This window comes from Phyllopteryx taeniolatus, chromosome 14 (genome assembly GCF_024500385.1).
Source record: "Phyllopteryx taeniolatus isolate TA_2022b chromosome 14, UOR_Ptae_1.2, whole genome shotgun sequence".
Lineage (NCBI taxonomy): Eukaryota > Metazoa > Chordata > Actinopteri > Syngnathiformes > Syngnathidae > Phyllopteryx > Phyllopteryx taeniolatus.
Window position 1 is genome coordinate 20,488,936 of NC_084515.1, and position 71,126 is coordinate 20,560,061.

A 71,126-nucleotide genomic window follows, 5' to 3' on the forward strand; every position below is an offset into this window, starting at 1 on the left:
AATTGAGCAGGCAAACCAAATAATGAGCTCCCCATTCAATTATTATCCTCCCTGCTTTCTGTACTTCAAATTTGACAGTTCAGAGCTTATCTATCAAATGTCAACTAATATGATATGCCATATATTCAAGTCTCTTTAGGTCTTAAGTGACTTGAGAATCTTTGTTTAATTACAGAGAAAATAATGCTGAAAGAGTAGCCACTGTGTGTTGACTATATTATGGTTGAAACATTTCCTCTGTAAAAAAAACAAAAACAACAAAATATATATAATTTGACATTATATAACTTTTACATTTGTTTTTGTCAGAGTGCTATAAGGCTTAAAATACAGTTTTACTTCCCTCACGCAATTGCACAAAAAAAAGCAGTTTTTTTTTTCTCTTTTTTTGGTTGTTTTTTTTTCTTTTTTCTTTTTACACAGGGAAAACTTTATTCATTCTAAATTGACATAGCCACTTGGACATATTTCAAGTGTCTGTCAAGCACCCCGGTAAATAACATCTTAAGCCTACGTAAATGACTTGTTGTTCTAATAAAAAAAATAAAAAATAGTTTTGTGTATTTGATCAAAAAGTACAAATGAATTCAACATAAAATGACCAGAATACAGATTTCAATAACCTGTCATTGTTCACTTAAAGACTTAAATCTGATCCTAAATCTGTCATTGTCCAATCCGTTCCGCTTGTTCATACAACGAACGTCCGTCCTTATTCCCGAAAGTGTCACGGTCTGTGTTTTGGTTTGTCTCGTGTGCTCATTTAGTTATTTGTGTCCACCTGTTCTCGTCAACCTGCCTTGTGTCGACCAATCGGCTCTCTCCAGCCACTCGTGCCTTGCCCAGGTGTTCCCCGTTGTCTCGTCAAACTGTTTGTATTTAGTTCCCTGGTTTCTTTCAGTTCTTGTGGGTTCATTGTCGTTGTCAGGTGTCATTGTTCCACGTCTTACTCACCAGTCATAGTTTGTTGAAGTGTTTCTTTGTTACTTTGATTATCTGTTGTTGGACTTTGTTTAGTTTTCTTTATCTGTATTCCTTGTTTGCCTTTTTTTTTTTTTTTGGAAATGGAATATAATTTTTGGAGACTCCTGGATTCCTGCCTTGCACTTGGTTCCTCCACGTTTTTGCCTTGCCTTCCTCGCCTTCGAAAACCCCACGTGACTGAAAGTCCAGTTCCAGTTTTGTCTGCGACCTTGCTTGCACCGGTAAGTGCTGAGTGTACGCTACGTGTGTACCCGAGTAGCACGTAGAGCCGAAGGACGGAAATACGAAAGCGGTTTTGCCGCTAGTAACAATTAGTTAGCGCCGGCTAACTAACGGCACAAAGTCCCATGCTACTTAGTTAGCCGGAAATGCATTGTGAACTTCCTGCTTGTGTACACAATGATGAAGAGGTTTATAGAGTGAACTTTATGCATGAGCTGAGCTCTTTCACATATGATTATCATCAGTCGATAATAATACATTAATAATAATCACTCATCCACTCCTATTTTTAGATGAATTATGAAACATCTGAGTCAATGTGAATCATGTAAGACTTACTTAATAACTTCAGCTTTTGTTGAATCAAGGCACCTACTTTAGATTAGAAAAATCTCACGGTAAACCACCAAGCAAAAGTATAAAAAGTATGAATATTGAAATGATGATGTCGCCACAAATGAAATCCGGACCTGTTCAGTTGAACACAAAGCTGACATATCGGAGGAAGCCGCGAGTTATCGTGTTGTATGAATGATACAATAGGTGGATACACGGGTTCATTGTGCCTTCTGCCATCCGATTGTTCTGCCACTGGCATAGATTTGCCCTTCAGCTTCCCATCCAGATCTCTGCCACTCGCTCAGTCCCAACCCCTGACAGTCCAGTGGCCGCCTCGAGGGCTTGCCCTTGTGTTTGCGCGTGCGTACAAAGTTTCACGCACGCGGGCAAGTCAGGATTTAGCTGAGGAGAACGAGCATCGGCGAGCTGTCGGCAGCTGACGGATGGCTCGGTAGCATGTGTCGATGTGGCAGAAACGGCCGGCCGTTGCTCATGCCGTGTGACCGCTGCATCGGCTTGAAGGAGGTAAGGGTACGAGGACGGAAGGGGAGCAAGGAGGCAAAGAGGAGGTTGTCAAAGAAGGGGAAGGAAGGCAAAGCAATGGTGTCCAATGCAGCTATTTGTCATACTGGGGACAAGACAACGAAGTTGCCATTCGACTGATGCACGAGAGCTGGAAAGCGTAAATTCAACAAAAGGTTTGGTTGCGTCGGTTACACGCCGACGCAAGCGATGCGATCGGCACAGGTCGTGTCGCGGTAAAAGCCCCAGACAACTCGGCTCCTAGGATCGTTGGGGCACACAGACCCCTCCACCACGATAAGGTGACTGCTTCCAGGAGGGAGCTTGCTAACAAACGGGATGCCATCAATAATAAATAATAATAAATGGGATGCCACGTTTGTGCCGCCTCGCCGATGCTTTTGGGGAAGAGCTGGTCATAAGCGTCTCCTCAGTTTTTCCAGCGCGCCACGCTTCTATTTATCCTTTGAACTTCAGTCCGGTCCCTCTTCTCAGGGATGAAAAATGGGAACGGCTGCATCGGCAGCAGAGCAGGCGAAGAGGAGCGGCCTCCCTCAGTCAGTCGCTAATGCTTCATTAGGTACTTGGCGGGGCCATTGGTCGCTGTTATCGCCCGGCCACAACGGGCCGCCTCTGCTGTCGCCGCCTCATCGGACACGTGCGCTCGCATGAACAGTAGTTATCCACATTCGCGCGGCACAATCTGGCACTGTTCAGATGCGCAAAGACACACACGCGCATGCACGTACACACATTTTATTCCATGAATCTATTCCATTACTGGGAGAAAATGTGTAATGAAATTACAGTTGCTTTTGGAAATTTCCATGATTACAATTTGAGTTGCTGTGCTTTTGTTTTTGTTTTGTTCGTATCACTTCCTTCCTCTAATGCCGACTCTTGTGATTGGCTCTCTCTGTCCATGTCTCAAACATGACATTTTTTTCCAAGTATGACCTCAAAATTCCACCATTTGGTGCAATCTATTGGTCTGAGATTTTGAAAAGGTTAAACTTATAGTTGCACTTTTGAACACATAAAACTGACTTTTGAACCGTATCATCTTTGGACTTTTTTTCTGGAACATTCACTTATCTAATTTGTACAGTATATCTCTTCCGCAAGGAGGTAACCAACTACATTTCCAAATGTATCATCCCAACACTGATCTGACATCAGCGGTTCAATACCTGGATTAAATCATTACGCTGATGAGTCAAGAACATTCTAGGTGCGTCCATTTAAAAGCTCTCCAGGTCATCATGGTGTCAAAGTGAGCAGTGCAATTTGAAAAAAAGGCAAAGTTGGTGAGATTAAACGTGCTAGTATCAGATCTTGTTCATGTAACCTAATTCAAATTGGAAATCTGTTTTCTAATTTGTCAAGTATCACGCTGATGATCAATATTACTGTCTTTCGTTAAGTCGGCCCAGTGGCCTGTGTAAGGCAAGATGTTTGTTATGTGGCATAATTTATACTCGGGCGATTCAAAGTGCTTTGGAAAAGCAAAGAAATGCATTAAGTCGAGGGAAAATTATTTGTTCTAAAATATAACTACGATAAAAGAACATTTCTAAGACGAGAGAGTGAAATGAAACGGGAGAGTAAGCTAATGACTTCGTTAGTCAACTAGTGCAGTTTTTCCTCACAAGTAACTATGTAGTTGTCCTACTAGTGTGCCAAAGTTGTCCTCCTACTGTGCAGAACGTTCATACAGCGGTGGAAGGCAATAATGGAGAAAAAAAAAAAAAAGACACGGCTCCATATTATTGCATTGTTTGTCAAACTTGTATATACCACAATGTAAGTTGACAAGATCTTCTGGCCTTTGACCTTTTAAAGACTTACTGTGATTGTTTAGGATTGTGCTTCTGTTTGGCAGCTGTGTTGCATTGCACTGCTTCAAAATTGCTCTGTTACACATCACTACGTTGCACACGTGAACATAATGGAGTGGTCGTTGACCGTATACGCAACGAGGCTAACGTTGCGCACACGCACACACACACACTCCCTGCCTGGGTCACAGTGTCCTTCTCAGCTATGTGCCTCGCAATGACGGCTCCATATTTCAGTGTGACAGGCATGCACGCGCTACTCTGCGGGGTGACGGCGCAAAGGTACGGCATGCGCACAGCTTTTATTGCCCTCCGATTTGGCACAGCATACTGTACATGAATGGCACAAAGCCGGCTGTTCAGGCCCTCCCCGAGGGGAAGAGCGAGCACTCGGCAAAGCTGGATTAGATGGCCAGCGCATTGCAAAGTTAATTAAACCACTTTGTAATACACCCTAGTGCAGTCACGGACAATAACCGCAAGCCTTCAGTGCTTTATTAGACTAAGTTGGCTCGAAAATATAAAGATTGTCTCTCTCTCCAGCACTTTGTGTAAATCTTTAAAACGCGGATAAAGTCGTACAATCCGAATCAAAATCATCTTTATTTGCAAAGTATGTCCAAAAACCACAAGGAATTTATACTTGTATCCTAGCAAAATAATAAAAGTCTTGCGGGTGAGGGGTGGAGAGCGGGCGTCCTCTTTATGGGAGGAGATGTTCTGTACAGGATGGCCGGCGTTTATTGACACGTATTGAACCACCGCGTGCAGATGAATTATTGATCCCTTTGGCAGAGTTTGAGGTCGTTGGAGTTCTACTTTCAACACTTTTTGATGAGCATCAACAAGGCTACTGGGGAGAACACAATCAAATAAATCAACTTCAGTTTATTTTCCCTACTATGGCCTCCAAAATACTGTATAATATGATTTCCTTATGCCCGTATGTGCCGTAATGAATAATTATAACAAAAAAAGATGTTCTATTTTTAACTTCGATAAGGTCACGTCGCAATTTAGTTTATTAACATTTCAGAATAAACATCGAAACAATACAAAATCTTCTGTTTAACATTGTGATGCTGGAAAAAAGCGTACAAATTATGCATTTGAGTTCAGCGTTAATATTTCAAATGATTGCCTCAGAATCAAATCCCGTTCTCGAGTGGAATCCACCACTGGCGTAATTACGCCGCAAATGTCTCTGCCCTATAAACTAACGTATTTTGGTTCAAGAAGTTTTAAAGGAAATGCTGTACGGCGCCGATATTTTATCCATAGAATCATTATCTAATAAAGGCTTAATTGAAAAACGGCAATAGATTTTCTCATTTCAGCAAATTAGACCGAATTTCAAAAAGAATCGAACATGAAGAAGCCATTACGGTAGCAAGATGTTCTTGGAGACGCACTTGAGGTCCATCGCCGCTTCTTCTCCTCCTCTCGCAGCCCTCAGCCTCAGGAGCCCCCGAAATTCATTAAAAGGTCTGCAAATGACAAGCCCTCTTTCTGCCCCTGCCACAGCCACAGCCACCGTTTTGGCTGCACCTCTGGGAGGCGATATTGATTTCATTGTCACACACCATGTCCTTCCCAGGATAGTTTTAAAGCTAAGAGGAGGAGACTTTATTTCGAGAAAAAGAAGACTGAGATTGCCTGTGCACATGCCAAAAGTTGGATGCGGGTACGCATGTCTGAGCTTATCTGTTCTAAATGATTAGGCATACATTTGTTTTAGTTCATTTTTCTAAATGCGCAACACAATTTGTATTGAATACTTATTTTTCTTCACAATCAATGATGTTGGCTTCGCTTATCTGAATTTGGTGAGCAAAACCACCATGATGACATGTCCAGGGAGACGATTTCAAGACCTACACATTCAATGTGGTTATTCTGCTCTTAGTTGAATTACCTTCAAGAGTTGCTGTTTGCAGATATACTGCCGTCCACCCTCGGAGGTATTCATTTCAGAATGCTTCTCAGTAGGGTTGAGGTCAGAGGATGAATGAGGCCACATGAGTTTTTCTCCTGCACATAGCAATTTGTATTTATTTATTTTTTTCTTCAGGAAGGTAACATATATATATATATATTTTTTTTTTACATTTGTCATTTTGACACGTCGGCTGTTGCGTGACACTCGACAACGGCATGCACATTTCATGGGCGCAGCGACAGTATCAATATTGGATGTTGACGTATCGTTACTCAATCATGGGAGACAACCGTGAGATTGCGAAATCGATATCATGTCTCACCTTTAACTGGTGCCCCGCCAATGTCTCACAACTGACGAATGAACTGTAGGTCATCCCAGAAATGTGCAAAGTAATGAGTGTCCTCGAAGAAAGTACGACCAGCAGCGAAGGACGACTTCACAAATGGCTTCAGCGAGGGGAGTCTGGCTGCTTGTCATATGTCAAGAAATCAGTTGTCAGGCATGTTAGGAACAACTTTTCCCCTACTCCACACTCGTAGTGTTTCAAAAACAAATGTACTATTTTTGCACGGGCAGCACAGTGGACTCGTGGTTCACCGTTAGTCTGTCTGCCTGACAATTCTGAGGTTTATGGTTTGAATCTTGGCTTCATTCCTCCCGCGTGAAGTTTGCCTGTTCTCTCCGTGCTTTAGGGGGGTTTGCTGCTGGTACTCGGGCTTCCTCCCACATCCCAAAACTCACCGAAGAGCCCAAAGCTACGTTGCGGAGTTATTTTAGCACGGCAATGGCGCTGCATAAAAACGGCCGCGTACCAGCTGGATTGTAAACGGAGCAGGACTTACCATTAAATAGTTAATCTTCTTTTTTCCCCCTTGATTATTTAGTTTGAAAATACATATTTTGCTGTCTATTTTATTTTGGGCCGTATTTAATAATAAAATGACTTAATTACACGGACTCGTGCTTACCTAACTGATTACCAAGGTCTGTTGTAAATAGGCTGCCATTTTGTCCAAAGCATTTGGCCACATATTGAAAATAAAAAGGTTGTGATGGTTCTACACTGTTTTTGCTGTCAGCGTTAATACAGTAGCTGCATATCAACACAGTAAACATATTTACAAGCGACTCCCAAAATGGGCCTCCAGCGAGGAGTTCATGCTGAGGAGGAACACTCGCAAGCGTCTTTGCATCTGCAAAGTTGCGATCACCACTTTTATATTCCGCGTTATAGCGGGGGAAACGCTATATAATGTATATAATATGGCGGTGGGCGGTAAATTCAACAAAATGTCGTAATGCTTCGTGTACATGTGCCACGCCTCCACTGAGTTACAAGCAAAACAGCTGTGTCGATTTTGTGAAATCCTGCTCAACAACAAATTGCACTCGAAACATTTTCACATTTTTGTCCTCCACTTGACGTCAGCAACAATAAAGAAACCATATTAGACTGATTCACGCAACGGCGCACGCTGATATCACACAAAGGAGGCAAAGCAAAACGCTCTCCAAAAAGGAAGTTTCAATGGGAACGCCCAAATCTGCATCACAAGCAGTCCCTTCAGAAACTTGTCTTTTTTTTTTTTTTTTAAATCCAGTCTTCTTCTTTCCGGTCAGTTTAGCAGCGAAGGTCACGACCTCATTAGCATACCGCCCATGCTGTCTGGGCCGTTTTTTTTTGTCGCCGCTGTCCTTCCCTCAAACGAGAAGTGCATCAAAGTGTAAATGGGACAAAGCGATTTGAATGACATCGTGAGGCGAACATTTTAGAAATGTCTTTCGCGTTATTTGTGTTTTGAAAATGGAGGTAAATGAAGATACTTTTAACATGACAAACACTGATTTATTTTTTGAAAGCATTTGAATCTATTCCAGTGATTCTCAAAGTGTGGTACGTGGACTCCCGCTAGTCGTACCGGAAAGAATCAATGAGTTTGACCGGCGATGTCCAAACTATGGCACGGGGGCCATTTGCGGCATAAAAAGGGAATAAAAAAAGATCACAAATGATGTCCTTCCAGCAACTGCTGCATATTTTTCATTTTTAGTTTTCTTAACTTTAAATTGATCCTCCTGAAAATAATCAACACATTAACAAACCATAATAATTGCAAGAGGAATTTACACATGTAAATTAATGAAAGGAAATGGAAAAATTAATAAACAGATGCGCAGAGGTTTAAAATGACTTCAATCCAATTAAATGTAACGGCACATTCTGTGACACTGTGATCTTTACACAGGGAACTCAAAATGGCATTTTCAGCAACATTTGAAACAACACTTTACTCGTATGCTGATAAACGGAGCATATAATTAACAATTATGATCATAATTAGCTCCCACTGACCCCAAGACGACCTTTTGTGTAATAGCACATTGTGTTTTTCGCCCCTCCATGTCAACATCGAGAGAACATGCCAGCGAGTCACTGATACATTATGCGATCATTTACAAATATGTGACCTTATGTTCTATGCTTTACATTTTCCCGTCATGGCATTTTGAGCCTTTTCATGCACGACATTAATACGTAATATAGCATCAAATGGGAAGTGACAGTGGAAAGGCTGTGAGAATTGGGAAATGAAAATGTCGTACGCTTTCATTATTTTCTGCGGGGGAAGCATTGAAAGCAACTCGACTGTACCGCCGCTAGATAGGATCCAGGAGAGCACGGTTAATCCCAAATATTGGGAATTTGGAGATATGGCCTCGGTATGTTGACAAAAGAGAAAAAAGGATCACCAGATCACATGCAAAACAGTTAGTTTGTGGTGTTATTCAAAATCATCCTAACAAAAATAAACCAATTAATGAATAATGTGAAAACATACTCTCCGTGCTCGGGGGGGGATAATCCATTCATAATCCAATTTTCCATGTTGTGGGAGACATCACATATGACGGAAAAAAAATAAAAAATATTGCAATTGGAACTATTGAACAAGTTTTTAACATTAACAATTGTCGCCCCTGACTGTTGACCTAGGAGATGAGGGGGGGCTCTTAACACAAGATAAATAGTTAGGGTAATCCTTTAGAGATAATATTCTGGTTTCTGCTCACTTTATTTGAAGAGGTGATCAGCCTCGGAATAAATCTCATCATCGTTATTATTATTATTATTATTATTATTGTGTGTGTGGCCGGGTGAAGAAAATGCATCATTTTAACATTTCAAAGCAATTGCATCAGTCCATTTGATAGTTTTGTTTACTTCGTTGTTTGTTTCTCTGGACTGCCCAATGAGTTTCAAATGCCAAAATGGCTCATGAAGGTATCTGTTGAGCAGAAATGTTGCTTTCTCCGCGTCGCTTCCGAATCGTCCTCTCAGTTGCCTGACGATGCTTCGCTCTGCTTGTGTTTGTTCATCTTATGTGCAGTTGTTGGCAACTGAGGGATGGGCATTTTTTTTAAAAATTTGTCACATGTGGATATTCCCAAATTCTCATCAATGCTCCCAAAGCCCAAGTGAACGGAACAGGTCAGTGCGAGGTTGCTCGCGTGAGCAAACATTTCCAGTACTGTACATGGGTGAACGGCAGGTATTTGTTCATGGTTAGTCAAAATGAAATTCAGTATCTCCATGCATTATTTCATGTTACAAATGAATATTTCTCGCAAACGCATCAAAGTACTGTGCATGTTTTATTCACTGCAAACATACCATGTAGATGTAATAGATAACAATTCAGTAATGTAATTACTAAATTACGCAGTGCAGTGGTTCAGGACTTGTTTTGTCTAACCCACCATTAGTCCACATTTAATGGTTCCATTAAAGCATGAAGAAACCCCTTTAGCTGTCATTTAGTTTCTCAAATCACCATAATTATCTTTGACCCAGATAGCTGCAGCCTGAGATGAAAGCAGTATAGTTCAGATAGATGTTTACAAATTCAGAAAGTTCTCTTTTGATAGGTCTTTATTAGTTGAACAAGAGGTCCAATAAGATTAAGGCGCCAAGGAAGTTCCATCCACCCGTGCATTTTCTTCTTGGTAGCAGAAAGCAGTCTAAGCAGGGATGCTGAGTCTTGTTCTTCTTCTTCGCATCCAGCCAATCACCTTCGTCCATCAGGGGGACACAGAGGTTCTTCCCAGCGGTTGACACAAGGCAGTTGGCCAGCTGTGGTGAAGGATGCTTCCTGAAGTCCATGGTCATCTCCGCCGTCTCGAGCGTGTTCAGCTCCAGGTCGTGTCGGCCGCGCCGCAGCTCCAGCCGCTGCGCTTCCTGTCCATACGCAGACTCGTCGCAGTCTTCGATGAGGCCGATGACTGTGGTGTCGTCTGCAAACTTCAGGAGTTTGACAGCCGGGTGCGTTGAGGTGCAGTCGTCCGTGTAGAGAGACGAGAGCAGCGGAGAGAGGACGCGTCCTTGGGGTGCCCCGGTGCTGGTGGTGCGTGTAGATGAGGTGGCGTCCCCCAGCCTCACCTGCTGTGCCCTGCCCGTCAGGAAGCTGTAAATCTGCTGGCGAGACACTGCGCTGGAGAGGAGTTCGGGGATGATGGTGTTGAACGCAGAGCTGCTGTCCACGAACAGGATCCTCGTCCGGGTACCCGCGCTGTCGAGGTGTTCTAGGATGAACTGCAGTCCCATGTTGACTGTATCATCACAGACCTGTTTGCTCGGTAGGCAAACTGCAGGGGGTCCAGCAGGGTTCCTGGGCCCGCCGCTTTGATCTTTTGTTGTTTGAAGATACAGCTCACATCCTGTTCATGGATGGTCAACGCAGGAGGTGGAGTCAGAGTTGGTTAGAGATTGTAGACCACGCTAGACTGACAGAGTCGTTAGCAGTTAACTGGTTTTCCAGCTTTTCTACATACTTTCTGTTGGCAATTTTTTTTCAGAAAAGCTGGAAAACCAGTTTGTGTTCCGTATTTAATGTTCTATGCACTCGTGTGGTTTTGATTTATCACAGGTGTGTCTCAGATTGTGTCCCTCACGGGCAAAATATCTGAAAGAATTCCACGTCACTTGAATGTGCATCAGATGAAGACAGAGGAAGCGGTATGAGAAAAGAAGAAGTCTGCTGCCGGTCCAATTCAGTCCTGGCTGGTGATTAATGAAGTATGGATAGCCTAGTGTTTTCCTTTTGGAATTTCTCCTCTCGACTCAGAAAGTGCCCTTCCTCTCACTCCCACAGCCCCTGCGCTTTTCTCATTTCAACATACCTCACAGACCAGTCATTATTTTGAGATTTAAAGCTGATCCGGGAATGCATTTGCGGCAGCGGGGAAAGGACGGCTTTGGGACCGAGACAATAACACAGATGGAGTACAGGCTCTGAGAACGTAAAAGGCACCGTTGATGAAGCGCTCTGTCACGAAGAGCGAGGACCACGGGCTATGGAGGAGAGCCTTCAAAGATCGCTATGGGCTGTAAACATTCCTGCCATCACCATCACGAGAGACTACTACAACCATGAACTATCATGATCAATGTCGAAACAGTGACTATTGTTCCCTGTAAAGTCAAGTTTCCAAAGTCTAGTAGTAGGAAGATAAAAAAACAAAAAAACTAACAAAAAGCCATTCTTTGATGTTTATTGTGCCCCAAGGGAAGATAACCAAAACATTGTTAATTCAGAATTGTTCTGTAATTTAATGCGAGCAAACACCTTTTCAGTTGATGCATTTAATATTCCCTGTTGAAAATGTTTTTTTTTTTTTTTTTTTTTTTTTTTTCCCAAAGCGACAAATAAATCAAACATGACGGTCAGGCAGAATGCTGTGCAGAAGAGACGTGTATCTCCGTCATGTCGATACAATACCATACACTCCAATTCAGAGAAAATGCCATTTGACAGAATTAGTAGCGTTCGTGCAGTATGAATCGATGCAATGCAAGATTACACACTGTTAGACACTCCTGTAAATTCTACAGTTGTTTACCACACAGCTTCCAGCAAAATACTTGAAAGTGATTTTACAGTCATTAACTAGCGTTTCCACTGCAACGTGGGATTTTGGTTGACGCCACACAGGGAGTTACTGTATGTTGTAGCAGAAGCCACGTGGCTCCCAGCATGCATTGCGCCATAAAATGTTGAACTGTTGCCGTAATAAAGACGTTAATCCTTAATGTTCATAAAGGAGAACGATTAACATAGCATTGATCATGTGTGTTTGTTCATTCATTCATTCATTCATCTTCGTAGCGCTTCTCCTCACGCGGGTCGCGGGCGTGCAGGCGCCTAACCGAGCCGACTCTGGGCGAGAGGCGGGGTACACCCTGTACCGGTCGCCAGCCAATCGCAGGGCACATAGAAAAAAACAACCATTGGCACTCACATTCACACCGACGGGCAATTTAGAGTCTTCAATCAACCTAGCACGCATGTTTTGGGATGTGGGAGGAAAGCGGAGAAAACCCTCGCAGGCACGGGGAGAACATGCACAACTCCACACAGGCGGGGCCGGGATTTGAACCCGCAACCTCAGAACTGTGAACTGCATTAAATACAAACGTGTACTTCCTTGTAATTGTTGAAATTGGCCTACTTCTTCTGCGAGCCACTCATCAGCACCACAATGAATAAAAACATTGATTTGACACCGTTGCCGGTAAATTACTGTAATTCATATTACAGTAATGTACTAGCAACAGTGCTGCCAGTAAATTACTGTAAAAACGCTATGAAATATTTGTAGAACCACTTGTAAAGTACAATTATATGTATAAAATATTTACTATGATGTAGTGCTGCAGTTGTTCTTCCATCCGTTTCTACGGCAATATAACATATTTGCTCTTGCATCAAGTTCATGCACATGGAAGTGAAAAATGTCAGCGAAAATCTTTAGTAGCTACTACATTAAATGCATTCGGGTAGCACAGTAGTCCTCTGTCAGCACGGTGATTGACAGGTGATCAGTTCAAGGTGTACGCCAGGTCTCACCTTAAGTCAGCCGGGATAGGCTCCGGCCACGTCCAGTGGATTGCAGACAAAAGGAAGGAATACATAAGGGAACTGGGGGGAAGAAAAAAAACCAAACTTCAAATTCATCCTTCCTCTGCACATTACTGGAATGGATGCTTTGGCGTATCGTGAGGTTTGCGCGGATGTTTCAGTGCTAGTCCACATAGGGTGTTGCACTACTGTACTGCCTAATGAGACAGAAACCCGGTCCTCAAAGTGACCTTGTGTTTTCGAAGCTATGCAAGCCCAGTGAGGGGCGAAGTGGAATTGTTCTCACTCGCTGATTGGAGATGTGTGAGGCGTTTGGCGTTGGGGGCAGCGACCACCATCTGGTGTGCAGGCTGATTTCTCTGGAGGTGTGGCCGCATCACAGGCTAAGCAATCAAGAAAAGCCAAATGTATTTAGCATATCTTACGCCGCGCAGTTTAGGCTTGCGGGTTCCATTTAACACCATTTATTAAAAATATAATTATAACTTGGACTATGAGCTCCTGCCAAGTCACACAATTATTGGACAAGACCGGGGGTGTCAAACATACGGCCCGCGGGCCAGAACCGGCCCCTCAGGGGGTCCAATCCGGCCCCCGGGGAAGGAGAACACATTCACTGCTATTTTTCAACCATCAATCCATTTTCTTTACCGCTTATCCTCACACGGGTCGCAGGCTGCTGGAGCCTATCCCAACTATTCGGGGTACACCCTGAACCGGTCGCCAGCCAATCGCAGGGCACATAGAAACAAACAACCATTCGCACTCACATTCACAGCTGCCACGCATGTTTTAGGGATGTGGGAGGAAACCGGAGTGCCCGGAGAAAAGCCACCCAGGCAGGGGGGGAACATGCAAACTCCACACAAGCAGGGCTGGGATTTGAACCCCGGTCCCCAGAACTGTGAGGCAGATGTGCTAACCAGTCATCCACCGTGCCGACTGCTATTTTTCAATAAAAGTACATTTTGTTGCTGATTTTGTCCACTGGGAGGTGCACTGACAACACATAAAGGACATTGATGCACTTGTGAAGGCCCACCGATGCCAAGTATCAGGAGCACACTCATCTAAATTGGTGTGCCATGTTCACACTACAATTCTGCGAAAATCAATCCCTCCTGGAGAAATGACATTGAATATTACAAAATTTCAGTCATAAGCTTCACTTCAAAAGAGCTTGGTTTGTTGGAAACGTTTTTTGTTTCCATGCACGGCCACGATTATAATTTTCATGTGTACGTTTACAAAGGCTGCATAACTGAATGGTGCACGCTCACTGATTCATAATACTCTTGAAATAATTTTGGGTTAAAAATTCCAGACTGCTCATATGATTTGCAACAAGATAATCATGAATAAATGTGAATATTTTCCGAAAGTACTTTTAATTTGCACCACAGCAATGGGCAAAATATGGAATATTTGTGATTTATGGATTTTTAAGCCACAAATATTGTGGTCCGGCCACTAAAATGAGTTTGACACCCCTGGCCTAAACTATTTGACAACCTCAGACGCATAAACGTGTAGCATCCGAATCGAACGCCACATTACAGCGCAGCAAAATGCAAACTTAAAAAGATAATGGTCCCCAATTTAGTAGGCCAAAACTGAAATCGACAAAGCTCCAAAGAGGGATTTTTTTTTTTTTTCCAAAATTGTTTTGGTTGACACAGTGAATCAATTTTTATTCTCAAAATATTCCCATCCAAGCAGTTTTACACAATTTGATTTGTGAGGAGACTATGCCTTTTAAGGACCAGCAACAGTGGCACATTTCTGTGGGACAATGACCAAGAACTGAACACAACCAGGGAGTTTAGGAGGAGGGCAAATGACCAAATTGAGACGGTTGGGAAAGACGCAAGGAAAGGGGGCGGAGCTACAGACTGACCTTAACGTTTGAAACTCATAAGTCAACAATTACCACAAGGCAAATAGCAACAGATGTTTGATAACAAGCAAAGCATGAATCCAATCAACGACGCAATTTATTTTGAGGAAAAACAAAACATTTTGACTAAAATATCCTAAATATTATAAATTGTAATTGAAGGGACACCGAATCTCTAAAATTTAAAATCATGTATATAAGAATTGTCAATTATAAATTCAATGTTTTTAACGTAGCATCATTAATCAGACATAAAAATATAACAACACTTTCAATAGTCAAATGTAAAAAAGGGCTAACAACCGAAAATTGCCTCCAGTAGGGCAGCAAATGCAACTGAATGCAAATTTGATTACAAATTCCAACGTAATTCTTCATGTCCTTTCGGCATGTGTATTAAAAAAAAAAAAAAGAGAGAGCGCAAAAAGTTAATCTTTTGATGCGTGCTAAACTGAGGTCACGGGAGATTTGCTAACTCCTCACTCAATTTGTAGTTGCGATGTAAGGCGTACTTTGGAAATATTGGTCAAATTTGACGCTTACCTTGTATTGTGATAATTCAGGACTAATTTCTGAGAGAAAAAGATCTCTTAATGTTCTTCTCTTTAAATGTTTCACTGCAAAATCGAACCCTTTTAATGCTGCAAAATGATCCAGTCAGACCCATGCAAATATTTGGACACTCGTCCGTGCATACCGTATTGAAATCCAAATCCCTCATGCATCAATTAACATTGAGCACGAGTGAAATCATATTTTTGTCATACTATGTGGAGCATCTAAAGCCTTGCATGATATAGTGTATGTCGTGCACCTCGTACTTTGACTTAAAAAAAGTCACATTAGATTGTCGATCGGGGTAGAAGGAAGACATAAGACAAGTCGGAGACTTTCAGGGCTTTGTTTTTCTGCAGGACATTTTGTTCTTTGTGTAGATAACGCGAGTAACACAAATGAAATGATGAACACAAGGTCAATAGATACTGTAGCTCTATTTGCAGAGAGTCCAGCGATTTAAACTTTTTGGACCTGATAGCGTCCACCCGACATTACCCAAAGCAGTCTGGTCAGATTTCTAGCGGGCCACAAGCTTCTGAAACTCGGCCGCAGTGCTCAAATGATAGAAGTCCGTCGCTTTGCAGGTGTGCACCATGGTGTTATTTCAGTTCAGATCTCATGAACGACCTTTTTCTTTAATGTGCTGTCTTGTCCTTAATGGCTTTTTGTCCTGTGGCGTGATTTAGCCATCATTAGATGGGGCAGAGCAACATTCAAACGCAATCAATTATAGCAAATTTTAACAAGGTCATTTTCCACTTTAAAAAGAAGACTGTCATTTCTTGTACCACAACAAATGAAGGGAAGGAGACTTTATTTTTATTAATTTTTGTGTGCGTGTGTGTGCATTTTCATGCTTCGTTGAGCCCAACATGCATGTTTGTACCCAGAGAAAACCCACACAAGAGAAAATGCCAACTCCACACGGGAGGGTCAGAGCCCAGATTCAAACCCCGATCTCAGAACTGCGAGGCAGACGAGCTGCCCAAGTGATCATCTTTTTGTTGAACCATAGATGTATGACTGGCAACAGGTGGCTACACCGCTTCATTGTACGTTTTGCCATCCGATAGAAGAGCATTTTAATGGTTGCGCCTGTCGCTTAATGCCGCTAGCATAGATAGCTGAACCAAAATATATTTCTAATGAATAATAAAATGATTAAATAACAACAATAATAATATGAATACATAATACCCCAGATGTAATTGAATTTCTTCAACAACAATTTGGCTTCAACATGTCCCGAACCGAAAACCGTCACCACAAAGCCCAGATACAAACTGAACCGTGGATTTCGTGAATCGTCCCACCCCTAATATATATATTAAAAAAATAATCAGAATAATGATGATTAAAAAATGTATGTATATATGCGTGTGTGTGTGTGTGTGAGAAAGAGTTTGGACACCCCTGACTTAGAGTTAAGTCATTTGTAATGTATTGCTTAGCATCTCCTTAATTGTTAATATTCCACCTATTTTAAGACAAAACGTATGTTGGCAATAAAAACCTTTTATTAAGACATCAGCTCTTAAAAAATCTTAACATTTCTTTAGCTTTGGTATCAACCTATTTACTATACAACGATATACAGTATACAAGATGTTTATAGCCCATAGAAATAAACAACAACAAATCAAGCAAACAGCAAATCTTCTTTTTTGTTGTTTTTAGTAATGAAATGAGCACAGCACAGAAAGCTTCAACATTCACTGGCCACACAATACTGATGCTCTGCTTTTCAAAACATCACAGTTAGCTTTGTATTGCAAGACAATAAAAAGGTCAAACGAGTTGACCTGGATGCAGACAGGCACGTGACAAACAATATATAGAGACCAAAATCATTCGAGCAACAACAGATTCTAGTGTCGGACGAATGCGTTGCTATGCTCTAGAAAGAAGTATTGATATGATATATGACGTGGTTCTTTTTGTTCCAAAGCATGTTGTAAACATTTTGGGGAGGTAAGTGGAAACCGCCCATTGCTGACCAAGTGCCCTTGAGCAAGACACAGTACTGCCAACACTTTCAGTATATAAAGATGGAACCCTGAGCATCTGGTTTAACTAGAAACACTGGATTTCACATTTGTTTGCATTAACTGTACATACAGAAATATGAAATTACAATCATTAGAAGAAGATCATTCATTTTCATGACTTTTTAGGAGGGCAAGGGTACAAAACCACGGAACATTAGCAAATGTCACTGTCAAGTTAAGTGGGATTAAAGATTGCAATCGCAGCCATCCGAAGAGGGGATGCAAATGTCGAGTGCACATGCGCGATGCAGTAACACTCGAGCGTGCACTTGAAGCTCACTATTGCGCCGAATGTCGCTCGCGGGGCAGCAGTCTTCCATTTGCGATCCCGTTTTATGATGACACGCCAATTTGGGGAACTTTGATGCATTTTGAAGTCACAAATGATCCATTGAAGACCACACTGTCAGAAAGGAGAATGATTTGGAAGTCATTGCTGTTCCATTTCTTACTTTCTATAATCTTAAGAATTGCCTTTTTTCTCTGTTAGATTTATTGTTAGTAAAAACTAGATAGTAGACTTCTTTCTTCCAGTCACTTTGCAATTATTTTAAATATCCTAACATTTGATATTGCACAATGATAATAATCAAGTCCTTTTTTTTTTTTTTTTTTTTTTTTTTTTCTCTTAACATTCTCACATCAAGAGTTGTCCACATTTTGTCTGCAGAAAAACACAGACTACCATTAGAAGTTCTGTACCTGGCAGTTCTGCTCATAATTTCTAGCAGCAAGTCCAATGAAGGGTTCCCTACAGAACCGCTCTGTGCCACCACGGCAGAGTTGATGCAACATCTGCATTCTCTGGGTCCGAACCGGCAGATTGCTCCTCTGCAGTTTGCGGCGAACGCGGCAACGGCACCATTGGTGATGAACGCCTTCTGGGCTGGAGACATCCCGGTTCCGCGGTCAGAGCCAGCATTCACCCGTCGAAGTGGGCCACGAGCGAGACTACGACAGGTTGGTTGATGTCTGAAGAAGGGGCTTTGGTGACATCAAGAGTGGGTTCGAGGCTCGGGCTCAGCCGGGGCACGCCGGCCGCTGGCTGACCCAGGGAGGCCACCATGAACAAGAAGTCGTCGGTACGGCGAGGCCCGGTCAACGCGCCGGCCCTCGCCGGCTTGGTGGCGACCTTGGACGAGCTCTTCACGCTGGAACCTCGTCGAGGAGGCTCGCAATGGAGCAATGCTTGGAAGCATCTGTAAAACTAAGGCATACGGGACAATGATTGGACAAAATTGGGTTTTGGGATAAGGTTTCTTCCTGCAGCCAATTGAAAGTGTGCCGTGTCATTTCTCGCATTGCTCTATAGTGAGCTTTTAAGATAATTGCATATAATTATGACTGATTAAACTCTCTCTGTCTCCCTCCTTCCTGCTTCTCACGACATGATTCTGTCATTAGTTATTGCGGCAGCACTTTTACATGTAAAATAGGTCCAGCGACATAATTTATTGGGAAAGTTTCTTAATGAAACATTCTGCTAATTCTCATTCAGCATTATTGTATTCTCAATGATTCATTTGTTCAGTTGCTGTATTGAGTTGCGGGTGAGAGAGCACAGAGAACAGGCGACGACAATTCCATTTATCTTCCCGTCTGAAAATAACCGTTGCACATTTATGTTCTGTTGTCAATCATTTCCATAGTGACCGTTACCTTCTTTCTGAGTCTGCTGCACAATTCGGCTGTTTGGTTTTGTTGACCGCATCTTACGTAAATTTAACACTGATAGATTTGAATCCAGCCATTGAGATCATAAGAAATGTGGAACAAATACTTCAGAAAAAATATTTGGCTACAAAGACTAACGACGCAGTGCGGCAAACTTAAAGCCATGTCGTTCGTTCGCCATCAAATCCTTGCGCTTTGTTTTGGCGAGCCAATAAAGAAAAAATAAACAGAAGAGGACTACTTGGCTTTAAAGTGATTCTTTTGAAACAAACAAAGGCCAGTGATATGACGGATGTAGTTACTTGTATCCTGTGTTTCGATAAGCATTCATTAACATTAAATCCAACATGTTCAATTCTGTCCTTTAAAGGACTTTAAATCAAGTTGCTATTGATAGTTGAAGTGCAGGTTAGCTCTGTGTGAATTTGGTTTTCCTTGCCATGAAGGATGGTGCCACGCTTAATGAGAGAGCGCCGCTCACAACAAAAGTGGTGCTTTACACACTGTAAACTTGGATTTTTTTGTATTTTTTATTTTTTAATGACCTTTTTTAGGAATCGAGACTGGCCGAGGCACGCCAGTCATAATCGGTAAAGTCTATTCGACGTCCGCCGTCATCTCCTGACTGACAAAATTCTTTTTCACGTTTCTATCCGCAGTCTACTGAGTGACATTCTATTTACATTCGATACCAAGACTTTTGCACAGCGGTGTATGAGGCTAACGCTAACGTCATTATTCAAAGTGAGGTTGGCATAGTCCACACTGAACATTTGCACTCCATAAAATCAGGGCTTGCAGGTGACACAAATGAAACCACTGTGGAAAGCAAGGACCAGATTTGCAGTCTCTTGGATACACAGAGAAGGCAGGGCGAGTCTGTGCAAGTCATCTGTCGAAGTATCATAAATAGTCAATGACCCCTTGACCGATTATTCAATCCATGAAAGACACGTGGAAGTTTCCGCATTCTGATTTCATGCAGATCTTCCCGTTTTACACCAACTGCTACACAAGCTAATTCCCCCCGGTGGGACGTAGCTCAAATTCCAGATATCCAGTTGGGCTGATGGACAGATAGGTGGATTCTGAATAATTGAGAACCCCAGCAGCAGTTTGACAGCATAACAATTCGTTCAGGATGATTGGCTGTACTTGAAATTCCAGGCATTTCCAAACATGTCCATCCACGGAGTGTAGCTTTAAGACTGGAAACACAAGCATCCCACTTTACACTTTTATACCTACTTTCCAAGTTCACCTTTAAACGTGGAATCTAATAACACGCTTGAGAAAACGTAGTATACTTAGTATACGCAATGAGTTTAATGTATACTTATAGTCTACTACATTTTGTCATGAGTGCAAAATACAGTCAAAGTCGTTCACAGCCTGTTAAGAAAAGCAGAAAGATGCAAGACAACATAACATTGCATAAATAAACACAAAATATAGGATTGAGACAAACATTGATCAAAAAGTAGGAATAAGATGACAAAAATACATTGGAAAATGCCCCAGCCAATACATTTGATATGGAGGCTGCCATCTTTAAACCCACGAGAATACTGAAATGACCGCTTCCTCGACCTCCGCGCACTCCCTGAAAAGAATTGTTTTGGAAAAAACCCAACAACTTCTGTGAGCCACTGTTTTTCACTTATTATGGTAATAAAATTGTACTCGACAGTGTTTTTAGCTGTACAATCCAAAGGAAAATTTAGATGGTAAACATGCCTCACAGTGATTTGAAGCTTGATATAGGCACGAGCTGGGAGACTGCAAGACTTACAGTACATAATGTTCCAAAAAGATTTTCATCGACATTGGTTTTTCATCCAAATTTGGAGTTGTTGTTTGCATGCTAGAAAAAGAGAACTACAAACGGTTCAAATTAAAAAAAATAAAATAAAATAAAAAAAATCACATGTTGGGAGTGTGATGGAAACTCGGGCTGCGTATCTGTGGCATGAGGCCGATTTGATACATATCTAGATACGCAAGTAGCGATTTGATTCAAAAACGATAAATATTCCGAGAAAGAAAATCGGTAAATAAAAAATAGGACGCAACAGAGGGCGAAAAGCAACATCTACAGACAACTACAACAGTCTTGCATGTATGATAACTGAAGTTGTATTAAGTTGAGAGAAAAATGTTTCAACAGCCTCCAGGGATTCTCAACTGGTGGGTCGGGACCCAAAAGTGGTCAAAGAGCCATTTTGGATGGGCCGCGGACCGGTAGTAAAACATTTACAGTATAGCATAATAATTCAGACTGTTAAAAGTCTTACAGTTGCTTTGGTCTTCAGCCTTCATTTCCGAAAAGAAGACAAACTATTGTTGTCACATGTTCCTATAAAAGAAGATATTTCTGACCATGAGTTATGTTCATCCTTACTCTCTTAAGGTGCTCTGAAATGCACTTTAAACAAGCGTGAAAAGTTATCTTTATAAATATGATATTCATTCAGTCTGTCTTCAAAGGGAATTTTTTGTTTTTAGTTTAGTTAGCAGCACGGTGAAGAAATTGTTTTTAGTTTAGTTAGTTTTGGTTAGAGCATCTGCCTCACAGTTCTGAGGACCGGGGTTCAATCCCCGGCCCCGCCTGTGTGGAGTTTGCATGTTCTCCCCGTGCCTGCGTGGCTTTTCTCCGGGCACTCCGGTTTCCTCCCACATCCCCAAAACATGCGTGGTAGGTTGATGGAAGACTCTAAATTGCCCATAGGTGTGAATGTGAGTGCGGCTGGTGGTTTGTTTATATGTGCCCTGCGATTGGCTGACAACCAGTTCAGGGTGTAACCCGCCTCCTGCCCGTTGTTAGCTGGGATATGCTCCAGCACGCCCGCGACCCGCGTGAGGAGAAGCAGTACAGAAAATTGGATGGATGGATGTTCTTTATTGTTTCTAACTTCTGTAAAAGTGGATCGCGACTTTGTGATAATAGAAAAATGCGGGTCCCGGGGTGACAACAGTTGTGAAGCATTGGTCTGGATGATAGTATAAGTATAGATGATGCATGGATGGAAAAAATTAATGGATGGATGGATGGTCGCAAAGATGAATGGATGGAAAGATGAATGATAGATCTGTACCGTCCCAAAAACTTTGTGGAGTCCTCTGACAGGACGCTGAACTTTGCTGGATGTGCGAGAAATGCCTTAGGATATTCCGAGCAGGCGATTTCGATAAGCAATTCATCGGTCCCCTTTGTGTGTCTGTCAGTAGCCTGCAGCTCATCTAAGAAAGGAGGCAAGCAACATTTCTCCTTAGCTGTCTCAACACACAGACAGGGTTCAGCCGACTAACCGCGCACACACATGCACGAAGGTTAGACAGCAAACAGCGAAGACATGCACGAAAACTTAAATGATGGCAGAGAGATGGATGGAACGAGCAGGATGCACTGACGAGGCTCTTTGGGAAGAAAGGTCAGAGGCGTCTCCAAGAGGGTCATCTCTGAGTGATCAGATTGCTTTTGGACAGAGCTTTCATCTACAGTACCCGTTCTCATGTTCAGATTCCGCTTCACACTTCCAAGATGTATTGTTTTTGTTTCTAAGTACCGTACAGTGGAACAGAATGTGTCCAAAAATACTTTCCAGTTGTCACTTAAACAGACGTTGACAAAATCGGTCAGTTACAGAATTGGCCAATGTTGTTTACTGGCGTTGAAGCGCAATCTCGGCAGAGACTGGGACACAAGTATTTCCGGGTTACAGATACAATATGATACAAGATGACTAGATTTCTCCTTTGGTGCATAGGCACAAACAACAGTCCACCCAACCGAAGGTGGAGAGAGGCTACCCTCTCGTCCACCGGGGTTAACCCCAACGTACAGGCAATAAGTATACCCACACCTACTCTGCGCCTCTCACCGTGGGTAACTCCAGAGTGGAAGAGAGTCCAACCCCTCTCGAGAGAACTGGTACCAGAGCCCAAGCTGTGTGTGGAGGCGAGCCAGACTATCTTGTTGGAACCTCTCGACCTCACACACCAGCTCGGGCTCCTTCCATGCTAGAGAAGTGACATTCCACATCCCTCGAGCCAGTTTCTGTAGGATCGCCAAGGTCCCTGCCTTTGGCCACCGCCCGGCTCGCACTGCACCCCCACCCCTATGGCCCCTCCCACAGGTGGTGAGCCCACGGGAAGGGGGACCCACATTACCCTTTCGGGCTGTGCCCGGCCGGGCCCCACGGGTGCAGGCCCGGCCACCGGGTGCTCGCTTTCGAGCCCCACCTCCGGGCCTGGCTCCAGAGGCGGACCCCGGTGACCCGCGTCCGGACAAGGGAATCCTAGATCCATTTGTTTCTTTCTTCACAGGGGTCTTTGGAGCCGTGCTTTGTCTGGTCTCTCACCTAGGACCTGTTTCTCATGGGTGACCCTACCAGGGGCATAAAGCCCCGGACAACTTAGCTCCTAGGATCATTGGGACACACAATCCCCTCCACCACGATAAGGTGATGGCTTCCAGGAGGGGCTTTTCAAACATTTTCAAGCTTTTTTATTATTTTTTTAAATTTTTTTAAATTTAATTTATTTACAAAAACTAATGGGCATTTTAGGTCACGAAAAAACTTTTGTACTGTAGAGTAATATGGCCATGAAAAAGATAAAAAGAAAAAAGGTGCTTCAATGTGACAATCGGCTGTAACGGACGACGCCCCGCCCCTTTTAAATCCATTTTGTTTCTGTCCAGAAACCCGAAGTTGACACTTCCGTATATAGAGATACTGCAAAGCTGGTTGCAAATATCATAGGAAGTATTCTCAAGAATGTGTGCTAATTCTCTGTGGGGGAAATACAGAATCCGAACTCTCCAGTGGTTTCATAGTTATTTGAATTCTGACAGTCATTTGATTCCTGTTTAATGAATGTAAATGAAGTGATTCCATGCTTGGATGCTTTGTTTATAGTCATTACTATGATAATACGATGACTTAATTTGATCCCATAAATTGTTATATTGAGAAGCAGCTCAAAAATCCAAAAAGTGAATAAGTGCGATCTGAGCACTCCAGTGAGGAAACAATTTCTGCCACACGCAAGAACAGTACAGTCCTTGGATTATAGATTTCAGGATGCAATATATGGAGTCCAGCTGTGTTTGATTATACTGATTGGACTTGATTCGGAAAGCCACACCCGTGGATATAAGACCTTACAGCTCACAGCGCATATCAGAGCAAAGGAGAATCATGAGGTCAAAGGAACTGCCTGAAGAGCTCAGAGACAGAACTGTGACAAGGCACAGATCTGGCCAAGGTTACAAAAAAAACTTCTGCTGCACTTAAGAGCACAGTGGCCTCCATAATCCTGAGATGGAAGACATTTGGGACGAACAGAACCCTTCCTAGAGGTGGTCGTCCGGCCAAACTGAGCAATCGGGGGAGAAGAGCCTTGGTGAGAGAGATAAAGAAGAACACAAAGATCACTGTGGCTGAGCTCCAGAGTTGCAGTCGGGAGATGGGAGAAAGTTCTAGAAAGTCAACCATCACTGCAGCCCTCCACCAGTCGGGGCTTTATGGCAGAGTGGCCCGACGGAAGCCTTCCCTCAGTGCAAGACACACGGAAGCCCGAGTGGAGTTTGCTAAAAAAAAAAAAAAAAAAAACACCTGAAGGACTCCAAGATGGTGAGAAATAAGATTCTCTAGAAATTGTTGGGCTTAATTCTAAGTGGCATGTGTGGAGAAAATCAGGCACTGCTCATCACATGTCCAATACAGTCCCAACAGTGAAGCACGGTGGTGGCAGCATCATGCTGGGAGGGGGGGGGGGGGGTTCAGCTGCAGGGACAAGGAGACTGGTTGCAATTGAAGAAAAGATGAATGCGGCCAAGTACAGGGATATCCTGGACGAAAACCTTCTCCAGAGTGCTCAGGACCTCAGACTGGGGCCAAGGTTCACCTTAAAAAAAGACAATGACCCTAAGCACACAGCTAAAAGAACAAAGGAGTGGCTTCATATATGTCATTGTTTTTAAGTCGGGTTGCATAAAGGGTTCAATTCTTTTTACAATGCTATGACAATTAAGGTTGTTGAGCTTGTTTTGATTGCAACGACAGTTTAAGCCAGCAATATTTTTTTTCCAATGAGAAAATGGTTTCCTAAATAAAAAGCACATTACCAGAGGTGTCAAACTCATTTTTGTCGCGAGCCACATCAAAGTTAGAGTTCTCCTCACATGACTATGAAAACCATATAAATGTGTCGTCACCTCAACATATTATTTCATATACACAATTGCCTCGGCAATTAATTGTTACATATATTGTTAACAACAAATTAAATTTGAAATCCGAAGTCATGGAAAATAGTGACACACAAATATAAAGTCTACAACTATTGTTATCTTTATGTTAAGAAGGGATGTAGTGAAAAAAAATGCTTGCAATATCTGTAAAAAGTATGAAAAGAATAAACCTACTTGGCAAGAAACATGAAGTAGACACAAATTAATAGCTTTAGTGTGTCACAAAAAGTGGTGCGGCAGGCCGGATGTGGCCCCTGCGCCTTGAGTTTGACACCTGCACATTAAGGGATGAGCAATCGTGTTTAACCCTGGAAGTTCTAATTCACAAAAACAACTGATGAGAAAAACACAAGTGAAAAGTGACCTTATATTGAATGGCACTTGAACCCAGAAATTTCAAAAAAAACCTGCAATCTTTTGAGTGTCAGCTAATCCAAAGGTTTGTGGCAGAAATGACGACGTAAAAAGAGGTATTTATTAATTAAGCTAAGTGGGACATCCTAACTTTGATGTGGCATAAGGTGAAAGTTTGAATTTTCATCAGAATGCGAAATGAAAATCAAGACTGCAAATGACCAGATTTGATAATACCCGCCCTCGTTTTTAGCTGCCGAACGAGATGGTTCAGCAAAGCACAGGGCTTGTCAACCTCTCACTCCTAATGAGGCAATTCCAAGCAACAGAATGCATGGAGTAGATTGAAACCTGACCAGCTTGCCAGTATGGTTTCAATATTTATGTTGCAGTTCCTGCACTTATGGGAATTTGGCAGCAGAGTAGAGCTGGTTTGGCTTAATTGGAGCACTTCATGATCCCTTCTCGAATTGAATTGTGCGGCTCTTAATCATTGCAAAGTGTGTTCGAGCGTTCTGCTAAGTAAGAGTAGAGCGCAGCGTGTTCCTTTTTTGGATTTCAAATGTTCATTTCCATTTGAATGAGGCTGCTTAATGTGTGCAAGAAGGTCTCCGAAAGGGAAGACGACTTCAAATGCTGCTCTAAGAATCTGGAGATTGTTCCAAATTGTCAGGCCGGATGTGCGCTGCGCAGCGGGCCCTGATGGGATGCAAGATGTTACAGATGGGCAGAGAGTTAATTAGGCATCGGTAATGTTTCATCTGGACGTTATCCTCTCCGGTGGTTTAGTGTCTGGAACCTCCAACGACATGCAAAACACCGCTTGTTGACAGGAATCGAAAAGCGCATTGAGTGAAAACATACCCAGAAGTCCAGAGTCTGAGTGCACGTTCCTGGTGGCCTCTTTGGCTCTCTTGACTACGGGCGCCGCTGATGCATGATGGGAACATTGCACGCCAGCTGGTCCTTGTATCTGTACAGCATTTTTAGTCTTCAACTCGCCTCAACTCACAGTTTCCATAGTAACGGGCTGGGAGGAATTGAAGACTGAAAATGACATACAGGACATTGGAGTGTTCCTGTCAGGCCGTCACAAGTCGCTAGAATGTTTTCTCACACGTTCCGGGAAGGTCGCCCATTTGCGGCTCGGCGGAGGTTTCGGTTGGACAGGTTTAGAGATGGAAAAAAATGGCTTCTGTTAGATCGCTAATGTTTCTGTTTCACAACATACAAACAAAAAACGTCATGATACAATAACTCGACAAAGTAAATGTATACTTTATCATACACATTTGATGAGCTTGACAAACAACCAGAAAATCTATAATGCAGAATTGATGTAATTAGTTAATCATACTCCAGAATCAGAAATGACCTTAACACCTGAGGTTGATCTGCTTTATCAGGGTTATAGCATCCATGTAGTCACATTGCTTTATAATACAATTCTGACATATTTAGTCTTGTGTATTCCCTAAAATGAAAATGGTAGTCGCGTGCCACTCAGAACACCTGTTGAGAGTTGACATACTTCAGGCTTATTTCATTCCGACTGTGCAGCGACATCCGATGCTGAGAGGCTCTGTCGCATAAATACTCTTGGAGTGTCTATATGGGACACCGAGGGATGAGAATGTGAGCCTCCAGAGTTATCCATTCAATAATATCTGACCTCAAAGCAAATCCTTTCGCGGCAAAAGTGCAACAGTACAATTTGGCTCATTAAAGCTGATTTTAATTCAACCAAGACTTACAATACACGAAAATAAAACAGTATTCAGAAATGGAGAAGAAAAAATGGATTTCTTACCATTATTATTCTGTGCCGTAAACTCTTACTTGACCTTGACGTTTAGAGACTGTGGATTGGAATCAATAGTACAAAGATGTAGCATAAGAGTCACATGACTGAACAGAAAGACCGTGTTAACCGCGGCCGTTAATCCACACGCGAGCTTCGAATCCGACGGGGTTCACTGTGTCTTAATCACCAGAGGTACCAACTTGAAGCGTGACCAATGAAACGTCTGATGTTCAGGTTCACTTCCCGATTTTGTTTGTTTTTGTATTTTTTCTTGAATTGTGTCTCCTGTGTCTGTGACACAGCCCCCCCCCAAAGTACGAGTGCATCCCTTTGTAGTTTAGTCGGGAATGGCCTTAAAAATGTTCCCCTTGTCTGCTAGACCCGTGACAGTTTGCAGTGTTAAAACAACATTTTGGTGCACATTCGTAAGCATGTGACTGAATGAAATAAGAAAACAGCTGTTGCTCTGTGGCAGTGGCAAGACAATTTTCAGAATGTAGACTTTTACAACCATAGGGCATTCTCCTAACAGTTAACAATAAACTTCACATACTGTCATGTACTGTGCATCTGTGGAGGGAACTGAACAGCTGCTGGGTAATCGGAAAAAAACAAACCTTTTGCGCCATTTTCTATGCCCGTGTGGCATAAAATTGAGTCGCAGCATCCAAAGTACACACTGTCTGGAATGTTGATTTGTGATGTGTGAGGCTTTACCCTCTCATACACCTTAACTAAGGAATGTGCGGCCACAAGGTCAACTTGAACGTCTACTAGAATGGTACAACTGAGATTATATTGGCATTGCTAATCGATTAATTGTGCCACGTGTTAATCATATCCTCATGTGACCTACCTTAAATGTTTACCGCTACTCCAAGTGCTGAGGACAGTGCAAACCCAGGAAAGCGACTTGCCCTGATGGGGTACGGAGGGTACTCCGAGCGCGCGCCGGCGAACTCGCAGGCGTCTTCGCTAAAATCTTCAACCTGTCCCTGTCACAAGCCAACAGGAGGCTGTTGGAATGGTGGACAGTAAACAAGCTCACACTGAACACCACAAGAACAAAAGCGCTCATTCTTGACTTAACCGCTACTCATGGAGGGGGGGATTTCTAGAAAGAATTCACTCTTCCACATTCCTGGGGATGCGCATCTCTGGTCTCCAGACACAACGGCAATGCTGCTGGAGACCTTCAAGACAGCATCCTGACACGCGCTGGCTGACAGAGCAATTCAGAGAGCAATAAACACAGCCTAGAAGATCAGAGGCCGCTCGCTGCCCAATTTCAAGGACTTTGCCAGCTCTCGCTCCCGCAGCAGAGCAGCAATCATCATCAAGGACAATTCCCAGCCCGGCAAGCACCCGTTTGCTGCCCTCTGGCCGTCCCGACACGGCTCGCAAAAGCCGCGCAATCGGAGGGAGGGCCTTAAACAAAAAGACATAATTCACCACAATATGCTCCTCTGGACTCATCCCTACATTATCCAAGTGCAAGAACTCCCAAGGACATGATTCATCATATGAATAACATACAAGTCCAATATTAGTATAACATAAAAATGCAATATCACCATCACGTTTACAAGTGTTACCACCGCAGCGGATTTGATTTCGTTTTATTCATGATTATTTTTCATTTTTGGTTTTCAACTGACGTCTCCCGCATTTTGCCCATTGGTTTCATTTGGACTTATTTGTACTACAATTTGAACATGCCTCACGAGAGCCTCGCTCAGTAAGAATCTACAGTTTAGGTCCTCAAAAGGCAGACCGCGTACCAAATCTGAACTTCGACGGCCAGACCTTCCTTACCTGTTTATTCATGAAGACGTATATGACGGGGTTGATGACTGTACTGATCTTGGCCAGGACTGAAGGTACGATGCTGGCTTCGGGCGTGAGCAGCCCCGGCGGTCCGAAAGCGGCCAACAGCGCCATGATCCCGTACGGCAGCCAGCACATAAGGTAGCAGATCACCATGATCACCACCATGAACAAGACTCGCTGCTCCCGTTTCCTGCTCATCGACGCATTGATCCCACTCACCTGGAGAGGGCGAGAGCGTTTAGGGCAGGGCCGTTTCGAGACCCCCAACAACAAAACAGGATGATGGCTAAGCAAAGATTTCTTTTAGTAATTAATGGACATATACAATGAACAGAGATCATTTCACTTCGTTTCATTGTTGACAAGAAGCCCCATTAGGGCGATTCCCCAATCGTGATGCGTCTCTGCAGCGTCTACGGGGATTTCCAATCGCGTCGTTGGCGTGGACCGACATCAGCCGACTCTCGGGGCCGCTGCTAGCAACAGCGAGTTTGCCGGCGGGTTGTCATCGCCGTGTGTAAAGCGCCGCCAGTGTTTTGTCATTGATGCGGGCCAATGTCAGCGGTCTCTCGGGGGGCCCTTGGCAATTGCCCGGGTGGCCTCGCCGGTTGAGGGGAGGTGAGGGTTTTCATGATCTCCCATGATGACAATGTTATCAGCGCGCTAGGTTGGAGAGAAGTGGCCGACGACGAGGAGATGATCAGGGAGAAAGGACGGAGCGACGGGATCAGGAAGCGCCTCAACAGAAACGACTTCATCAGCGAGGCCACAGATTGAATCATCAAAAATGAGATTGTATTTCCTCTATTCTCATCCTCTCCGGATTGTTGGGAAGTGTTGACAGCACAAACCAAATAAAGCCACAAACAAACCAGACAGACACTGATTTTTGTAGTTTTGACGGTCTGATTAATCAAAGTCCTCTGATGGCGTCTTTATCTAATGCATATGTTTATTTAGTCAATAAATATACATTCACCCAACAATTGTACAATTGACCTTTTTAAAGCGGGGGAAACAAATTCAAATAGTTCTAAGTTGAGCTTTTAATATATTAGTGTATAACTTTAACAGGTGCTGCTACATGGGATCTACATTTATATGTGGTTGTTTATGCTGCAAGGCTCCGTAAGCTCGTATGTTTATGTGCTTTTCTGGCATTATGCATTATTCAGTTTGCCTCCCACTGACCAAGCGAAGTTGCTCCTTTCTGTTGATTCCCTTCCTGTCACTCATTCACTGACATTAATATAAACATCTTGTCCTTTTTCTACTTCGAATAGTAATATTACAAATAATACTATTCTGTTGCGACACACAACGGAAGTCAATGTGTTTTCATTACACATCACAAATTGAAAACACGAGTAGAACTTTTTATTATTACTATTATTATTTTAAGATTAACTTCAAAATAATGTGTCCTTACAAAACATGCCTTGAGTCTCAATTATAATATCACAAGAAGGTAGGTCATTTCATGTCATGACTAACATGGGTATAATAATGAGATATTACCTGGGGTTCATACACCACCGTATGTTTGCGTCTGCGTATGTGTGTGTGTGTATATATATATATATATATATATATATATAAAAAATATGATTTAGTCCTGCGGGTGGGCAGGCCGCGCCGCTGTGGCCGTGTGTACAGCCGACTTCATCGGCCGCCAATCAAAGCGTCTCCTCTCATTTCCTTTAAATGAGACACAACTGCAGTCTCGACGACGACCACAACTCCGTGCGGAAGATGACGATGCGTAATCGCAACGATCCGTGCGTGCATGTAGCATTGTCACTGCTCTTGGCCCGTGTGGCAACACACAATGCGAGCGGGTACCCTTATTAAATACATAATGAGCCTGTGAGAACCACTGGTGACTTAAATATGTCCGTGGAGCTCAGTATCTGTCTGTCTGTGCACCAATCAAATGCACCAAAATAACATTAGACCAGGTGTCTTGCGCCAGCATTTAGACGTGGTATGAACAGGCGTAAATTTAGATCTACTTTCTGCCACCAATTTGTCCCTCCGCCAGGCGCATGTTCAAGGACACTCCCTTGCCGCGCCAGAATGCCCAGCTTGGCTCAGACTGGTCTGCTAATTGGCAAACGCGCAGCGAGCCCTGTCCTTGCACAAAAATCAGGATCCGCCAGCATTTGCGTTCCGCTGCAGATGCGCCGTCCATAGTGTTTGTATTGGTAAAAGGTGGGTGGAGAGGAGTATTAAACTGCACATCAGACAAGTTGAATGCCTTTTGCCCCACAACCTAGCTTGTTTGCCATGTGGTACTCCACTGCTGGGCAGTTGCTTCAAGTCGTGTTACATGACATTCGTTCTTTATTTTAATAGTACACACGATAATACCTGCAAGTGGTTTTTTCATGGCACTTGGCAAATTTGACTGGAAGATTGGGAACCTGACCAGAAAAAGGGCTAGTGTAACCTCTAGTCCAGGGTGTACGGTAGTTCACCTTTATTTATTTATTAAAATGACAAATTATACGTCAGCAGGGATAGGCTCCAGTGACCTTGAACAAACGATGCATGCAAAATTTGTGGGTGGGTGGATGGTGGATGGATGGATGAGAACAGGAAAATATACATATTTGTATCTTGTCTTACGGTGTACAGGTGGAGAGTCAGTGATCATGTGTTGTGAAAAAGTTGCTACTATATATACAGTGCAGGCTTTTTGAATGTGGTTTAATAACCAGAGTCTTCAGGGAGCTTTGGGAAAAGGCCAGCTGAAAAATGTATGTGCTACTCTGGTGGCAAGCAGTTAATAATTGTTTTTAAAGTTTGTAGGTAAAGGCAGCTGGCACTGAGATTAAGGAGCTTGAACCATTTGAAAGGTGTGAAAAATGTTGTGATTTTAACAAGGCACCATGACACCGTTGCTCTTTCTGAGATAGCGGAGTTAAGCATTTCAACTCGAGAACTTCAATGTCATTGTCACAGACAATGTGGCTGCAGTATTGTTTTAATTAGCGCGGCTGTCTTGTGGAATGTTATAGTGAAGAAGAGCAGCCGCAATTAAAGTTGACATTCGACTGTTCTCAATATATGTCAACCCTGACCCGCCTGTGGGAAAAGACATCCACATTTACTAATATTATAGAAGAAACCTCATCGGCAGAGGCGAAGGCATATTATTCCATTTTATTGTGCTCTTATCGCAACATGTTACAAAATTAGGCAAAATCAACTCTTCTTTATGCCAACGTACATACTGTATGAAGCAACCGCCATTCACAGTGATAGACAACTGAAGAGTCTTCACGTAACCTAACATTATGTTTTCGGAATATAAGGGGAAGCGAAATTACCCGGAGAAACCCATGCAGGCACGAGGAGAACGAGGCAGGCAAATTCCACACAAGAAGGCTGGAGGCAAGTTTCCAACCTTCAACCTCAGAACTGTGAGGTACTTGTGCGAACAGATAATGATTGTGTTGTGGTTACTTTCAGTTTCGACAGGTGGAACACCGTTTACAGTTTGGGAACAAGGAATGGGAGTTTTATGTTTGAGAGAGCTCCCACACGTCCACGAAGATGAGCCAAGTAAAGACATGCCAACCAGTGTGAACTACAGAGTGGACGACATTTGCCCAGGAACCCTCAGACGTGAAAGACAGAGCAAACAAAAAGGCAGATAGTAGGAGAGTACAGTGAGTCGAGTGCGATATATCAGTTGTTTGAAACATGAAAAAGTGTTTCAAAGTTGGTTAAGTACATTTCCCAGCAGAGGCGAAAGCAAGGAGGACATTAGACATTACCTCCCCCAATTTACATAGCAATTCAGGATTTGAGGCAATTTGGAGAGTCGGGCTAAGACGACGCTGCCGAGGGCCTCAGCTTATACCCAAAGTCGAACATTCCAAAAGTACAACTGTTTGGAGTCCCGCCAAAATGTTCTCAGCAAATTTCATGAGACTTCATCTTATGAAAAACATCTCAAGGAGGACCTTTTCATTGGCTTCACTTTTGGGATATTTTGTGAGGACAATGTGGAAAAGTGTGATCATAACCACAGAATCGCATTTACTGGCTTCTCACTACAACAGGAGCTTCAAGTGGAGTCAAGTTTTATTTGTGTAGCCCTCAATCACATACGAGTCTCCAAGGTCTTCACAGCGGCCCTCAGCTTCACAATTAAGTAAATATCAATTACATACATGATGAAATTTACGAAGCAGATGCTCATGTCATGTTTTTTTACTTCCGTGAAAATATGTTGACTGACAATTTCATGCCAACGAAGCAGCTCATCTTAAATCTCACGATGTGTTCCCATGCTGCCCACTAACAGACATACAAATGATAGCGAATACTGTATATGAAATAGCTTTAACAGCGACCAAAGTGACCAAGCCACTGGTGGGGCTGGTGGGCGCGTGGTGCCCTATCTGCCGGGCGCCCGGGACCGCTCTCCCTTCCTTTCTCGGTGGGGCCCCTGTCCTCATCGTGCCGGCACAGCATTTCCAGCACGACACCTCTGATCTTTATTGTGCATGCGAGACTGTGTCTGTCGAGCCCCCCCGCCCAAAAAAAAAAAAACGTTTTGAAAATATTAAAGCATCCCAGAACAGATTGTGTTTGACTTTAAAAGTACTGCTATAGCTTCAAACATGTGGTCAAACTTCAGAAAAAAGCTGTTCTTTGAACTATGTTACACTTTTTTTTTTTTTTTTTTAACTGCCTCAACCCCACAGAGACTTTTGGAAAACAGAAACCTTTACGCGATCATTTAAAGCAATTAGTATCTACTGAAAAGATGTTTTGCAGGAAGGCAACACTCGTGACTCCAGGGAGAGGTGAGCTCAAGCTTCTTGGTGAGACCGCACGGATTTAGGAGTGGAGCAAACGGAGATGACAGCCCTTGTACAATGATGTTCCCTTTCTGTAAATGGAACATGGAACGCGTTTCATGTTCGTATCAAGTCGAAATAAATGAGTTACACTACATTTAAAGTTGAAATGCTGCAAGCCATATACTGCATGCGTCTGATTTGAAAGGGGGGCTTGACAGATAAATTAAGCACATCTCATCCAAAGCTTTTTATTTTTTTTTATATGATCACTTGCATAAACATATCATTTCTGCCATCAATATGTCCTTGAACTTCTGGATTGTGACATAAAATTTGGGATTTACAAGTACTTCAGGGCAAGCGTTGCACTCTATAACGCAATTAAAGTGCCCCTTTTTGTCTCAGCCATCATTAGAAGTGGAAATAATTCCATATATTTGAAAGTACAACTTTTTTGCTGTTCCTTTTGAATAGTTTGAGCCTTTTTTTTTTGTGTGCCTTTGGTGCAACTTTGACAGCAGCCTCGACATGACAATATCAAAGCTAACCAGACTCTTGACACCACAACATGAACGCATCTCTTCGACGCATCCCAATTTATGGATCTTCCAACATCATCTACTTCACCGCAGGGTAAGTGTGCTGTGTGCACTGATTAAAACAAGACAAACTGTGAGCCACCAACTTAGTGGAGCGGTGCGGCAATGAGGAGGGAGAAACCATTCAATTTTGCTCTGATCCACGTGGCCTTTTTCCCTTCAATTCAGTGCGACAACAAAGTAACGTTCAAATCTTTTACGGGCTGATATATATATTTTTTCCCGCTAGGAGGAGGAGGACGTCTCACATTATCTGGAAAAGTAATTTCATTTTCCATTCTTTCAATTCCCTTAAGAATCGTTGCGCACACAGTAGCACTTAGTGGTGCAGTAATCATTTTTAGATTTTCTGGGCACTCCCCTATAATTCTGAGTTGCATCCTAGTAAAGGTGCTCAAAGCGAAAGCGACGGAGTTTTGTGAGGCTTTGGAGTTGTCTTTTTGTGAGAAACAATTGAGCTTTTTCAAATAACTAAAGCTGTAATCATGTAAATTTCCAAAAGCAACTCATTTCACTGAACATTTCCCCCCTAGTAATGTAATAGACTTGTAATTACATTGCATAATCTTGTTACATGCACAAGACCATGTCATATACCGCCCTGCAGTCCCATTATAGTAGCCTGGACGGCTCTTTGCGTCCTCTCTCGCTCCGCCCTCCCCTCTCTGTTTTCAGCACCTGTCTCCAATCAGCCTCATCACCACCGGTGTACAAAAGCCTGTTCCAGGAAATCCTCGTCAAAGTATTGTGGTCTCTCCTAGCGGCACCACGACCCACCGTACTCAAGTAAGCCAGTTAACTCCTCGTTCCCTTGTTAGCTCCTGTGTCTCCCCGTTCCCAGTGCTCCCCTGTGCTCCTGACCCACGTCATTCCTGCCACCAAGCCAGCCGCCTGTTCTGTTCACTGCCTGCCACCTGCGCACGCATGTCTGATATCTGGAGGAGAGAAACGCATGAACTGAGTGCAGCTGGGGCAGCAGCACAGTCGCATAGGAAGCGATCAGACATCTTGGGCAAGCGACGCAATGGCAAAGCAGCCAAGAAAGACTTCACTGTTCTTCACTTGACCTTTGTGACAACGTTACGTGTGATTCCACATCCAACCCTAAACTGTAAAAAAAAAATTACTTATGCAAATTGCAAACTGCATGTGAACAAAGCATCTAATATCGGTAGACGACGGAGGAAGTAAAACGCTTCAGTTCAGTCAGTTCAGAAAAAACATTGATCATGAAACGTGCAATGAAATATTTTTGTATATTAAGTGGAATGGTACATCAAAATTGAAATGACACTGCGGTCTTATAATTTGTAATACAACCAAAAATGTAAGAGGAAGAATACCCTTCAAAAGTCTCACAGAAACCACTAACGTTCACCGCTACTGCCAGACTAGCGAGATGCTATTATTAGCTGCTGTATCTCGATTTTCCGTTGACGAGATGTGTCATGCGTGTGTTTTAATGTTTTAATATTAGTGTGTGTAAATCATTCTGACACTTCGCTCAGCCGTTAAGAATGTCAAAATGTGACTTGAAACGTTTTACGAACGGCAGCACCATGGATTCCTTCAAACGGATTCATTGAATTGGATGATGGTCAATCCAATCCAATCTCCAGTTTCCAGTCCATAATTTGCCAATTGTTAGCATTTCAAGTATCTCAATGAGCAGCCTTTACGGGCTGTTGAAGAGTCACATCAAACCCAGAAGCCCAATATATTCCTAATATGTCTTATTGCCAAATGGTTTGCACTTTTCTGCTACTTTGAACTTCTAACTTTCTTTCTTTCGAAAGTCAAGATGAAAGCTTTGGACATTGAAACGTTGAGGTTGTTATTTTCAGACTGTCTGTCCCACTTTGCCATTGGGCCAAATGCGAGGGGAATTAGAAGATGCGCCATATATGGCGTTTTGATGGCAGCTGTCGCAACATCACAGGACTGATGACTTTAGCTCAAGTCGCTTCTAATTAGTGCTTTGACTGACTGGGTCACCAATGCACTTTTTTGAAACGAACATTATAGTGAATGTATGCCATACATAAAGTGTAGATTGAGTGTAGAAAATTCCTCTAAATACAAGCATACCAGAGCAAAGTGGGAGCTGAAATACCACAAGGTTATTTCAATATCCAACTGCTCTAAAATATGAACGCTCTCGTTCTAATCAGCTTTAATAATTGAAGAGGAGTAAATGGCCCTGGGCCTGCCATCAAATGAGCACATCTCAATTTTGGAGTCCCCTCCTCAAAATGATCCTTCAAAGCCTACAGCTACATGCCACTACAAAAAAGACAACACTCGATTTCAGTTCAGTTTAAACTCATGGTGTGACGACGTCAAGTCGACAAATGCGTCAAAGATCGGGAGCGGCACACTCGCAACCATCATTTTGAAAATGATTCGGTTTATAACCGGGCACTGTTGTCCAAACTAAATTCAATTACTGCACATGGTGTCACGTTGGTATATTTACATAGGGCTTAATACATTTATGTCCCTAAAAATGAAATGTCCCTAAAAAACAATTTCCCCTAAAATACCTGCTATTCTTACTCTCTGATCAGAGTACATCTTCTCGAGCTTCCAATGTTGACTGGGAAAAGCTTCGCCATCCAACAACCGGACACAGGATGGATGATGGAATTGAAACAAAGTCCCAAGATTGAAGCATTATCCGGCTTGCAAAGATAAAGCTGGACTCCATCTCTGGTGGCTTTGGGTCACGCTGCCTCAATTGATTTGGCAGAGGAGCACTTTTTTTTTTTTTTTCCCCCCCTACACAATTTTAAAAAGGTCCAACTTGATTACACCTTCTTCCCATGCGATTACATCTGTCTCTCACGGCTTTAAATGGATTTTGTGAGTTGGCTCCACTGACCTCTGCTCGGGAGACGTGTTCCTCACTAACGTTATCAATTAAAGAATCAGCAAAGTTGATAGCGTCTCACAGCTTTATCTGAAGGCGCAGCTATCCGCTGCATATGTCCGCATTTATGTCCCGCTGGTCTACTGGAGCTGGCCCATTTGGAGCATGGCTGTGACCGGTGATGAAGTGCCGTGAAAAGGTCTTTGCCCCCTCCTCAAATTCTTGTTTTCGTGCATAGTTTCATCATGTTAATGTTTAAGATCATCAGTCCAATGTAACTATCAGACAAAGATAACCCAAGTAAACATAACATTTTATTTACTAAGGGGAAAACAAACTATTCAAAGCTACCTGCCTCCCCACCTGAATTTTCAAACGGCGAAGGAGGAAACGGAAGCGAGGCCAGCGTGTGTGTGTGTCCGTGAGAAAAATGCCGACTCCTAACCGGTCCGCGGTGCAAAGAAGGTTGGGCACCACTGCTATGAAGGATTGTGGAGTGAGGTGCATCAGGAGCAGAATTGGATATCAATAGATTGTTGGATGCGTAGCTGCCTCACGCTTTAGCCACTCGTTTACTTCGTTAACAAATCCAGTTCAGCTCGGCCAATGATATTCTTTTGGCAGTACATCAAACTCATTTGAAACAGCATTTGAAAATATAACTATACTTGTATTATTATTATTATTATTTTTTAAACAAAACATGTTCTTTGTTGCCGGCACGGCGGAAGACCGGTTAGCACATCTGCCTCACAGTTCTGGGGACCGGGGTTCAAATCTCTGTGGAGTTTGCTTGTTCTCCCCGTGCCTGCGTGGGTTTTCTCCGGGAACTCTGCTTTCCTCCCACATCCCAAAAACATGCGCGGTAGGTTGATTGAAGACTCTAAATTGCCCGTAGGTGTGAATGTGAGTCCGAATGGTTGTTTGTTTGTATGTGCCCTTGCGATCGGCTGGCGACCGGTTCAGCGTGTACCCCGCCTCCCGCCCGAAGATAGCTGGCATAGGCTCCAGCAGCCCGCGACCCGCGTGAGGATAAGCAGTAAAGAAAATGGATGGATGGATGGATAGATGGATGTTCTTTGTTGTTAACTTTTCCAAAAGTGGATCGCGACGTTGGAACTATAGAAAATGCGGCTCCCGGGGTGATAACAGTTGAATTGCTGCCGTAAAATATCTCCACAAGGCTGACACGGCTTCTACTTCACCTGCCTGGAAGCAAAATGTCAGTCTGGTAAAGTGGAAGCAGTGTCGTAGTATCGCAGCATTTTTTCAATTGTTCTGAGTACAGATGGTCACTGATGGTGTCGTGGTCCACTCGCCTGACTTTGGTGCAGGCAGCGTGGGTTCAGTTCCCACTCAGTGATGGTGGGAATGCGAGTGCAAATGGTTGTCCGCGTCTATGTGTGCCCTGCGACTGACCGGCGACCAGTTCAGGGTGTAGCCCGCCTTTCGCCCGAAGTCAGGTGGGATAGGCTCCGGCGACACCATCCAGCATAAGCGGTGGTGAAAATGGATGGATGGATGAGTACAGATGCACAGTATCGGTACATCACTAGAGAGTAGAGAGCACTTTCCCACATAGTGTACATGCGATTATGGCAACTTCACGCAGCTGCGCTATCAGGAGGCTTGGCTAGAGGCGCTATGCTGCCAAGTTGTCCTATTTTCATGAATGTGATGTACTCCTCGATCCCACAAGGGACTTTGCAAATTTGGCACACATTCTTACGTGTGGATGAAATGAATGGATTTTGACTAGCAAAAGTCAAGTTACTGTGAGATGTCATCCTTTGCAGCCCCCGGAACATGACAGCTTGGATGGAATTTGATTGCATCCTGGCAGGCCGCCTGCTTGGACCAAGAAACCAACTGATTAGAATTTGGTTTTCAAAGGTCAATGTCAGTGTGGCCGCAAAGACGAGGAGGGCTTTTGGCCAAAACTTAGGAACAATAACATGATCCACAAATATGTTGAAGGACAAAATTGTGAAACTTGCAAAACGTCAAATGGTCTGATACAGTAAGTTCAATTCTGGCTTTACCGTATTTAACGTGCTGAACGAATACTTCTCTGTAAGCGTAACTCACAGCTGAGCATTGCAGCGGTCTGACACAAAACACTCAAAAAAAGAACTACGAACTAGTTCATGTTTGGAACGGCGAACATGAACTAGTTTGCGAAGAAAATGAACTTTCCCATCACTGCTCATAAGAACACTCGTCTTCAAGAGATGGCACGAAAGGCACGACCTCTCTCACCTGGAAGAAATTATTTTACTTGCCGTAAAGTAGGTGGTTCCATTTTTTTCATCCCAAGAGTCCATCATTTGCATTGAAATGTTCTCCAGTACCCTGTGGCTACTTTGGGTGATACGATAGCGGGTCATTAGCATTACCAAACGGTCTGAGACTGGGCTGGGCAAAATGCTTGTGGCGAATGAATTTGCCACACGACTGCTGCAAGGTGCCCGCATTTGATGCGGACCTCACAAAACCAGGGCCCAGCAGTCCCAGCCGGTTTCTCAAACTAGCGCCCCGTCCCCTTCTCTTTCATCTCTCTGCACGCTACACTTTCTCTTGATATCTTCATTCCCACACCGCACCACACCCCTCTGCTCTCCATTTCTAACTGTGTCACATAGCCTAAAGGATGTTGGAGATTTTTAGCGCATGAGTGAATTGCTAAAAATCATCAGGGTGTATGAGTTGCATAATTCAGACCATTGGTTTTGGGAGCGCACGTGTGAGATCCACAGCTATAACATAAAGTGCCACTGTATTATTATTATTATTATTATTATTGTGCATGCTTTTGGTAGCATTATAAGACCTTTTTTTTAAATTAAAGAAAAAAAGTTGGGGAGAAATTTTAGGATGAACCAGTTTCGAGGTGGCCATCCTGGGCTGAAACATTTCACGTAAATGGTAAAGAGACGTTCAGAACAATAAAGAGCCTCTGACAATACTTGTATTATATTTTATATTTTATATAAGATTTTCAAAGAAACATTGAAAATGAATTCGATGCACCGCCAAACGCTTATTCCCCGCCATGACGTCCGCTAGCCAGAGGCTGAGCTGCACTGTATTTGTTTGCAGTGTAAACTAGCGGCTAAAGTGCAAGGAAGCTACACTTCCTGTCGCTTACCTAAGCTAATACGTTCCATGTTCCATGTTCCTCCAACCCGACACCCCCGCCTGCTCTGCCGGGAAGCGACGCTCATCTGCCACTGACCTGCTCTTCATCCCAAACACCAAAATCTGGACCTTTGCTGGCGGAGGCTTCAGTGCCGCAGCCCGCCACCTCTCAATTAAAAATGATATCAAGGTGAGGATACAGTGGAGTGTGCGCGCGGGAGCATTTTGTTATGACAAGAGCTACACTTGATCTCACTTGCATTGATGGTGAGGGTGGCGCAAACCTTCTCCCCCTCGCCCTTTTTTGACTCACCCGTCTGATGGCGCACAGCAGCTTTCCGTAGCAGAACACGATCACCAACAACGGCACAACGAGGCAGAAGATAAACAGACAAATGATGTAAGACACGTTATTCGCCGTCTTGGCTTTCCAGTCCACAGAGCAGGTGGTCCCCGGACCTTCTGGACCATAGCGACTCCAGCCAAAAAGCGGCGGCAGGGTCCAGACGAGGGAATAGAGCCAAGAGAGGGCGATGCCCAGCCCGATCTTACAGTAGTTGGACGAGTCGGCCTCAGTGGGGGTCATCATGGTACTGTAGCGCTCATAGGAGAGGACAGCCAGAGAGATGAGCGAAACAATGCCTACAGTGAGATAATCAATATTTAGACGCATCATACACACCACTGTCAACAAATAGTTCAACAAAATACCACTTAATAGGGTGACTTGTGCCGCAAAGCAACATCGCAGTCCTTCACGTTAAAATAATAGCCTATCTGTCGTTGTGTTCATTGGAATTTTATGCATCCAAAGTACTCGTGGTATCGGCATCTGTGAGTACTCAATGAGTGAATACTTGGACTGGTCCTGGTCTGAGGAAAACAAACCCAAAAAATAGTATCGAACATCATATATTATTAACAATACACCCTAACGTAGGATTCCCAAATGCGCATTTTACTGCTTCATTGCAATTTCACTGCAATGCCGATCAAGTTGTGCAGCTATCTAATCTAATATGCATATCCGAAAAAAACAACAACAACAACAACACTGTGTTTATTATACAGGCATTGTAGGCAACATTCGGGTATTCATTGTTATATTTTAATGATAACAATTACCGGTACATATTATTTTCCATTGCATTTTATATTTTAAACTGGGTGACATGTTATCTTACATATTAAAGACAATGGTAAAAAGAATCCTATTCAATTTCTTTTGTAAACAACAACAACAAAAGAGGGGGGCGCCATATTGGCTCTGCACTTGATAGCAGCTGCTCTGCAAATCACAATATTCGAAGAACCGTCCGTCTTTGCTGCAGTCAAGAAAACCTTCAATGGTCACGACATCCTGTGACCTCTGTAAATCCCTTTTTCATTATTTTAGAGCCGTGGCCACCAGATGCTAAATCTACACCCTTGATTCCTTCGCTTGAGTAAGGTGCCATCTGACATTTGACAATCGCAAGACTATTTTCACAAGTGTGAAAGTAAACAATGGAATTCTATATTCTTTGTTGTCGAGGTGGTTGTTGTTGTTTTATTTTTCTTCGATGTATTTCTTTTTCTTCCTTCTTTCTATTTTCACACATTTGAGATCGGTTTGCATGGTGAAAAGACACATGCATGCTGTGGGGATCTTCTCCTCTTGTCCCTGTGTTCGCTGTTCCGGAATCTGTGGGGGCGGGACTTTGGGGGAGGGGGGAACCACTGGGGTGACCTCCCGGGGAGTATTGGTGGTGTGCTGGTGACTCGCCCATGTTCTGTGGTTGCCTTGCCTGGGTCCCCCGCTCTGGCCGCCGCCCCTGTCTCTCCTTGGGCCGAGCACTGCAGCCCCACGCGACACTCATATTTCATGTTTCATTGCTGAAGATAATGTCATGATTTACTTCTCTCGTCCTGTTCACAATTAGTGAACAATTAGTCTTTGGTCTTTGTTTCTCTCTCCTTTCTGGAAACTTTGTTCTGTTCGACTGATCAAGTCCGATTCTCAATAAACCTCAATTAGAATACTAAGAAACCACAGCGGAAGCTTCAAAACTCCACCGTGACACAGTAAAACTGTTCCGGCATGAAAGGGAGACAGATTTTCCATTCCGCTTAACCTAACAGCCGAACAGGACAAAAAAAAAAAAAAAAAAAGAATGATTTAGTGAGCAGATTTTTCAGTCCCCAGATATCGCAAATTGCAAAAGACAGCTGGCTTGTTTATGAGCTCACAAGCTCATGCTTGTGCTTCTGTTTGATGTGCTCTGATGGCAACAATTGGCCAACTTATTTCACTTGATTCATTTGCCTTGCAAAGCGGTCATCGGAGCCTTTCCCCCGTTTGTTCTCTCGCTGTAGTACATCAAAGATACGAGATCAAACTGCGCCTTCTGATATTCCGGCAGATTGTAACTTTAGGCAAAGGTCAAAGTTAAATGCTGCCCACTGCGTATAACAAATGTCGATTGTTTTTGTGAAACAGCAGAGTTTGCGACAAATTGATGGTCTGCCTGCGCTTTGATTTGTCGGGCGAGCGTTCTGATACGTCGGCGCAGAATGTTCCCATCCCCTGATGGCAAATAATGATCCTCCCGCTTGATCAATAGCGCCTTGCATTTGCATGTTTGGAATGTGTTGTATTTTGCTCCTGGCTGGTACCTTGCCACAATAGAGCCCAACGATGCCCGTTATGCTCCCACAAGAACCAGTATAGCAAGTACAACTGAACTTTGTTTGGGTTTAACCGGTCACTGCGCGACAGGACTTGAAAGCTGCGCACTGAATACAGTTTAACATGAGTTTGTTTCCGCTTAACTCTGCACAGTACACAATATGTATCTAATCTATAATCTTTATCATGATTATCCGTAATTATCTAGCAGCAATGAATAATGAATGATGAATAACTCAAACAGCGTGCCCCTTTCACATTTGAACTTTTGGACCAGGCTGCTCCAACAGTATTAGAGAGCACTAAAGTTGCTGATTTGGCCTCAAGTCAGCATGTTCAAATCTACGAATCTAAATGTAATCATTTTTTTTTTTTTTCAAGGAATGACATTTCCCTCGTTTTCTGTTGTTGTATGCCAGCACTGACTGCTTAAGGCGACGTGCTGTCACGTCATACTGAGCCCAACTTCACAGCATCCCAAATCAAAGGCACCAGCTTCATCTAATTTCCCCAAAAATCAAGCACATTGTACGCCGGGACAAAGACAAGGAAAGGATCTTTATTCGGCCCCGGCTGTGACGCCGCCCCGCGTCTCCGTCTTATGCGTGTGCTGGAACGCGTCGGGCTCTGGATCTCATCTCATCTCTGATACTGTGCATCAGACATAAAGACAGACTGAATCCAAAGCACGGGATTGCGCAATAGCCCGCGTCTTGCGATGCAAAACATAACACCGCTGTGATCCCGCTAGGCCAGCCTCCGTTCACATTTGTGTCTCCACTCTCTTTGACCTTTATGACGCTGCGTGATGTTCTTTGTTCTCTCGCCACGTGAAGCTCACTTTTCGCCATCATAACAAATTACACAACACAACCTGTGCCAGGTGTTGTGTCTCCGCAAAGCCCCTCTCGCTCTCCTCTCTGGACGGGGCGCATGCTCATCCATCTTTGTGCTCACATTATCGATATCTGGGCGAGTGTGTGTGCATGAAGGCAATCTGACTTCAGTATGCAGCAAGTGGGCTCGGCACTGTCTGCAAGGTTAACCCAGTGACGGTGAGCAGGAGTGCAACAGCATGCACGGACACGCAGCATTGATGGAATTGTCAAACAAGAGAGGCCACATCATCAGATGCGATCACGGCCAACGGGAAATACATTCTATGAAATAACAGGCGCGCATCCGTGGCCCCAAAAATGCCAGAGTTTGTGCTCCTGATCGAATAAGTTCAATCCGCCGCTCGACTGAATGATAAGAACGCTCGCTGTGAGAGAAACTCAAGACCATCGCAACCAAATCATCGCGGGACGAGAACACAACAGATCAAGACGACGAGCCGGTCGTTGGCAGCGATGCCCTTGAAACCGATTTCCGGCTTCCGACCACATCAATCACTTCAAAAGCGAGGAGAGGCTTTGTCAACGCTTAAGCCGGCGTGTTCCCAATTCGGTCTTTGACCTCACTGGTCCCTGTGCTGCCTTGATGAGCCCATTAGGGGATAAGTCATCCATAAGCAATGCAGATGCTAACGATGTCTCGGCGTTATCTCGTTCGACATACAGCTCCTGTCAGATGGTGTTCAATTGTCTCCTACGGAGGTTAATCAAACGCATCTTCAGTTTCGGTTTCTCAGCAGAGCGCTGGAGTTCGTGAGGTCGTGGCTACAATCCGGACATTCGGCCGCACGTTGGCTGGCTCGCTTTGCGATACGGTTGAAAATAAAGGAATCCCGTTCCGAATCCTCACAGAAAGGAAGGAATCGGAGTCGGCTTTCAATTTGAATTTGACAGATTCAAGAGCGGCTCGGGAGTCAAGGAAAATGTCAAAGTAGCCGAGTCGAGCACAACGGGTGAACGTTTCGGCGTTTCGCAAGTCAGGCAGCAGAGTGGCCAGTGACGGAGGAAACAAACCGAACTTAACGTTACGATGACTCACACTCGCCCGGCGTCGTCTTTCGTCTCGCAATTTGGGATGTGCGCGTTTCGCCCACTTAGTGTCGTCTTTTCACGGCTTTTGTGACGTTTGAAGCACGAGTTCACATCGGACTTCGGTGTCACAAATAGTTCAAGCCATGTTTTAAAAATCAGCTTTTTAACGGGCGCTCCTGCCAAAGATTTATGAGCCCTGTCACAAAAGTTTCGGCGGAGGAAAGTTACGATCGGCCAGCGCAGCTTATTGCGTATGCCCTCGATAAAGGCGACGTGCTTTCATTGTGAACTATTTCGACGTAGCGAGCGGGAATTTGGGCGGATGGACGGAGTCGTCCTGTGCTGGCACGAACGAGATAAATGAGGAAGAACAGCGCTGACAGATGCAGACGCTGACATGTTGCACTTCCAACAGTTGTGGGGATGGGTCTTTGTAATACAACACATTTCATAGCACAATTATTGATGATGTATTGGTCACTCACTCGTATTTGTCGTCTCGAAATGAAGACGATACAGTACGGAGTTATTTCCTCTCGGGCCCTCGCTCGGATTATTGACCGCATATTTTCTAACAAATGGCAAGATTGTTTTTAATGCTGACATTGTGCTGAAGAGTCAAGAAAGGAGTTGTTCCGTTGTTGAAATTTCAATTTCCAAACGGGGGAGGAGTTCAAATATGAAAGGGTTTATGGGGATAATCGGGACGTTACAAATCAATCAGCAAAGAGACTCGCTGTGCAATCCGCACGTGACTTGTCGCCCGACAAAACCTAATATTCTGTTTGCGTTTTTCAAATAAGATGACAGCAATGTTCCGGACCACTCCCGCAACAGGTGAAATCCGTCACATGGATATTTATGCATATTTTAAAGCTAATTGAACGTCCCCACACTCGTATTATAGATCTTCCCCACACACTTATGAACACTTTGTATACTCCAAAACACTTTTTCAACTCTTACACATTCAGCAATGCACAGTATCACTGTAATCAGTTCCTGTGTTCTTCCATCACAGTCTGGTTTGGTGCTGCTACAAAAAAGGACAAACTCCGACTGCAACGGACAATCAAAACTGCTGAAAGGATTGTCGGTACCCCCCTACCCACCCTTGAGGACTTGCACGCTGCCAGAACTAAGACAAGGGCGTGCAAAATCCTCTCGGACCCTCCCCACCCCGGTCACCAGCTCTTCCAGCTCCTTCCCTCAGGTAGGCGCTACCGATCAATGCAAACTAGAACTAGTAGACATTCCAACAGCTTCTTCCCTCTTGCGATCAACTTCTTAAACGGCTAACCTATAATTCCATTACAACAAGCTGGCAATTTTTTGACTTGAGTTCGTTGTCACATTTCTGTGGGGCCAATTATGTATTACTCGTGCACTCACTGTAGTTGTCTCGCCGTGCTGCACTATTTGCATATACTGGCCACTCATGCCAGAGTAGCATCTGCTCCATTTGCACACTGATTGAGGCGTATCCGTAACATTTGCACAACCAACGCTGTCCCAGATTATCGCACTACTCGTCACTTTAAACCGCATACACTCCTTGAAGTCTCAGCGCCCTTTGCACAATGGTCATTGCAGCGGACTATTGCGATATTAGTCATTCGAACTGCTCTAAGTGCTAGAGGACTCTGCATCTTTTTGCACAATTGTTTTTTGTTTTTTGTCAATGTCTTTATGTCTCCAAAGTGTTCGCTGTCAATTGACTGTCTGTTGTACTAGAGCGGCTCCAACTACCGGAGACAAATTCCTTGTGTGTTTTGGACATACTTGGCAAATAAAGATGATTCGGATTCTGATTCTGATTTGATTCCTTGCAACATGTGTTTTAATGACTTTTTCTTTACAGTTTTAATATTTTGGGCTGTCGCACACACACACACACACACACACACACACACACAGAAAAAGACAGTTTCGACTCATAATCCTGCGCCATGCGAATATGAAAGCAAAAAAAAGTCTGCAATACGCTCAATCCGCAATAGGTGGACGGCAAAGCAGCAAGGGACCGCTGTCATTAAATGGGTTCTTGTTTGCAGCTTTTCTACTGGCGCACCACACAGAAGCTTGTTTTCTTCCCAGCACCTCAGCCAATTTGTTTACGATCCCAGCAAAGGTGCACCAGGGTTCTTATCACAAAGAGTCCCGAGCGAGCATCTGTTGCCTCTCATCTGTTAGCGCACGATAACGTGGATTTAGCGGCCAATTGTGAGCTGAATCATCGCAGTCCGAAGAAGCCAAACAGGCCACTGATAAGCAAACACGCAACATGCAGTGCGGAACGAGGAGCCCTCCAATAGGAAGAATGCGCAAGACGTCCCGGCGCGGTGCGCAACTGCGGGCTCGATTATGATCACGATGAGCGGTCGTAGCAACAATTAAGTGCAATACAAAACGCTTTGCCGTTTCGTCCACTTTCTAAGAAGGCAACGTCATTTTTGGAGCTCGGCGGGCTCGCGATGGTGGCCGCAAGAAAAGTCGGTGGTGTCAATGCGCAAAGCTTTGATTCGGTGACTTACCGAAGAGCGAGTTGGCGAAGCCGTACCACACGCAGCCCTCGGCCCCGATCAGCCACCGTCCCTGCGTGCTGGCCGCGAAGCTGAACGGCGTGCCCAGCACGCACACCAGCAGGTCGCTGATGCAAATGTTCACCAGGAGCAAGTTGATCGGCGAGCGCAGGATCTTGTAGCGCCAGTAGAGCAGCAGCACCAGCGAGTTGTTGAGCAGTCCCAAAGCGCCGATGGAGCCCAAGCACACGGCCACGATCAGGTGGCCCGTCGGGGTGAGGCTGGAGCGCGCGGTGCCGCCCCCCGGGTCCGCGTGCCCTCCCGCGGCTCCGGCGTGCAGGGCGCCGTTCAGGCTGCTGATCTGCGCGCAGATGCTCGAGTCGGACAAGAGCATCGCGGCGGCGGCGGCGGCGCTGGATGCTAATTAGACGAGCACAATGGCGCCGCACTTGTTGGTGGCCTTTCTCTATGTGTGTGTGAGTGCACGCAATTCGCTTGGAAAAGAAAGTGGCATTGTTCGCTGGAGAACTTTATTTTCTTGTCACAACTTGTCCAAGTGTGTGAGAGGTGACTGGGGGGCGGGGGGGGGGGGGTTAAAGAAGCCCAAAGTTTGCAAAGGCTTAATTGGCGTGGCAGCGCGCGTGCACACTCGGGCTCGTGCTCCCTTCCCTCTCTGGCCGTGTTTAAATCAGAAGGCTGATGACGTCAGGGGCCGAGAGGGGGGAGAGGGCACCAATCAGACCCTCCTCCTCCTCCTCCTCCTCCTCAAGATCCGCTCAACGAACAGCTGGGTGCAGCCAAAAGTCCTCACAGCGACTGCATACTCGCCGGTGGCGCGCTTGTAGAAAATGTTGCTTTATCGTCTTTGCGTTATGCACGACCAAACAAACAACAAAATGACTTCATGAACTGAATCAAGAAATCATCAATCATCTTTGCGCGCCAGAAGCTGGTCGTTTTTACATTGACACAAGTCATTCGCTATCCGTCATTGTTGTATCGAGAACCTACACCAAAAAAAAAAAAAAAAAAATGGATGGGGAAGATCTTGCTATTCTGAAGCTGTTGCGTCATCGTCGTGCTGCTGCAAGATGTCAACAAATCCATCGATCCAAATCTTAACTTGAACTTTACCTGTGGAGGATGAAAAAACTAACAAGACTACTTGTTAAAGTAAGGAGTCAAAAGTACAGGTAACGTTTGCAAAATGTTGGGAGTCAAAGTACAAGTAAAACAAAAAAATCATCATCACAAAAATAAGCACTCAAGTCAAGTACAAATACCTGAAAAATCTAGTAAAGTCCAAAGTATTTGTACTATGTCGTCATCATTTTGTGAGCTGGAGACAGAACTGCTTTGAAACGCTGAAGGAACATTTGGGTTTCGGGAGCTGCTCCGTGCAGAGTCCCACTTGTCTGCAAAACCTCTGCAAGGACAGAGAAACGCATTATCGTGAACGGGATGACTGATGGGTTCGCCGTCCCTCCAGATCGAGGCCGTCCAATCTTTTGGGACTCGACGCGACGCCGGGGAAATGGACAAACTCGTGGTGTGGAAGCAAATTAACGAGTCACTGCACATCATTGTGTGTGCTTTCTTTTGCATTACAATTCCAATGACAACGTAGTCAAATTATCCAAAGTTCTATCTGCCACACCTGCCTTGAGTTCAGTTCAAAATGAACTCTGCTGTTCACGACTTGGCCCACACAGCTGCTGAGCTCAAGAAGTGCGGCAAATGTCTTGACAACTTCATATATAATTTGCTTCTCAGACGGAAAATAAGGTGAGTCAAAGTAACGCTCGCACCGGGCAAAGCAATTGTATTATTTTGTCGGGTGCTTTTGGTTTGGTGGATTACTGTTGAGGGATTTTAACATTATTACATTATGTCAGCACAGAAAATCGAATACAGGCAAAAGGGTGGTCTGCTGCGAGAAACCAAATCACATTGTGAGCGTTGCACCTGGTGAAAAATGTCCAAAGCACACTCAAGTCGCTCCTTAAATTACAACTAGTAAAGTTATAGCTTTCAAAATCAGCAGGTGCCATTCTGTCAACATTTTCATGTTAGTTTTTGACTGCCTTTTGTTCTCCGTGATGACTAGAAATGCATAATTCTTTCTTTCATATTTTTGGGGGGCCGCAATCATATCGTTGCTGTTTTGTGTTTCCAGTTGTCTTTTGTTTTGGTCAACATTTATGAGTTGATGAGTTATCGTGTGGTCAGTAGCGTCATTTCTAGCATTGAAGTGGCAACTGTAACACTTTCAACAGTCTAAGTTATACGAGCTGTCCCCGACAGCACGGTGGGAGACCGGGTAGCACATCTGCCTCACAGTTCTGAGGACCGGGGTTCAATCCCCGGCCCCGCCTGTGTGGAGTTTGCATGTTCTCCCCGTGCCTGCGTGGCTTTTTTCCGGGCGCTCCGGTTTAATCCCACATCCCAAAAACAGGCATGCTAGGTTCATTGACAACTCTAAATTGCCCGTAGGTGTGAATGTGAATGGTTGTTCCTCTGTATGTGCCCTGCGATTGGCGGGCGACCAGTTCGGGGTGTATCCCGCCTCTCGCCTGGAGATAGCTGGGCTAGGCGCCAGCACGCCCGCAACCCGCGTGAGGAGACGCGGTACAGAAAATGGATGGATGGATGGATGGATAGCTGCCCGCGAAACCCCCCGAATGGCTGCTCCACCCACTTTTGGGTGAGAATCACTCATGTGTACAAAGAACATTTTATGGCTTTCGCTTAAATGACTTTTTAATTTCGAGGGGAAAAACGCATGAACTCTTTTTAATTAGGAAGCCCTTGAATATTTCTTTTTTTCCCCCCAGAACATCCTTATAAAACAATCATGAATGGTAATGTTCATACAGAAGACATGAGGACCACAGGTGCAAACCATCAAAAGTGGACACTCGTTTCCATCGCAGCAGTTATATTATCGGTTTCTCTGTTTAGTCAGCGCAGAAAATTCTAACACGGGTCACCAAAGAAAGCAGTGAGGCGCTGGTTCAAGATGTCAACCACTATTTGACAATTAAAAGTGGGCCGGCGGGATCGAAAGCTGACATTTGGTGTCGGAGTGTCCTTCTGAATTAGGCGCAACTTTGTAAAAGCAACGTTACAGAGTCAAATGGGGAAAGCCTCTCCAAAGTCTGTAGGAATCGCTGCCCACCGAATAGCACCCTCGATGCGCTGGAGCAAGGTAATTACCCGGGAAAAATCTTCCGCGACATTTACTCTGACAACATCTTCTCCATATTCGGTCCTAATTGGCTTGAATTAAGACACTCAGGTTCTGTGGTGAAGATCACCTGCATTTCATCATCTCAGTGGGACTGGGCGCTTGGTATTTTGCCACATTTCAAGGTCAACTCGCTGTTTACATCAGGGACCATGTTGAGATACAGACACGGATGTCACGGAAGCAGAGGGACGCTTGGAAATGTGACTGGAAATGTTGTTCACTTGTGTTCTTTCTAATCTGCTCTTACTATTGCCAGGCCAACTCACGTTCCACCATTAATCGACCAAGCAAGAAATTGCAATTCGACCAAAAATAAATGTATTATGTACTTTCCAAACAAACTGAGAGTGTGGTGTTTGCTCGTTCTCCACGTGCTTGCTCCCACATTCCAAAACATGCTGCGAAGTAGCGGAGACGTGTCCTCGGGTCCCCACGGTCTCCGACGGGCACCGGAGACGTCACGGACACGTCGCGCAGACGTCGAGACTTGGAAATGTCTCCAAAACCTCTCCGAAGTAATCAAACGTGTTTGAATTCAGCGCTACTCCCTGACGTCTCCAGGAGCAGGCCCGGCGGGGACTCCGCTCACCGTCGGGTGGCCGACTCGTCTCCAGGCCACTGAGACGGTCGGGCCCTTCACATTCAGTGAAGACTCGAAACGGTCCATGAGTTTGTTGTTTAGATTATATTCAGTTTTTAGTCTCGCTATTGTGGTGTATTCTTAATTGTAGCTTATTTTGGACATTCTCACAGTACAGTTTAGTGTGTGTAAAGAGTGAGCGCTTGAACTACGCGGCCTTTGAAAGAGAGTAATTGCTTTCTAGGGACAGTTTGCTTGCCCGGCAGGTTCTTCCCCCCTGCTGTTTGCAGGACAATACGTCCGCTAGGTAAGCTCGGAGGCGAGCCGTTAACGTTGTAATATCAAAGAACGGTCACCATTGGGTATAGCGGGCAAGCCCCCGCCCTAGACATCCATTTTCCGAGCCGCTCGTCCTGGCGCCGGTCGCGGGCGTGCTGGAGAAAAGCCGCGCGGGCACGGGGAGAACATGCAAACTCCACAGAGGCCAAGGCGGATTTGAACCCGCGACCTCAGACGTGCTAACCGGTCGGACACCCTGCCGCCCACCCTAGACATTTCGGCACCAAATGACCTCGCAGGGCTACGGTCGATTTGTGGGCAGAGAGAGCCACGTGGCCAAAAGTGACACCAACGATAGCTAAAGGAGAGTAGCTTGCCATTCAAAGCAACTCAGAGCGCCAATCGGCCCTAGGGGCGGTCCTTCAGAGTACGCGCCTTCATAAGCTTGCGCATTTCAGGCGGGCTTTTAGCGAATCTGAATTTGCAAACAGCTGTTCTTTTCAATAAATCAAATGGAGCCCAAATGCCTGTGTCTCGAAGTTTTCTTCGATCCTGCTCGATGGAAATTCATGACATTATCCTGTGCGCCTTGTTTGTGTCTTGTCTTGCTGGTTAGCTTTTTTGTGTCCACCTGTTCTTGGTTGGTTTCTCGGATGTGTGCGACATGAGGATCTCCGATTCCAGCCGTTTACGACGCGGTTACTCGAGCGTTAGCGTCCGCTCGATGCTCCTAGCGTGACGCTGTGTTACGCGTGACGCCTGACACCTCACCACCTGTGCGACTGTTAAAATCTCTCTCGGTTGGTGCCTTACGACTCACCAAGCTAACCTTCTTCTGATCGTTCCGCGATTCATGTCGCGTTTCCTGTCTGTTACGTGAGTTTATTCCCCATGTTTGTTTGTTACTTTGCGTCTTGTTTTTGGGGGGACTTTGTTAAATGGGTGTTTTGAGTTTTACATTTGACCTTTTTTGCCCTTTTCTCAAATAAATGCCTTTAATTGAGATCACTCGGTTGGGTCCACCTTTTGCCTCTTCCATGAAAATGCGATTTTGACACATTTGACGATCCATCCTCTTGCATTTTCTGCAGCGCTTGTCCTCATTAGGGTGGAGGGGTGCTGGAGCCTATCTCAGCTGCCACTGGACGACATGTGGAGTAGACCCTGGCGTGGAACAATGTTTGCGTTTCATGCTTTTCCCCAAAGCGGTGCCCAACATTAAAATGAAAGCCATGCAAAACATTTCCCCAAAATGTCGTATGCACGTGCCATATAACCCGAGAAATCACGATGACATCTCAGGTAAGTGTCCCCCACACACGAAGTTTCCTGCTTTGTGCAAGAGGGAAGCTTACCCCGCGACTTCGCTCGCGCCCCTTCCGTCTCCGCTGCCCTCTTCCTCCGACAGTGACCTTGGAAGAGTGGCCGCTGCAGCTCTGCAACTTAATAAGCCCGAGGCATTGAGGAAAGCTTAGATGAATTGTGACACGGCGGATCATATAGATTTATTGTCCGCAGGTCCGAAACGAAGGTCCGCCGCATCCCCTCGTTTATCTGGCCACGTGCGTCACTTGAGCTCCGTGTTTTCAAAGCTTTACTCACAGCCTGTCAAGGCATGATACATGAGCAGAAAATATATCTCGGAGGACTGCTGAGGAAGCGCCCGTGAGCACTTTGCGAGAGGCCACGCAGGCCACTCACGACGCAGCACACCACCTTGTTCCGGACAGACACCTGTCAAATTAGCTCTGTGTCCCTGCAGATGTGTTCTCAAGTCCACAGCGGACCATAACACCATGAAGACCATCTCCAAATCAACACCGTGGGCATTTTGGGGATGGGCTGTTTATTTCCACGGGACATTTTCATCTCATTTGATCTGTAACGGTAAAGACACGGCCCAGGGAATTTCCTTTTGAATTGTATCGGGCCTCGTGGCGGTGCTGTCCCAGGAAGGAGAAAAAGGGGGCAAGTCAGCGACGCAACAGTCGCCCGCCCCAAAAATATTTCAGAACCCGACGAGAACTGCTGGCTCTCCGGTGGCGCCGCCCGCAGCCGTACAGACGGACGTTCCTCCTGCACATTCACACCTACGGGCAATTTAGAGTTGTCAATCGACCTAGCATGCATGTTTTTTGTGATGTGGGAGGAAACCGGAGTGCCCGTAGAAAACCCACGCGGGTACAGAGAGAACATGCAAACTCCGCACAGGCGGGGCCGGGGGTTGAACCCCGGTCCTCAGAACTGTGAGGGAGACGCTCAAATGTGCATTTATTTATTTATTCTTTTTGTGCTCTGTGCTCCATCATCTTTGCTGCGCTGCACATGCGCATCTTGCATGTTCATGGGAGATGAACCGGCCAACGCGGTTTGATACTCCCACGACCCCCTGCGTCGTCACACATGGTCCAATTTAATCAAGTAACCCTTAATCTATTTCAATTAAAAGTGCGTTAAAAAAATAAAAACGCGTGATAAAGTCCATCAAAAGAGCTTAAATCCAATGCGCCGTTTAGTAGTATCGATACAATCGATTGGTTACCTTTGAAAAGGATTTGAAATCGATTTACATCATGCAAATTTACCTAGCACATATCGATATAGTTGGATCGCAGGGGTATGTATTGATACAGCCATATAGTGAATGGATTAGACCCCTACACATTAGTGAGAAGATACAAGTCCCTTGATTTGAGGATATGTTTTTGAATCACCTTCAAGCAGCAAAAGACACAATATACATGAATGGCACGGGTTTCGTTGAAATGAAACGCCCGAAGGAGAATTTGAGCAACTCCGCGGCTCATCGGGAAATCTTGCAAGCAGGAGCATGTCGCTCAGCTCCTTTCGCACTGGAGCAATGTCCCTCCTGACAATTGTCATTTGACCGCCATTACTCTTTGTCATGGAAAATATGAAGGGAGACGCCACATGAGCGAAAGAAGAAACGTGCTGCGAGGGCTCTTTCGGTTGGTGCCAGCAGACATCAACATCAACGGCAGTTTTCAAAGTGACAAGCTGACTAAGCGGAAATCGTGTATCAACGCGGTGCAGTTATTCATCATTTTCCCTCAAGGAGCTCCTTTGTCACTCCGTAAACATGACAGTTATTAGAGAGCATGAAATAACAGAGGGGACTGCTCTGTTATTTGGCAGGGGCGAAATGAATGATTTGTCAAGAGAGGTGTGAATCTAACTGGGCGCTGAGATTAGCAGTCCTACGATTTGTTGTTGAAGGTCATCAACAAAATCTTTCAGAGGGTCCTTTTAATGCCTTTCTAATGGAGCACTGTGCACATAGTCTTCATCAAGTCACAGTTTCCAATGCAGATTTCAATAGTCATGCACTGTTATTCGAGCCATGACTAAGAATCCATTCAAGCTGTAAACTGGAGTCAAATTACAACTGTATATATTTGTCCATTATTCATTCATGTGATCATACAAACTGTCTTATGGAATCTTTTCAGCAGTGCAAAGGTCACACAACTAATAACCGAACCCACTTGAACTGATCCCTTTCAAGGAAGAAAAAAGCCACATAGACAGAATTCAAAATTCGGCTGTACTTCCTGGCTGTTTCACCCTGTAAAGTCATTTTGGTGTTTTTTTTCCTGTCTTTTCCCTAAATACATGACACGTTTGAAGTGCTGAAAATGTGCAAAGATTGAGAACAATTTCACGCACAGATGATGACAGAGATCCTGACTTGTAAACTTGAATTTCCTCCAGCCAATGCGTACTTCTGAGTTAACTTCTTTTGCCCTTTATAGAGGATATTTAGAGCCTTTTCAATTATACCAAACGTGAAGGGATGGGGCTTTGCGACCTAATATTTTTTCTCTCTGGTCGTCAGGGGGATATAGCATTAAACTGTTTTTCACCACCTCAGTTTTCCGGATTGTAAATATATTGAAATATATTTATCTGGTGTTTTGGCACTTGTGAATGTTTAATACGCATGTATTGGCATGCGGCAGGAAGCACCTTGAATTCAAATCCGAAACCTCAGAACTGTGAGGCACACGTGCTAACCGCTAGCTCATCCTGCTGCAGAGATTGATAAATGCTGTACATAGAAAGCTAGCTAGAGACGAGGTTGATCCTGTTTACGTTACGTATTACATGTATTCCATTACTCCCCAAGCCTGAAAACACGTGATCAGAAATGGATTTAGTGAATAATATATATAAAATCCTCTCTGTGTGTCCTAATATGAGTTTTATTGTTATCTACTCAGTTAGCTTGTTAAGAGAAGAATAGACGCAAGCAGCATCGGAAGCACGGACTTGACGATACGAGAATATCGTCAAAGTAGAACTACCCACCCTGTGATCATGCTTGCGCCATAATGATCCATTTTTCAGTTTTGGTTCAAATCAATCTTGGCATTCCAAAATAAGCCCGTCACCATGACACCCAGCGCAAAACATCCCCATTTGATTCATCCTACCGAAATAACAATTTGCAGGCCGGGCAGGTTTTCCTTTATTTTTGGTCACAGTGGCTTCTTATGTCTATCCATTGGTGACAGAAACATTATGTTTCCAGATCTGCTCATTCCAACTTCAGAATGCAATATCTTGGAAAGGCCTTGGGGAGATTTGTAGAAGATTGAACTCGAATGTATCACCACTATCTTTTAAGTAAACCGTAGGCCTTGTGCAACTGACTGGCAGAGTCCTAAAATTATTCTTCACGCGTCTCATTGATCACCACGTTTGCCTAACTTCATTTGCTTCCCCATCCTTTTTTCAGCGTTCCATTTTTCTCGTGTTCTCTCGTTGCTCCACACATCAGCCCTCTTAGTTCTCATCCATCTTTCTTTCCTCTTTATGTTCCTCTCACCGATTCCATTGCCGAGATCCACTCCGCTCTGCAGAGTCATTTGGTAGCTAGTGAGTCCTGGGCCAAATCTGTCACTGTGGACGTACTAGCAAGCAACACAAGTGATTTCCCACAGGGAAAAAAAGACACTTCTAATCACATCCTCAGGGACACAAAGAGACATCGGGCGAATGTGAAGAATAATGAACCAAGTGGCTTAGTGTGAAAAGAGAGGCAAGACCATTAGATAAATACATGGGAATACAAGCAAGGTGTAATACATTTGGATATCATTCCAGTCAATTAATCAATTGTGGGAACCGGGATCACATCTTTCAAGTGTTGGGGTTTGATTGGGCAAACTGTCGGCTTGCTCATTGTATTCACACAAGGTGGAGCACAGTCAGACACGAGGTCTCCATTGAACAAATCGCTTTCCAAACTGGGTCGGTCTGAGGACTTCACCAAGCCATTGTGCGAGGTCCACAGGGTGCAGTGAGGCGATGCACGATGTCTGCCCGCTGAATGCATCGGCGGGAACCCGACAATCACCTTGGAGGATTCCGCTGGGACCTGTAAAACAGCGCTTTGTCTACTTGATGAGTTGTTGGGCAGAAAAGAGTTGAGAGCCCCAGCTGGGCAATGTCTCGATTGGTATATAATAAGAACTCAACTTGAATTGACGGTGGCGGTGCTGGTGGAGGTATATTATTTATACCTGCTGTGTATCATTTATACAGAGAGCATTTGTGTAAATCAGTGGCGGGCGGTGCATTTTTGGACCTGGACGTTCCGGGGGACTTGCAGTATGTGACCTAATCCGCCCCTTAATACCACCACTGACATAAAAACAGGCACGGTGGACGACTGGTTATAGCGTCAGCCTCACAGTTCTGAGGACCGGGGTTCAATCCCCGGCCCCGCCTGTGTGGAGTTCGCATGTTCTCCCCGTGCCTGCGTGGGTTTTCTCCGGGCACTCCGCTTTCCTCCCACATCCCAACAACATGCGTGATAGGTTAATTGACGGCTCTTAAATTGCTCGCAAGTGTGAATGTGAGTGCGAATGGTTGTTTGTTTATGTGTGCCCTGCGATTGGCTGGCAACCGGTTCAGGGTGTGCCCCGCCTCCCGCCCGATGATAGCTGGGAAAGGCTCCAGCGCTCCCGCGACCCTTGTGAGGAGAAGCGGCTCAGAAAATGGATGGATGGATGGATGGATGGATGGATGGATGGTGAGGCGCATGCGTGGTGGGTGGTGCGCCTCCGGCACTAGCGCCCTCTATTTACAAGTGAGGGTGTTGCTCGGACAGATGACACACTTGAGCGAGGAGTTTCATTTCTGCTCTCGCCACGTGCATGACATCAATCCAGGCTGTTGTGGACAATGTGTGTGTTGCTTTGTTTGAAGGGAGGGCCGACCTCCCCTGTCGACAAGTGCGTGGCTTTATGAAGACTTATGACACGCTGCCCTTCCTGATCAAGAGATTTCAGGTGAAGAGATGGATGGAAATGTTCCCGATGCAGCCGTCTGACAGCCCTGATGAGGTGTCCTCTGTGACACGATCAGACGTGGCTTCGCATCGGTACGTTTGAAGCACCACTAATAGGTAAACGTCACACTTCAAGCCACGGCCAAGCAATGTCATGTTGACAAGTCACATTACTCTCACGGTTATTTCTTCGTTACTGTACCTAAGTTGCTTTTTCAGGTATCTGCGCTTTACTTGAGAGAGAGTTTTACTTTTACTGTTCCAATTCCAATGAAGTTGGGACGTTGTGTTAAACATAAATAAAAACAGAATACAATGATTTGCAAATCATGTTCGACTTATATTTAATTGAATACACTACAAAGACAAGATATTTAAAGTTCAAACTGATAAACTTGTTTGTTTTTAGCAAATATTCGTGGCACCCACCTGTTCCCAATGAGCCTGTTCACCTGTGGGATGAGCTTTCCTCAACTTTCTCACTCTTTTTTGCCACCTGTCCCAGCTTTTTTGGAACGTGTTGTCGTCAACATGAAGCAGTCGCCCAACCACCCTGCTTTCCGGGTACTACCGGTGACTGCTTGGTGCACGCTGTAGCGAGCCTCGGTAGTCCTCTTTGCGTCCGATATCAACGCATTTGAAGTCGCTCCATCATCACCTTCATGGCACCGAATACGTTACATTTCTTACATGAATCGTTATCGCGAGGGGAGAGATGGGAAAGCCATGCTTAGCGAGTTATCGTGACATGGAGTCGCGAAACACCGAAATAAGTGATTTGGTGATACAGTACACTTGTTGGAACCGCGTTTTCACAGAGAGGAACCAACTTTGAACAAGAAATTAACGGGCAAATGAATACGTCTCTGGCCGCAACCGCACACAGGGGCCCGGTTGAACCGGAAATGAATTAGTACCTCGCTGCACACGTGACCTGAGGACGGGGGCGTGGTTAAAAGATAAGCATGAACTCATGTTACAAATGGTTACATTTGCAATGTTGCAGTAGCAAGAGTGGATAGAGGAAATATAAATGCAATCTATTATCTAAATAGCATGCCGGAGAAGGCATCTGTACAGAAAGTACATTCCACAAAATATAAATCTTTTTCATACATTTAGCACATTTGAATTCAATCAAGGCGGCACGGTGGCCGACTGGTTAGAGCGTCAGCCTCACAGTTCTGAGGACCCGGGTTCAATCCCCGGCCCCGCCTGTGTGGAGTTTGCATGTTCTCCCCGTGCCTGCGTGGGTTTTCTCCGGGCACTCCGGTTTCCTCCCACATCCCAAAAACATGCATGAATTGGAGACTCTAAATTGCCCGTAGGCATGACTGTGAGTGCGAATGGTTGTTTGTTCCTATGTGCCCTGCGATTGGCTGGCAACCAGTTCAGGGTGTACCCCGCCTCCTGCCCGATGACAGCTGGGATAGGCTCCAGCACGCCCGCGACCCTAGTGAGGAGAAGCGGCTCAGAAAATGGATGGATGGATGGAATTCAATCAACAAAGTGTCAAAATGATTACTGTGGGCCGTAATCACGCCAAAACAAGAACATGAACTCATTCTTTCGATACATAACATTACTTGTTCAATAGGTCAAAATCTGCCTCTCTATATGCAGTAAAGTGTTTTAAAATTCAGTGTAGAAACCCATAAAACTAGACAGTGATTTAGTTCTTTGTGGCACTTTTATTCAAATGAAATGATGCAACGGAGGTTATTATCATCAGTCCAGCCCAGCGCAGGGCGGACGCAGCGGGACATCCGAAGGTCAGACCGCAGGTGCCAACTATCAACTCTGTCTTAAGTATCGCATTCTCATTCTAATGTGTTCCGTGCGAGCAAGCGGTAGGAAATGTAATCTCCATCATGTGTACATTTGCCAACTCGAGCCGCAAACTCATCAAGGGCACAATTTGGGTGTGACAATGTGATCGCATAGTATTTACATGACAATGCTGCAAGAAGATGAAAAGGCACCAGCACTGGCAAATTAATCCGGGTCAGGAAATGGATCGAACAGGTGCAGGCAGACCCAAATGAAAATGTTGTTTGTTTGTGTTTGTTGCTTCTTCCTCTCAGAGGCTCTTCTTGTTTGTGGAAATTGGGGCTCAGGCGGAACAAATTTTGCAGCTCGAGACATTGAGCACCACTTGGGTCATTCGGGCCCACAACCCTCGTGCGCTTGCTGAGCTTTGTTTCAGGTCTGCTGATACCGGCGGACAAAATTCAAGTCCGCTATCGTATATCACAATCTCTGATAATTCGACGGTTCCCTCTGTGGGGTTAGTTTAGTCCGTAAGGATTTGCGTTTTGGTATTAGAGGGTCACGCTTCGAATCCTACTGCTCGACTATCGAGGCGTCTCCCCCCCACTCAGCTCAGCAAACCCTTTGTGGTCCCATCACCCTGACTTCTCTTCTTGTCTATGCAGCAGAGTGAAACATTGATGCATCTATTAAGATTTGTTTCATAACAACTATAGTTAGAACAGTAATCATAAGCTCTGCACGGTGACCTCAGGGTCTTCACGTGTGCCTCACAGGCAGGAGATCCAGCTGCAAAACCTGGTTGGAACATCTCCAGATGCAGACTTGATTGGCTGAGTAAGGTCAGGTGGGATGTCTTAACTCACATGTAATTGGTCTGGACATTTTGTCTTCCTCTAAACCCCTCCCACGAGGTGTACAATGGCTGCGTTGCTTAAATTAAAAGTGCCCCTGTCACGAATGGAGAGGAGCTGGACCCAGGATGATGAACAGTTTATTAGAGAAGGTAATGGAAGTGGTGCTTGAGGTGCGTCGACGGGCAGCGGAGGAAGGGACGTGCGGCAGGCAATGTCGAGGACAGACGGCTGGCTTGGCGGCGGGATGGCAGGAATTACGTAGACAAGGAGCACGGGGGAAACACTGAGGATGAGGAGAGACACAGGGGTCACAAAAGGAGACGAGGAATCGAGTAGCTTACGTAAGGCAGGTGGGCCGTGGTACCGCGAGGAAAAGCCGCAATACTTTGGCGAGGATTTCCGGGATCAGGCAGGCTTTATATGCAGGCGGTGACGAGGTCCAACAATAGTACTGCAGGGCAGTTCATGACAGCCCCGTCAGGATTTGAATCAGAACACTTATGAAGCCGGGACTGTAGGGGTTCAAAGCCAGACCGCGGTCTCTTATGACCTCTTATAGGATGCGGGACATGAAACGAATCCAAACCATGAAACGAGAGAAACAATCTTGTGTCTTCTTGGTGTGCATGCAGCGCTGAACAATGGGAGCTGATTACTTATCCCTCCCAGGTGCGGCCCTCCTTGGTCACTCCGCTCGGCTCAACGCACCCTAAGGGAAGCAAAAAAAAAAAAGACAAAAAAGAAAAAAAAAGGTCAGAGCCTGCTGACAGCAAAAAAACAAAACACAACTCAGACAGAATGTGACAAAGGTGCTTAATCAGTTTATTCTAAAGCAAGGCAGGCACACCTTTTTTATGAATGAAACTCCAAAGATGTTTTCAGTGTTAAACACAATATTCTGATTAGATTACTTTTATTGGATTAATTTCTTACAGAATTACAAAAACATGCTCTCCTTCAAAGTGCGAGGCCTTTTTTAATTGAAAGCATGCTTACCCTATTTTCATGGCTCCAGAAAACAGACAGCCTCCGTTGTATGGCCGCCTTCATTCACAGCTTACATGCGGCCGCTGTGTCACAAGTCTGGACGGGGGAATCTGCGTAAAAGAAAAGCACGTAAGTCCAGACGCTGAGGCACAAACGGGAGAATTGGGCTCAACAAGTGAGCTTTAGGCAACTTCATTAGTTCTGTCAATGTTTGTTGTTGTTGTTGTTGTTGTTGAACCGTGTTCAGCATGTGTAATGTGGACTAGTTGACTCCCTAGAAGGCCAGAAGGGCAGACTGGTAGCCAGAGAGACCTCATTACTGTGATGTGGCGTACGATCCTGAATTAAGAGTACACGGAGTGATTGAATGGGATTTCTGAATAGCATATGATACCATCAATGTCGTATTGCTCACACTGGGAATTGCTAATACTGCATGTATGCTACTAATAATACTGAGCAGCAAAATAGTCATTTTAATCCATCTATATTTTAATGAATGCATCTTAATGCATATGCTGCTGATTGTGACAGCAAATCCACCTTCTGAATTGCCTATATTGTCAAATTTTTAAAGTTGCTTAAAGTGGCACGAAGCAGGCCCAATGGATGGCGTATAAATTTGACACACCACAGAGAAGAGTGATTTTAACAAGCCTGCCAAATTCGAATGAATAAAACAAATGGCTAAGTATATAAAATCAGGCTTCAAAACTTGCATAATAAGGGCCAGCTCTCAGCTCTCAAGACGCTGCGGGCGTGTCGAATGGCTGCGCCAAAAGAAATCCAACATACTGAGGGGGTGATCGCTTATACAATGTCAAATCATGTTCGGAGGCTCAACTTTCAAAACTGAATGCTCATTGTGGACTATAATCATGAAAATAAGCACAGTTTACCGTCGTTGTCGGCAACATTATCTCACAACCGAACACGGCGCCTGACGACAGGAAGCCCGGGTCGTTAGATGGTCGGCACTGCCCCGTTCACTCGTATCAAGTTACCCACAAAGCCATGTTGTCTCTGGTGAAGGTTTACTAAAGCGTCTGGCGTAAAATGTGCACCGCAGAGTCAGATGTTCGGCTCGATGGATTGACTTTTGAAAGACACACACGTCTTTAAAAACGTCAATCCATTGCTTTGTGTATTTCCTCAATTTTTGGGAGCTTAAAAAAATGTCACCGAGCTGTTCTGTAAATTGAGGCATCCGGCGAAGACGCATTTTGGGGGTGCAGCCATCGTTAGCTTGCTAACCGCACGCTGGAGTGGTAAATGGGCCTTGTAATGGACGCTAAGCACAGCTAAGTCACAACTGAGCAGCCAAACGAAACGACGTCACTCTGTACTTACAGTATATAACGGGGGAGGGAACTCGTGCTGCAAAGTATACGCCCCAGCTCTGTGATGTCACGGGACTGTGTTTTAGCCCCGCCCACAAAATCAGGAAAATTCAAACGGTAAAGCTACAGCTCAACAATTCAGCACTATATTGTTATGTCCTTGGGTATATTTTCAGCACTTCAAACATATTTAAGGTACTTAGAAGCAAAACACGGATATCTGCTTTGAGACCCTTTAAACTCATTACAGCAAGTCAGTTAGTCTCGCTTGCTCTTTCGTTGTTGCGCGCGCACACACACAAACACACACACACACACACACACACACATGCAGGCACACGCCCCACAACATAATCTGGAGTGGTCAGGGTCTGCGCTGACCTGCCAGAGGTGCATGGCCTCTACCCAGCTCCAAAACAAGACTTGGTCTTGGATTATAGATGACTTGTCAAAGTGCGGCACTGTCGAGCATCTGCAGGGCACGGCAGGAAGCAATTATTAGCGCAGCTGCTAATCATCGATTCCCGACACTGAACGTGAGTAAATGGGTTGATTAAAAAAAAGGACTCAAGGCTCTGTCACCCCATGTGAAGTCATTTGTATTTCAGCAGATGAACTCTCTTAATTCAAATAATCTTGTTATTTTGCATCTTTTTTTTCTTTGCAGAATTTCTTTTTTGGCTTTCACAAGTGTATGAAATTTAGTGTAGTAGTGTAATTAAATGTATTAACTGTAGTCACTATAACATCCATATAACAAATCTACAAATGCACACGATCAGTTGTATAAAGTACAGTCCTTACATGCACTGAAAAAAAAAGCACAGCGGAACCTCGGGTTACAAATTTAGTTTGTTTTGTGATCCCGTTCAAAAACTGAGGTAATGTTTCGCATTGAAATGAACGGAAATGCAATTAATCCGTTCCGACTGCAGAACGATTATTTTGATCGTTATGTGGTTAAAAAGAAATACTGTGCAATTAAAAAATACAGGTGAAAATACAATTTCTGATGGGGAAATAGCAGTTCGTTCGCAAATTATTGTGCAGTGTCCTTTTCGGGTACGTTAATGTTTACGTTGACTGTGGTTACTGCTAGCCCTAAATGGCCAGCACCTCTCACAATGCGGCGAGGCTTTGGCGTTGCATTATGGGATGTGATGGACATTTTAGACAAAATATAAAGCACGGAGCCAATTAAGTTCATGCAGTGTGAGAAAAAAGTTCTGCGCCTTCCGCGGCCATGACACGGCTGTTGATATACTGAAAATAGTGTGTAACCCGAGGTCATTTTTCTTTTAAAAAGTTCTTTAAAAGGTTCCATATTGTTTGGTTACATGTGATTAAAATGTGCTAAACTGTAATTTAACTCCCTTTTCCTCGAAAATAATCGAATAATCTATATTAGTGTAACACATTTTGATCATGTGCAACCAATGTACAAATTAAGTAAATTCAAAGGACTTGTTTAGCAGTGCATAATCTACGCATAAATTCACATAAAACGGCATCATTTCTCATGTGGCTGAATATGGTTATCATAAAACACAACTTTCCTTACACACTGTAAGTCAATCTAAAGTCTGAAAATATATTATGATATTTCTGACATGAAGCACAGGATGAACACTGGCGTTGATGTTTCCCAATGATAATCTGGATTAAACAGTTGAGTGTGAAAATGGTCTCATTCTCCTCACCTCCGATTGCGGCTTGCATTTATTTTTAATCATGCTCCTGTTCAATCAATTGGTTTCTTGTCCTTATCCCCGTGTTTAAGCATGCTGTTGTTGGGTGTCACTGATTGCTTCTTTATTGGGACGAGGCATTGTGGGTGCGATTAATTCACTTTGTCAAAACAAACATGGTTGTTTTACGAACGAGCGAACGCGGCTCAATAAGACGACCGCAGAAAGAAACGATACCAAATTGGCTCATGGGAGCAGTATCACAGTCATCCCTGAGTTTAGATATTTTTTCCAAGGCCGTGTTGGTCCCTGAGCAACAACGAAGCACACAAAAGAAGAAGAATTTCCCAGTTTCCCTGCTCCTCTTCGACCTCGGATTATAATGAGCTGCCGGTGAGCCGTCAACAAGGAACAAAGTGGCGATGGGGATCACATCAACCTCAATGCCAATCAACACGCTGACCCGAGAATTTGGAATATTCCTACACAGGGTCTTGGATTATTTGATACCTTCCGCCTGCAGCTGCACACGCCGAAGGCTCTATTTTCATGAGCGGCGAACATTTGCGCAGAGGCGGGTTAAATCGATACAATTTGTCATTTTTAACCAACAGACGTTGACACATACACTTAATTTGTTGATTTGACAGACATGCGTGTTTGAGGTCGATCCGGCCTACAAGGGAATACATCATCATATATTAATTGTATATATAAATATGATACATAAACAGATGAAGTGATTCACAACAGTGGGACCTATCTCAGATGACTTGGGGCGAGAGACGGAGTACACCCTGAACTAGTTGCCAGCCAAATTACAGGCAATGAAAAATAAATAATTGAGGACTGGGTTCCCATTCTCGTTAAGTACAAGTCACGTTGTAAACAGGATCTCACCAACACACATTTTGAAATGGCGTGCCATGTTGTATTCCTGTTCATCCTTCATTATCAGGTCATTAATTTGACAAATTCCTCTCCGAGCATATGAACCTCTCTGTGATGTCAGCCTCTCAATCCAGGGCTATTACAATTTCAGAAAAAGAGGATTTGTCTCTATGTGCCCTGCAATTGGCTGGCGACCAGTTCAGGGTGTACCCCGCCTCTTGCCCAGAGTCAGCTGGGGTAGGCGCCAGCGAGCCTGCGACCCTTGTGAGGGTAGAGGGTAAGCGGTACGGAATAGATTTGTTACACATCCGATAATTGAAAATGTCTGAGCCAGAATTCATTTGGGATCACCATGGCATCATCATCCCACAACAATAAAGTGGACAGTGCACAATTCAAATAAAAATGTCACCATTTGATACACTGTATCACATTATGCTGTAGTTTCAAGCTCATTCTCGACATAGTCTCTCTTCCCAGACAAACAGGAACCAAACAACGGGGCCCCAGTCTTCATGTTTTATTTCTTCTTGGTGGATCAGCAGGCTGAGACGTCTGGCAGACGACGACCTCTTATGTTGATGAGAAGGACACATGGTGTGCACTGTATAATTGCCCTGCTGGATTAATTGTTGATTGCAGGGGCCTGGCAGATGTGGCCAAATATTTGTAAAGCCGCAGACACTATTTTTTGCTCAGAACTAAGGACAGGAAGTAAAAATGAACAGAAAAAAAAAATACAATCGTAGTGATTAACCTCAAAAATAGAAATTTCTAGGTTTTTTAAGCATGTCTGCTCTCAGGAAGAGATACAGCTCTATGGCCGAGTACAAGTTGAATAGTCTCATCACAAGGATGTGGTCCTCTCTGTTGCCATTCTTGTTTACAGGCCTCCACTGCCTCATGAAACAGAATCAGAATCATCTTTATTTTGCCAAGTATGTCCAAAAAACACACGAGGAATTTGTCTCCGGTAGTTGGAGGCGCTCTAGTATGACAACATACAGTCAATTGACACAGAACACTTTTGTGACATAAAGACATTGACAAAAAAAAAAAAAAAACAGTCACCGAGCAATAAAGGGTTGCTAGTTATCTGGTAATGCCGGTACAATTTGTTTCTTCAGAGACCTGTTTTCGTTGATCTTGTCCTCCAACGAGATGAGGGATGGTGTACAACAAAATTGGAGCGACTGCATTTCTGCTGTTGCGGATAATGTGGGTATTACACAAATGAGCAACTTGCTGCAGCTCTTCCTGCAGAAGAAAAATACATTAACAGTGAGAACAACAAATAATACATGTTTTCTATTTGGAGTCAATATGACTGGGATAGGCTCCAGCACTCCCCGCGACCCTCGGCTCGGAAAATGGATGGATGGATGATAAAAGGGCCTTTATGTCACACAGCCAAAAAAATCGGGAATTATCCAAAGTATAAACAGCTGTTTTTGAAGGCCTAGCATGTAGTGACTTGATGTGGAGAAAAATGTATAGAGAAAAAGAAAAAGGTAGGGAAGGAGGTCAACATGCCACATCGAATTAGGCCCAGGGTCAACGTACGTACGTGGGCTCCAGCGGTTTCTCCGCCTCTGCGCAACACCACGGGGGTCTTACAACTTAAGCACACGTCTCACGGTACTCTGGGTCACAACATACCCAGCTTGGATGCAGTGCAGATGGTGTAGTTTGTATCCGTGGAGGCTTCCGTGCCCCTCCAGCTCATCCATTAGAAAGGACGCTACCTCCAGGGGGTCGGACTGATTCCACCTCCTCGACAGTCCCGTGCATTTTAAATGACGTCTGAGAGTACGCATACTTATTAGAAGGCTGTCCACTGAGCTCGATAACTGTAAAATCTCACCATGTCTCAACCCAAGCATGAAATTGAACTTAATCAAATCGTTTAAATGAGCCGAGCTATCCATTCTGTAGACACACACCGTTTCGAAGCAATAACTTCCGGTTCAGGTCGCTGCCGAAGCCAATTCGGCGAAGCGCTATGAACATGTCTAGCTTCTTTTTCAGTCTTAAATCTCTTTAAACACTCCGACTTATTTTTGTTAAGTGTTATAGAAGAGCAGCGTAGACTAACTTTGATATATAAGACGCTACAAGGACTCTGCCAGTGACCCGGACCGAAAGAAATTGATTTTTTTTGGGTGCTTGAGTGTGTGTGTGAGTTGGGTTGGGGGCAAATTTATTACGTTGTAACGTGATTACGTTCTGCGTTATAACGTAGAGTGTATCATTTTATAACGTGAAAAGTTTCACATTATAACATGAAACGAATTACTAACATGAAACCTTTCACGTTATAACATGAAATTATATCACATTATAACGTGTAATTTATCACATAATAACATGAACCATATTACGTTATAACATGAAACTTATCACGTTATAACGTGATAGTGAACCTTTTTTTACGCTTCCGTACTTTGGGGACGCTTTATAGCTCATTACAAAATCCAAGGATGAGTAAATATCAGCTTATAAAACATTTAGCAAAGGACTAAGAGAAGCTTTCTATGTTTGTAACGTGATACCAACTGTATTTGTACATAGAGCGAAATTAATGACAGAAATCTAATCAAAGTGCTAATCAAAGCATTTCTCTTTAAAAGTGATCGAAAGGCAACGAGGCTCGTCCACTCAAGCGAGCAAATGCTTCATTAATCAAGGATAACATTCGCCGTGACGAGCGCGTGGCCCTCACGACACGTATGACGCAAAGACGAGTGCAAGGGAAAGTGAGGACAAAAGCACACACGATCGCTTTTCTTTCACCGGCGTGTGCTGGCGAGAGGGCCTCCATTGCTGAAATATTAATACATGACATTCCTCAGAGAGATTCACAGTGGCATCGCTGTGTGCCAACAAGTGACACATTGACGACATTGGCTGACGATGACATTCGGCGTGCTGGAGAAAGAGACCCCAAAAAAAAAAATACCCCACACTTCCTGTGCACACTTGCTGTCATTTTGAATGAGCGGCTGCTTTCTGTCACTTCAACACTTCGGTTCTTTCTCTCACACGCGCACGCGCGCGCACACACATTTTCATGGGAATTATAGGCTGCCTGCTGTCACCTCTGAAATGCAGAAAGAAAAAGAGCTCGTGAGGGGCACCGAGTGTGCGTATGCGCTATCGGGGGTGCATTTGAGTGTGCGTGTGTGCTGTTGGGGTGGATTTGAGTGTGTACGATGCCGTGAAGAAGCGAAAAGTGGCATGACTCCACTTGACGGCACACATTTGTCTTCAATTGATTGCACGGACGCGTACGTTATGCTTCCATCAAGATTCCGTCGCTTTAACTCTATTACCTTTCATGAATAAATAAGTACATTTTATAGTGTATTTTAGAATCTTGGGATCGTTGTTATAATTTGCGTAAAGTCCAATGAATCTGCATTCATGTTCTGATGGCTGAAAATGAAAGAATTTTGTACTGAAGAAATGAAATCATATCATTAAAAGTCTAATTATGATGGAGCTTGTCCCTTTTGCAGGAGTGTGAATGATTTTTTTCCCCCTGACCTTTTCACCTCAATGAGAAGTTACCTCGAGAGTCTCGTACGGTTCACGACAACCTCCATTGAAACGCTGCAAAACTCACATCACGGAGGCGTTTTGTCAAACGTAGACTCACATTGTGTAACATTTGCCATCTAACATAGCAGAAGGAAAAGAATTACAGTGGTACTTTGACTTATGACTGCCCTGACTCAAGACCTTTTCTTTAATTATGAGCCATCGCTCAGTAGATTTTTTATTTATTTGTCATTTTTTATTTTTTTTATTTTTTTTTTGCCTTGCAAGCCAAAATTGAAATGAAATTCAGAAAAATGACACACGCACACTACTACATTACTGTGTATGTTTCACTTTCGTCTTAATTACATTTCAAAATAGCAGTTTATTTCTTTACATTCGCTTTGATTATGGTTTATGATGTGTATATTTCTATCCGGCCGGGGTTCGGGTCCCGGCCCCGTCTGTGTGGGGTTTGCATGTTCTCCCCTCGCGTGGGTGGGTTTGCTCCGGGCGCTCCGGTTTCCTCCCACATCCCAAAAACATGCGTGCTAAGTTGATTGAAGACTCTAAAAATTGCCCGTAGGTGTGAATGTGAGTGCGAATGGTTGTTTGTTTCTGTGTGCCCTGCGATTGGCTGGCGACCGGTTCAGGGTGTACCCCGCCTCCCGCCCCGAAGATAGCTGGGATTTCTATTTTAAAATACAGTGCTATTTTTATTTATTAAAAGCATAACAAAAACTGTTTGTTTTGGGGGGAGGCTGGAATCAATTCTGGCATTTCACCTGATTTAAGTTCTACTTTTTAATAACATGTACGTAACGTCTTTTAATAGTATGTGTTAGAAGCTTGGAGAGGGAACAAATTAAAGTCAAGGGCCGTGGCGCTGTATCATCTTTTCGGAACGGCACCCGGGCAAACCGTTGTGCGGACTTTATGCACACTGCTGAGAATGCAATGGTCAGATTGTTAAAGTTGAATTAAAGTCTCAAAATGTTTTTACAGCAAAGAAGTCAAAGGTTTTAGAACATGACCGTTTTTTCCTGTTTATTTTCGATTTAAATTGAAAGTCAAGTAGTTCAAGTCCAATGAATAGCCACACAGTTATGGGAACTTCCACAACAGAAGACCTTTGTGAAGATTATTTCATTTGTGTTTTGGAGATAATAATGATAAGTGTGTTCACTTGTTATAACTGCCCAAGGTGGCTACTTTAATGATTCAAAGGTTAAGAATATATTATTGGTAGAAGACTGATTCCATGATTTCTGTTGTAACTTGAATAGTTTATTTGCTCTGTGCTTTCATTTCAGAGTCAAATGAGAAATTGAACTTGATAAATTTCATTTTTTTAAAAAGCTGAAAAAATTGGGGTGTCCTGAAAACTAACAACTGTACAAAAAAACTGCGCATGACAAAAAGTGTTAGTTTTTTTTCAAATTTCTTTGATTTTGTATAAAGTACAAATGTCTTGACTATTAAAGTATTGCAGAGCTGAAAAAGAAAAAGAATCAATGGAGATTATTGCTGACTGCTGAGAGAAGTGAGTCATGCAAACGGGCCTCTTGATTAATTCACATCCGACAAGGGAAGAGTTAGAAGCGTTGAATTTCTCTCCTCGGCTGCACCGCTGGACGTGATGGGACAGAGACCGCGTCACTCTGAGGGGACACGCCCTGGATGGAAACCTCGCTAAGACTGCGTGCAGAGAGTTCCTCCCCACAAAGTAACAGGCCTCAGCGCTCATCACTTTGTTGGCAGTCACTCCTCCGACGCAGTCGCAACCAGCAGACCGCTGGCCGGCACAAATTCATAAAACATCCTCGGCAATGTTTGGCAGCTGGTCAAGGACCCGAGCCGCTGACCTTGCTAGTAGATCCTGCCGCAGCTTTATTTACCTTC

At 44.2% G+C, this 71,126-nt stretch overlaps 1 protein-coding gene and 1 long non-coding RNA gene across 3 annotated transcripts; both read right to left on the reverse strand.

Annotated features, from left to right (window-relative positions):
• Positions 1 to 18,187: 18,187 nt before the first annotated feature.
• On the reverse strand, positions 18,188 to 48,295 carry LOC133489347 (opsin-3-like). 2 transcript variants are annotated; one of them, XM_061798353.1, is made up of 4 exons: positions 47,739 to 48,295; positions 40,922 to 41,250; positions 29,171 to 29,404; positions 18,188 to 18,474 (listed from the first exon to the last, which is right to left on the reverse strand). In XM_061798353.1, the coding sequence occupies exons 1-4, from the start codon at positions 48,118 to 48,120 to the stop codon at positions 18,190 to 18,192; spliced, it is 1,230 nt and encodes a 409-aa protein (XP_061654337.1). In that variant the 5' UTR covers positions 48,121 to 48,295; the 3' UTR covers positions 18,188 to 18,189. The 2 variants fall into 2 exon arrangements, with proteins under 2 accessions (XP_061654337.1, XP_061654338.1); XM_061798354.1 differs by lacking the exon at positions 18,188 to 18,474 and adding an exon at positions 26,895 to 27,410.
• On the reverse strand, positions 24,640 to 26,719 carry LOC133489348 (uncharacterized). Its single transcript, XR_009791878.1, has 3 exons — positions 26,614 to 26,719; positions 26,416 to 26,524; positions 24,640 to 24,851 (listed from the first exon to the last, which is right to left on the reverse strand). It is a non-coding gene; the product is annotated as an uncharacterized LOC133489348 (long non-coding RNA).
• Positions 48,296 to 71,126: the final 22,831 nt, after the last annotated feature.

What these genes read in the sequence shown, in the direction of transcription:
- LOC133489347 (XM_061798353.1), bottom strand. Translation starts at nt 48,120, where the DNA reads ATGCTCTTGTCCGACTCGAGCATCTGCGCGCAGATCAGCAGCCTGAAC. An exon ending in CTTCGCCAACTCGCTCTTCG is followed by an intron (nt 41,251 to 47,738) that starts GTAAGTCACCGA and finishes ATCTCACTGTAG; the next exon opens with GCATTGTTTCGCTCATCTCT. An exon ending in ACGTCTTCATGAATAAACAG is followed by an intron (nt 18,475 to 29,170) that starts GTAAGGAAGGTC and finishes CGTATGCCTTAG; the next exon opens with TTTTACAGATGCTTCCAAGC.